The sequence below is a fragment of the Bidens hawaiensis genome, unplaced genomic scaffold, assembly GCF_021521415.1.
Source record: "Bidens hawaiensis isolate Kalapana, Puna unplaced genomic scaffold, B.hawaiensis_p1.1 tig00016156_1, whole genome shotgun sequence".
NCBI classification, from domain to species: Eukaryota; Viridiplantae; Streptophyta; class Magnoliopsida; order Asterales; family Asteraceae; genus Bidens; species Bidens hawaiensis.
The window spans coordinates 155,513-227,601 of NW_027492471.1; the positions used below are offsets into that span (position 1 = coordinate 155,513).

The window sequence follows — 72,089 nt, forward strand, 5'->3', positions numbered from 1 at the left end:
TTGAGATGGGACAATTGAGCTTGGCGAGGCGATCAATGTAACTTTTCATCTTAAGTACATAAGTTGAAACTGGTTGATTATCATCCATTCTACATGCATGCAAGGCTCGAACCGTTTCGAACCTTTCAACTCTTGATTGCTTAAGGAACATTTCCTTAAGTTGAGTAATCATGTCGTACGCATTATGGTTTTCGAAATCCTTTTGGATTTCGGGAACCATAGTCGCCAACATGAGGCATGACACTTGAATGGAATCTTCCGTAAGTTTGACCCAATTCATATATTCGACCTCACTACCCTCTTCCGGTTCTTCGGGGATAGGTGTTTCCAAAACATGATATAATTTTTCTTGTTTTAGAACAATCCTTAAATTTCGGAACCAATCCGAAAAGTTATTGTGGTTAAGACGGTCTTTAGCGAGAATAGATCGGAGAGAGACATTTTGGACGTTAGGGATTATGTTGTCGTCGACGTGTGCGGCCATCTGCAGAATTTTAATTAAGTTCATTTTAGTGTTTTACCTTTTTAATTATTAATACCCTTTTATATATATACCAAATATAATTAATAATTAAAATCTAGAATCCAACGATAAACCCGACTCCGGTTAGGTGACCTTTTTCCCATTGTCGATTTATCAAGGTAGTTATTCATAACAATTGCAAACCCTTTTGCAACTTCTAGAGTTTATGGGACCGGTTCGAAATCATATTTCGTGTCGGCATGTTTATCCCATCAACACCTATTAGACCCCATGTTTGGGTGACCCTCTTCACATGGTTCTAATTTAAGTCGTCCTACTTGTATCAACTTGTAATATTAACATACAAACGGTTAGGTGACCTTTTTCCCATTTATATGCCAATATTACCTTAACATATTAATTTACTCTTACGCGGTTAGGTGGCCTTTTTCCCACTAAGAGCTTACTAATATGTTAAGCGTTATACAAAAGGATGGTGTTTAACTTATTATCCTTAATTTTAAAAGGGATTTTTAGTTTTAATAATTCTAGTTGTAAAACTTTAAATCATGTTCTAACATGCATTTAGTAACATGATATTTTGAAACCATTTTCAAAATTCTAATTTATAATAAAGCCATTTTTATTATGGGCGTGAGACGGCTAGTTAATAAATCCATTTTATTAAACTATGTGTCACGTAATTACCGATAATTATTAGAACCCGTTTTATGCTTTGTTAATTAATTCTATGTGACGAAGTTGATATCCTAATATCTAACAACCACACAATCAAACAATCAATTAACAAGCATACACAATTATACTAGACACGAGCCACTAAATTAGACCACACTTGTTAGCCGAAACAAGTGTGTGTCTTAGGTCCAATCCTAAGGGACACATGACACATGGATGTTGTAGCTCCCACTCGATCCCGCATCCAAATGCTTCGAGCATCTTCTTCAACCCCGTTGTGATCCATTGGGCTTGAACTTGGGCCTTAGCTTCCATAAGCTTCCATTTGGGCTCAATTGGTGGGCTTAGGTCCTTTTGGGTTTGAATCCCTTTAATGGGCTTGTGAGACCCATTATCACCATACCCGGCCCAATTAGGCCCAAACTTCCAATTTTGCAATCTTCTTTATTTTACAAAATAAATGTCCTAATACATTTTTCTATAAAATAAAGATAATACAAATAACCTATTTATTACATACCCATATGAATAAATAATTACAAAATTACAAAATTGCCCCTAATTAATTATTACAAACCGAAACTTGAATAATTAATTACAATCACAACATCAACCACAAACAAACATCCACTTGGTCTACGGCTCGGTCTAGTATTTAACAAACATAACCCTTTATGTCTTAGGAACCCGTTCCAAAACCCCTTGACTTTATCGGGCCTAGCCCAACCCATTTGGGCTTGACCCAATAACTAGATTATGGGCTTCGGCCCACATGTGCACAACACATGGGCTTCGGCCCAATTAAAAACCTCATGGGCTCGGCCCATTTAACCAAAAATGGGCTTCGGCCCATATAGCCTTTTCCCTTTTATTTCCGGTTAGCCCAATAACCATATTCAAGTGGGCTTCGGCCCAAATTCACCCGAATTGGGCTTCGGCCCATTAACTCGGTTTTTTTTTTTTTTTTTTTGAACAAAGCCAAAAACAATAACAAGATTAAATACAAAAAAAATCATGCATGTTAATTTTTTGTATAAAATCTTTCTAGGGGAAAAATATAAAACCGAGAACCCGAAGCTTAGTTTCCCGTATCCCGGCTCTTGATGCCATTTGTTGGGTTTCTATGGAATTTACAAACTTAGTTAACCATTTAACTAGTCACATTAAAGGCGGAAGCGTGGTATTTGCAAACTAAACATATGTATACATGTGTTTATATGTGTATATATTACAAGTCTATATAATATATGTTCATGAACAACCTAGTTTATCCATGTTATTAGATTACCAATAATCTATATATTAGAAACCCGAAGTAAGGATCAAGTAATACGGGAAAGCTAAACTATCAAAGCTTGTAAAACTTACATTCTTAACCCTTTAAGAGTTTAGTAGATGGTTGAAGAAGATGATGATGTGAATGCTAGACTTTCAAAGGAAAACCCTCAAACGGAATATACCCCGAGCCTCCAACACACACCGAGCTATGCTAGGAAGCTTGAACACGAAAAACCCGAGACCCGAGCCCTTCCTTTTTCTTTTTGGCCGTAAACAAGAAAGAAAGAAAGGGAGAGTTGTTGGTGTTTTTGTTACTTGAAAAATTATGTTGAATGAACTTGATCTTACCTTTTATCATTATACACCATCATGAAGCATGGTGTTAGGTTCTTGTTTTATGCAAACACTCAACCTTTCATGACATGATATTGACCAAGATATGGGGTGTGGGGCCCACCCTAAAACCGGCCCCAATATATATATATATATATATATATATTTTTTTTTTATATTTTATAAAATATATAAACACCCCATCTTTTATAAACCATTTTATAAAAGAATACATAGTTAAATAATCATTCCAATAATAATTATTTGAATAAATAAATTAACCGATTAATTTATTTAACACTTTCAAGTAAATATTCAGAGACCCGATTTTCTGAATGTATCGTGTTCTGTATTTGTCTTATAGATCTTATCTTAACAAATACATAATTGGTGTGTGTCTAACTCGTTATTGGGTATGACCCGACTTGGATCAAACACAACTAGCCATATTAACCTAATTATGTGTCTCGGGCATATGGTATTCCAACAGTTTCCCAAGTCTATTAAGCGTGTGTGAAAACTTTCTTGCTTTCCACACAACTGATTATGTCACGGATTTGCCGTTCATATTAAATAATTTTTATAATACAAACGGTTAGTTACACCTAGCTTGATGGCTTGATTTGAAAATATTATATATCAAAGAAATTAAGATAAATAAAATATTAACATGAAAAGGGCGTATTGGTTTATCATTATTATTATTATTAATTAATTAATTAATTAATTAATTAATTAATAATGAATCAATGACATAAGGTATTATATCAGCTGAAAATTGATTTAATTATAACTTAAATAGATAAAAATAAAAAGCAACCACCATTATTGACCACCTTTCCTATATGAATACCATGTCACACACCAATTCATTTCTCATCCTTCACCTCTCTTACAATCATTAAAAACAATAACCAAACACAAACAATTTTATATTTTTCATCAAAATGCAACATCAACAACATGAAATCAAAGACCATGGATTTGCTCCAAGCTTTAGTATATACTCTTCTAATAGTGTAACTTCTCGAGCACTAGCCAAAGTGATCCATGAAGAAGGCGTAGCTCGATATTACAATAACGTGGACGTTGATAGCGATGACTTTGAGTTCTCGTTAGTGTTAAGCGACCAAGAGGATTCGGTTTATAAAGACTCTTCTTCTTCTTCGTATTCATCTTCAGAAGCCGACGAATTTGAGAGTCCACGTTTGAAAACTAAATGTAAGAAGAGTGGTTCTAATGAGTCTAGATCAAAAAGATGGATATTTCGGTATTTGCTTAGGCGAAGCAAGAGTGAATGTAAGGAGGCGAAAAAGGTGGATAGTCCAAAACAAAAACGAAACTCGGGTGAGGAATCAAAATTTGGGGGGCGGTTTAAGGCGCAAAGTCCGGTTCACGAGCAATTTTATGTGCAAAGAAGAGCGGAAAATGAAGTGGGAAAGAGGAGGTCGTATTTGCCTTATAGGAAGGATCTTGTAGGGTTGTTTGCAAATATTAATGGAATGGGAAAAATGCTTTCATTCTAAAGTAGTAAAACGCATTTGTTGTTTGGTTTTGTAATATTTAAAGTTGTAAATATGTTTGAATGAGAGACTATTTCCTAATTCAAGTTTATCTAGTGAGCTTTTGTCAACTCATCATCTTGAAATTTTAAAGTGATGATCCACCAACAACCTATTTAAAAGTAGTGAAAATGCAATTTTTTAGTAACTATGATAAATGTAATGCGAGAAATCAGTTTACCGCAATACAGGGGCATAAACAGTTTTTGGGAAACGAGTTCAGCTGGTAGAATTTTGTTTTTGGTGTTATATATTCATCAATTTCGATATCGTACCCTTAGAAATTTCTACATCGAACTCATGGAGACCTTGACAACGAAATTAACCACATTTTAATTAAAAATAATTTGAATTTTCCTATTTTTATTATGTGACTGACCCGAACCACTTAATCTGACTAGACAGAAAAACTCGGACTTTAGTGATAGGAAATCGATCGTCCGCCCCTTAAAAGTTTACGAACCCATAAAAAAATCTTTGCTAAGCCATTGCCGCGATATCAACTATGATAAATTAATTTCAGCCGTTGATTATTTATAATTAATGGTATATAATTAGAATGGAAATGTAGTAATTAATAAGAAAATATGTTTCATGAAAATTGCTTCTATGGCTTCGAAAAATGAATGTTTTGTGGGGTGGTACATTGGCTAATAAGAAAATCATTTGAGTAAAGTGGGATATGATGTTGAAGCCCAAGAGATAAGGAGGTCTAGGTGTTGGTTGTTTTAAAATGATTGCTTTGCTTGCCAAATGGCGGAGATGGCGTTCGAAAACGACTCTCTTCATGTACGAAAGGTGCATGTTAACATTATTCACTTGTCCAGTTGCTATGTGGATGGTAAGATAGCGAGACCTTCGATCTATTTGTGATGCTTGGTAGAAAATTTACAAAGTCTATACGGTTTCTCTTTAATGGGTACGTATAGATTAAGTTGGTTTGTTTGTTAAGGAAGTGGGTCTTCGTAACAAAAAATGACTATGGTTGGATCTTTGGTTAGATTCATGCTTAAAGACTTGTTTCCGGATTTATGCAAGCTAGACTTGAAAAAAAAATGTCTTGTGGTGTTCCATTCGTGTAAGGAAGACACTTGGAGATTGCATGGTGGATTTCCAGAAAGCTTGTTAGTTCTAGTCTTGAGGCGGGTTATGGTTGCAAAGGTTTACAGTAACGATATGGCTAACCCGTTTACTTGGGAAAGATGGATTCCAATCAAAATTAAGTGTTTCGTTTGGAGATTTTAGCGGAAACAGTGTACTGGTGCCGGTTAACCTAATTACTACATTGTTTCGTTTGGAGCCTTCTCACATGTCTTCTATTTCATGAAAGAGAATTCTTTAGGCGATTATCTGCTCTGCGATTCGAAGTATTTGAAGCAAATGAACTTGAAGATTTTCAGCCACATATGTAGCATTTTTATTTTGTCATAAAATATTCTTTGAACCATTTCATCAAATGAACTAAGACCCATTTTATTCCGACTTGTTTCGACTCTCTCAAATCTTGCTTTCACTCACCAAAGCATCTAGATTGGTTTAAGCGTATCATCGTATATTGCAAAGATGTTTCCGTAAGTGATTGAAAGTTTTAGTCCGTAATTTAGAAATAGGTTTAAAGAATACGTTGGACACATGCATGCTGTGTCGATTAATATAATCAAAAAAGTTATAAGACGCTTTTGATTCTTATAAGTAAATAATAGAAGTAAAATGTTTGAGTTGGATTAGAAGTGTTGTTCTTTTATCTTTTAATTGTTAACTATCGCTTTATTTGGCGCGTCGCGCCGGGTAGTTCGGATTTATTTATGTACCTGTCATGTTGCTTTCGGTGCAAATGTGGCTTTGGTCAGTATGGATTAAGTTCATTAAAATTACTAATATTAAATTAAAAAATATTAATCTGTTAAAGACAGAAATAGGTAGCAACGCATGTATAACTTATAATAAAAAAATTAACATATTAAAAAGGTCGTAATGGTAACGACATTGATTCTCTCATGTTGCACGAAGAATTCAGTTGGTAAAACTCGAGCGTTGCAGCAGCGGGTAAACGTGAATCTGGTTGGTATTGGCTACGTTCATTACGTTACCGAAACTAAACCTAAAAAATAAACTCGATAATTCAACATATTACAATAATAAACCCAAAAAATTAGCGACACTCGTATAAAATATATTAAAAAATAAACATTTTTAAAAGAATATTTATTCGGTCGGAAAAACATGGACGTTGGTAAAACTTGAGAGTTCTCAGCCCCAGGCGTTGCTATGTTGAACATTGTCGGTTATGTGCGTTGTGTCAGTGAGCATCAATTACATCTATTACCGTAGCTGAACTAAAAAAATTGACATGGCCAAATTCAATTTTAATCTGTAGTATTATATTATATGGAAAACACTATACGTTGAAGTACATTCATTAACTATTTAAATAACATTAATGAAAAAAAATGTATTTGTATTCCTTAAAAAAGTACTTGCCAAACTGCCAAAAAGAACAAAAAGTCAAAAAATAAGTGAGAAACTCGTATAGTCCTGTTACACACATGTAATAAATCTAATGCTATGATGTAAGAGCTTGTACATCAAGTTTAATTACTTGTAACTTTTATGAATAGTAGTAATATGTGAGTATAGCCTAGTTTACCTTTTAGTATATATATAATGTTATAATTCGGTGTTTATCTATCGGGTGTCTCTCCGATGTACTTTTTGTGGCTAGTGACTGGGTCACTTTTAAGTAAGGTTAGTCGTTAGAAAAACATATATAACCGTTGGACGCCATTAAATCCTCTTCTCCAAGAAACCAACAAATGGCTTTTCCGCGGCTTGCCATCATTAAACGATACAAGAAACCTTGACGGCCATACGGGCATATGGGTTCACTTGTCGATGCCATTTACTGTTGATGCTTACGTGGAGATATGATAGTTTTTTTTAATATCTGTTTGGACACGTAGGCAATCATCTATTTAATGAAATTATTGGGCACGTAACACAACAATGAATCGTGTTCGTACACGTGGGGTTTGGATGAGCAGATGACCAATCTTTTTGGATGGTAGTATGGCAATACACCTCACAATATTTTACAACCAATACATTTCTTGTATTTGATAGCATCACATTGATAAATATATGATAATATATATTTGTGTACATGTATATGTTATGTAATGAGCACCATCATCAAAAAATGGTTAAGATTTAAGATTATAAATATTCATAACTAGATCTTACTTACTATAAGAAACTTGATATGAGCTTTATTACAAAAATATAATAAGAAAAATATTCATTCTATTTGGTTATGAATGTAGGTCAATCTCATGTTTTGATCAAAATCCGTTTTGATAGACAGGTTACCCGACCCGATACGACCCACCGCTTAAGGCATAACCAGCTAGCCTACCACATCGTATTTGGATATTACTCTCTCCGTCCCTTTTTCAGTGTCATAGTTTGAAAAACACAAACTGAAGATAAATTGAATGATTACTTTTTTTGCTTATCAAATTACAATAATGCCATTGGAAATTAGATCCATCAATATTGTTTATTAATACTAGTTGTGTGTGTTTAAGGGTAAACTTGGAAATTAAATAATAAATTTTGAACAAATAGACAATTTTAATGAAACAAATAAAAAATAAAAAATGAACACATTTAATGGGACGGAAAAAGTACGAATAATCAAGGATACTAACCATGCTGATATAACTTTTATGACCACGTGAGATTGTTGATAAAATTAGTAAATACCCTTTATATGTGTAAATAAAGATAATTCACAATGAATACATATTATTAAGGTGCTAAATATTGGCTGGTAGAATTAAAGACATCAATTTTATATTTTATATAAAGTGATGTTATATTTTAGACATAGACTTTAGAAAATATACTTGCATAATAAAAATTTCTTATCTATATTGAATATTGATTATGTATATTAAACTTCTAATTAATATGTTTTAGAAGTCTTAACAGTTGGTAGAAAAACTTTCTTGCTTTCCACACAACTGAGCACGTCATGGATTTGCTGTTTATAATCTTTTAGAAAGTCAATCCTCTTTTAGTATTAGTATTAAGATTAATTAAATCTTACTTTCTTATTTTAAAATAAAGAAGTAATGACTAATGGAAGAGAAATGAGTTGCAAATTTGCAATATCAGTGTATCATTCTCACATGCAAGTTCCAGCTAGTAGAATAAAATCATCCATCAATATTTAAAATACACATTTATGTGCAATTTATATGATAATATTAAATATTATTTGCTTATTACATGTATGAATCTAAAATATACCGAGCAAATGCATATATATGTGTGCTGGTTAATTTGGGATGTTTAAGGTGTGGAAAGTGGTTTTCCATGGGTTCAAATCGTACAAGGGATGGTTCGAATCTTAGATAAATTACACACGTAATTTGTTCCTTAAATGACCAAACCAATGACTGAGTTTTGTCCGCGTCCTGCCACAATGAGTCAGTTTAGAACACTTAGTTGGAATTGTATTAAGATAGAGATAGAATAACAATATTAATACCAAAGCTACACCAATAAAGTTATTTTTTTCTAACATGACTTAACTAAAGCAACATAGGGCATTTAACTCAATGATATACAAAACGTGAAATACATGCTTCTTTCTTTAAAGGTCAATAGTTCAAATCTTGCGGCAAACAGATTAGGTGTTAGGACTAGTTTAGTCGCTAAAAATAAACTTAACAAAAGAAAGCCTCGTCAAATGAGTAATATACAATGTTGCACCATTAAACAAACCTAAGTTACATCAATATTTGCTTGGGATTGAACAAACCAAAGTTACATCAAATATTACTTATTGTATGAGATTGAACACAAGACCTCTAATTTTAAAGGCTTGGAGCATTCATATTCTATTTCTAAACCCTAAATCCAAAATTACACTAAAATGCATTAAATTCTCTCTCTATTTTTAATTTAAATAACACATTTTATACCTTTATCATTGTCATTTCTCATTTATTCACTCACAACCAGTTTCAAAATATATTAAAAAATGATATGGGGTGAACAATAGCTTTACAAAAAAATCACTATGTTTTATAAAATATAAAAATAATTCACTCAGAACACTTTAAATCACTTTTTAAATTATAAAAACATCCGTTAAATGAGAATGCTCTTACCCATCTGTCATACCTCTATCATGTGACCTAGTCAAGACTACAATGTTTGATTTTATATAAATAGAATAATAGATGGTTAGAATACAAAAATCTCTCACTATTAATTACATAAAGAAAAATATCAACCGAATTTATTCACAATTAAATTGAATACCAACACTCACATTCCTATCTATAAATACCCAATCACACCAATATCTCACCCCACACCTATCCTTCAGACCATCAATTTCCTATCAAAATGCAACAACTAGAATATTCTGGATTGGCTCCAAGCTTTAGTTGTTACTCATCAGACAACATAACTTCTAAAGCTATAGCCAAAGTCATCAATGAAGAAAACATAGGTCAACACCACAATCGGGACGCTAGCGACGAATTTGAGTTCGCGTTACCTTTTTATGACCAGGAATATTCAGTACAAGATATCGATGCTCAAAGTTGGACAGTTTTCAACAATGAAGTTAGTGGTTCACTAGGAAAACTTTTACTTAGTGAACGAGACGATTCTTCTTCGTATACATCATCAGAAGCCGATGAAACCGAAAGCCCACGAGCTAGGAATAAATACAAGAAGAGTAGTTCTATGGGTTCAGGGTCGAAAAGGTGGATATTTCGGTATTTTCTTAGGAGGAGTAATAGTGAAGGTACTAAGGAGCCAATGGTGGATAGTCCGAAACATAAAAGGAGTTCGGGTGAGGTCTCGGGTGAGAGATGGAAGGCGCAAAGTCCGGTTCACGAGCAGTTTTACTTGCAAAGAAGAGCGGAAAATGAAGCTGGAAAGAGGAGGTCGTATTTGCCTTATAGGAAAGATCTTGTTGGGTTGTTTGCAAATGTTAATGGAATGGGGAAAATGCTACCATTCTAAAATAATCAAACGTTTGTTTTTTGTTTAAAGTTTGATTAGTTACTAGTCTTTTGTAACGTTTCAAGTTGTAAATATGTTTGATTTGGAAATGAAACACTTCAATCAAAATCTGATCTATTAGACATCAGTAAGTAATAGATTGTGATGTATGATCTATTGTATGAGTTCAATAGTGTTTCGAGTTATTCGGTTTATTCGAATTTAATAGTTTTAAAGTCTGAATTCGAATAAACCAAATTAGCAAAAATAGACAGCTAAAAAAATCATTATAATATGTTATTCAGGTCGGTCGAGTTTGATATTTATAAAATTTGAAATTCGGTTTGGGCAAGGACACGATTCAAGTTTTCAAATTTGGTTCGGATAAGGACATGATACGGGTATTCAAAATATAAATTTGTTTCCGTTTGAGTTTCTGATTTTTCGAGTGTTATTCGAATAATGAGCACCCTTAGTCTAAGTAACCCGGTGAATGAAAATATCTTTGAGTTGTAACATTTTAATGTTAGAATTAGAAAAGTGTTACATAATATTGTTACTAGATATAAAAATGGTTTTGCAATTTTAAAGATCAATATCAAGGAGTGAATGTAACTCATCTAGTATACATCCCATTTAACAAGGATTGTTGGTTATCATAAAATATATAATTATATACACTTTTATATATAGATTTATTGCCATTACGTATTCTCCAAGAAACAAACAAATGGCCTTGCCATGGCTTGCCACCATTAATCGGACCTTTCATGACCATACGGGCTTTAAACTTTGTCAATAGCAATCATGAATGTGAATGGTGACGTGGAGATAACCTATATAGTTAATGCTTGTTTGGTAGGACACGTAGGCATATATAATATTAGGCTGTGCGTAATAGGGCGAGTAAATGAGATGGCAGGGGCTACAAAATGGAGGAACCTCCTTCCTCCCATGCAATAACAGGGGCGATAAAGAGGGAGGGGGCGAGTGTTATATGCCGCCGGCAAACATTTGAAGAATGTTATTATTATATTGTGTTCTGTCACTCTGTGTGGTATATATATAGATGTGTGTGTATATATATATATAGATATTAGGCTACAACACCACTACACCCTTAAAACAAAAACTCATATTTTACTAACGGAACGTCAAGTGACACAAATAATCTAACATATTTTATAACCCCACCACTGCATATCCGACTTTTGTAACTTCAATGTAAAATGTTAATGAATCATATTAGGCACGAACAACAAGAATGAATCATGTTCATACATGTGTGGATGCAACAGAACACGTCACAACGTTACCAATCAAACACAGTTGACTCTTGTATTTGAAAAGATCATATTGATACATATTTTAAGTTGTTAATTTAAATATATAGACCTATTAACTAAAGCATCTATATATCAATTTTAAGGAACTTGATTATGTTAAATTTTCCGTTGTAATTGTTTGTTTGTGTTTTATTTATATTTCTTGTATGACTTAAGGCCTTTCTTCTTGTAATGACTGCTTTTGGATTTTTTAATGTTACTTCCTTTAAAAAAAAGATTATGTTATTTGTGTATACTTATAAACGAATATTATGTTGCGAAAGGTGAGAAACACATAATAAATATTTAACGCTTTGGCGAGAAATGTATAATTAGACAACTGGATTATTAACTTCTTAATAGTTAACGCGATTGGAAACGTAAATTACAATTAGAAACACATAAAGGAATATTGTGCGTAAGGAAGTTTGTTGTGCAAAAGTGGATCGATGGTGACCGGTGGCTTAGTTAACCATGGCGAAGCATAAGCTAAATCATAGAGGTGTCCAAATATGTTTAGGGGTGACCAGACTCAATACCTATAAGAAATTTTAGTCGAAAACGCGATAATTCCCTTGATAGTTAACGCGGTTGGAAGAGTAGGTTATGCTTTATTCATGTAAATTGAGTTTAATAATATATGACATTGATATTGAATAATGATAGTAACAGTAGTATAATAACATAATAACTAACCTAACAATAAGTAACATCGTCATTGTATACATAATCAAATAACTTTAACTTTATTATTATTATTATTAACTGAACATACTTGGAAAGAAAGAAATTATTTTCTTAATCATAGTAATGACATAAGGAGTTATATCAGCCTAAACATAATTCATAATTTAAAAATTGAAAACAACACTAACTTTCCTTTCTCTATAAATATTAAATATCCTATCATACTTTTAAGTCATAGAAAAAAAAAACAAACAATTTCCTAGTATAATTTTTCATCAACATGCAACAACAACAGATAATCGAAGATCATGGATTCGCTCCAAGCTTCAGTATTTACTCGACTAACAGTATAACATCTAGAGCGATCGCTAAAGTCATCCATGAAGAAGACACAACTCGATTTAATCATATTGGGGGCGTTAACGAAGAAGAGTTTGAGTTCACATTAGTGTTAACCAACGAAGACGAATTAGTGAAACATTCATCAAGTAAAAGCAAGAAGAGTAGTACTTCTACTAGATCTGGATCCAAAAGGTGGATATTCAAGTATTTGCTAGGGCGGAGCAAAGGCGAAGCTAAGGAGCCAAAGAAGGTTGATAGTCCAAAACATAATAATAGTCGGATCGTCCAGTGGAAGGCGCAAACTCCAGTTCACGAGCAATTTTACGTGCAAAGAAGAGCGGAAAATGAAGTTGGAAAGAAGAGATCTTATCTGCCTTATAGGACAGATCTTGTGTTTTGAATGTACATATATAACATGTTATAGAACAAAGCTTATGAACATGTTTCTATTTTTTAAAGTTGCTATATACAGTTTTTTTATATCAATACTATGATCACCTGATCACTTTCAAAGTGCAATAAAACAACACTATTATGGCATTTATATATATGTCAGTTATATTGGTTTTTATTAATCCCAACTATTATATTTTATTCGTTGTCGGTTCCAACTAACGAATTGACTCATGACGGTCCTAACTTTTAACGTATTTGTTCCCAATGGTCCGTGACTAACAGAATCCTAACGCCGTAGTTGTAGGTTGTCGGAAAAACCTTTTTAGCCGGAAAAGTTACATTTTTTTCGGAAAACTCAACATATTCGTCCCAAACATCTTTGTAACTTTGTAACGGACCTTTAGGAATATTTTTCTAGTAAAATCCCTAATTATTGAGGTCGCCGGAACCTTAGAACCATCGTCGGAATCGGTTGGTGGTGCTCAAGTGTTGGTGGTTGGTGGTGATTCATTTGGTGGTGGTGACGGTGTTCAGGTGGTGTTTTCCGGAAAAAAAATGTGTCTTACATGTATACTATTCTAATTCTACATGCTAAATTTCTATTTTTAGTTAGATGATTATGTTGAAACTATGCGAATTTAATTTTTAAGTTTTAAAATTTAACATAGAAAATAGCCACATAGTTGAACTAGTTATTACTACATAAAGCACATTTCAACATTAAAAGAAATAACAAAATGAATTAACCATTTCTATCCAAATATTTGGAGTCGCTAACATGACCTGTTTTATCTAAATTAACTTTTAACTGAGTCCGACCCATAAATTTCATGTTAGATATATATCATATCAAAAATTTGTACCTTTATCTACCAACCTAATATCTTATATAACACAATCGGTCATTTTCCTACAACAGAATGATAAAATCAAATCTTGAATCGTTTATCCGGTCACATAGTTTTCAACGTGGCTTTTCATACTAAAATATCAATTAGTATCCGGACAAAAGAAACAAACTTAAATGGGATATTTTCTCACAATAGATATGATTATGATCGAGTACAATCGTAATAGACTATATAGTTATGTTTTTATGTTTTTGGCCAGTATCACTTCCTAGTTGGTTTATGTATATATCTTATCCAACTGTTATATATAAAAAGGAGCTTTAATTAAAACGTAAATTGGAAATAAATAATCTAACCTTTTATGTGTATTAGCCGATAGTAATCTTACGTTTACAAGTCATCGCTAATGGTCCAACCTTACGACTATTTTTCTTTTAATGGACCTCCGATAAAAACACTTAACGCCGTTAAGTTTTTTTTTCCGAGTTTCAAACTGATGTTTTAGGGCTTTTGATCGGAAGAAGGATACGAGTCGACTGATGTAAAACTTATCTTGAAACGGTGATCCAAACGACGGAACAATGTATCAATTCGGGTGTTTGAAATTTCAATTAACAACAATCAAGTCATTTGAATCACCGTTTCGAGATAAGTTTACATTAGTCAATTACTTGACTTGTATCCTTCTTTCTATCAGAAACCCTGAAATATTGGTTTGAAATTCGAAAAAATACATCACGACGTTATGTGTTTTTTAGCGGAGGTCCGTTGAGAGAAAAATAGTCGAAAGGTTGGGTCGTTGATATACTTACCAATGGGGTTGGCGATCAATTTGGAAAGATAAAGTCTTTAAACACCTGGGTATGAGAGGTGATGACTTGGGCTCAAATTTTATAGACAACAAGGTTTAAAAAAAAATAGATGTTAAAAAAAAGTTGAAAGATTCTTCAAATTTATTTGTGTCATGTGTCGCTCAGTCTATAAAGATGTGACTTTTGTTTTAAGGGTGTAATGGTGTGGTAACTCAATATATATATGTATATATATCACACATACACATACTAATATAGTAGTAAAAATCCTAAACCCACCCATGCGAAAAATTCTCGTCGCCCCCCGACGCGGTGTTGTCGCACATTTTACCCACTTGTTGCCCCGATTTGTAGCCTACTACACATACCCTTATATATTTAAATAAAGCAAGCGTCATTATATACATAATAAATATATATCATGTCTCCACCCTTAACCAAATACTTATCATCCATAACAAACATATTTGGCAAGAGAAAAACGTTGCTTTGTTTTAGTTATGATGACATAACAAATTAGATCATCAAAAATTAATTCAAGATTTAAAAAAGAAAACCAAGACTCACATTCTTGTCACTATAAATAGTTAAATACCCTCTCATACCAATTCACTTCTCATCCTCAATCATAAAAATACTAACGATAATTTCTTAATTATTTTCATGGAACTCGAAGATCATGTATTCGCTCCGAGCTTCAGTATTTACTCTTCTGACAGTATAACATCTAGAGCGGTAGTCGTCCATGAAGAAGAGGAGGCTCAATTTCACAAAAGCGAAGATTTTGAGTTCACGTTAGTGCTAACCAATGAATTGGAATGTCCACGTTCGTGTTCTGCTAGAAAGTTATCCAAAAGGTGGAGCAACAACGAATGTAAGGAGGCAAAGAAGGTGGATAATCCGAAACAGAAACAAAAGGCACATGAGCGGTTTTATGTGCAAAAAAGAGCCGAAAGTGAGGTGCTAAAGAGGAAGACTTATCTACCTTATAGACTGGATCTTGTAGGGTTGTTTGCAAATGTCAAAGGAATGGGGAAAGTGATTCGGTTTTAAAACAATGGTTGTGGCACCTTAATTATAGTAGTCATAAAAGGTTTATGACATTGTATATTGGATGCTAGTAAATAACATGTTATAGAGCAAAGTTTGTGAACATGTATGTTTCTATTTTTAGAAGTTACTATAATTAGCTTTTATATTTGAATTTGGAAAGTTTTAATTACCCACGGTTTTATATGAGTCTTAGCTTTCACATACTTGGCTATCTCCAACACTATTCGTTGGAGGAGGTTGGAGGAGATTATCATGACCGACGTGACATTAGACAACACGATACGCTAAAGATGGAGTTCGACTGTTCAAGAAATGAGAAGCCGGTATGTATGGATGGTAGGGTGCTTACCATCAGAAGATCTTTGTGTTTTGTAATACAGTAACTTATAAATATTTTTGATTTTGTATAAAGTAATTGTGATTATGAAATAAAATATAAAAAGTAGTGATCATGTAGAAATGTGTGTTTTTGAAAAATGAATAGAAACTTGATGAGAAAATGTATGATTTTGAAGAATGAGCGAAAATTTTTTATGTGACAACTGATTATGCGAGTTTATGAATGTTTTTTTTAACCCTTTGATTCCGAAGATAGTTAATTTTGAAGATAGGTTTATAAGAGAATGTGTTAATGTGTTATACTTTGTGAAAGATAGACGGAGTAACTCACGTAGGCTCACACTTAAGATAGGTGTGCTCACGGACGTGAAATATTTTTTTTTCTCCAAAATTATTTCTTTAATATGAACTTTATTAAGTATTTATTTAAGGATCGGTTATAATTAACTAATATTAATTGTCTAACGAAAACCATATCATTTTTCACTCATTAGGTATAACATATGGTGGGTTTTCCTACAAGAAAAAAGGAAAATTAATCTTTATCGTTTCTCTGGTTACATAGTTTATAACTTTATATTATAGTAGATTTGTTTATATCTTTTGTTGAATCTTTTACACAACTCGACAGATAATTTGATAATCCAATGATTTTTTTTCCCGTGTTTTAGAATACAGGAAACCAACATGTTAACTTAGTTGGATTGCTTGTATCCATCCGCTCATTTTCGCACGAGTTCGCTCCCAGAAATATAGCCATCCATGCCTCCTCACGTCAATCCCAAGAGCCTCTTATCCATCCTCATTAAATCACTGCAGAATAGCAAATCAAACGTTAAACTCACATTAGGCTTAGGGATAATTAGGGTCGAACTAGTGACTTCTGTCGCTCTATAGTGACACTCTACCGTTGAGTTTCCCTAGCGTTACCAGGTATTAGTGGTTTTGCTGCAGAAATGATTAGTCTTATGAATAAATTAGCAGTCATAGAATATTTTTTAATGCCCAAAATTGTCATCTCTCTTGTAATAGCAATTAGAATGATAATTTTTATTATTTATGTCACGCAGATATACAAGTTATTTAATACTCTTCAACCTCTTATTTAATACTTCAAATGTTAAAAACGTTTGTCACGATAAATACGAACTTGACTGATGTTTGATCAACACAATTAGTTAACACGTTTCTAACAACAACAAAAAAAAATACGAGGTTGTTTAAATGAGAAAACAACATAAATAGTGTATAAAACATGTTTCTTTTATATGTGTTGGAAGCAATGGATAGGTGTGAATTAGATGATTCACAATCAAATGTGACACCCCACGCAATGTCCATCACTCCGTACGTGGCCCGAAATATTATTAGACAACTGTTACCATTTTAATATATAAACTTATCAGTTGAAAGATACTTTAAATATTGTATATGAATATCAATTTGATTTCATGACAGTTTTGTTTATATCTTTTCAAACCAACTGCTGGCAAGTTATATAGTATATACCATTTAATTACTCTACTAAAGTTGCATTTTTCTTTCTTCTTCTTTTTTTTCGTTAATGATGAAACTTAAACACTCACCCTATAGAAAATGACTTAGCTAACACATTGGTGCCGCTACACCAAAAACCATATAATTTTGGGATTGAATTGAAACTCGTGTATGATATCAACTAGGTTGAAACCCTTATGGTTTCAAATAAGACTGGGCAGTTCGCTTAATTTCACTAACAGTAAAATCAATGATATGGGTTATTACATGATAATATAGGTTTTCACATTATTTATGTAAAATTATTATTATTGTAGATCATTATTTTGTTTGAAACAGTATTTTCTAACCGATATATTATATAGTTTTTTTATTAGTTTCACAATCAAGTCTTCACCAAAGAAGTTGTCTCTTAATAGTTAATACTATGCTACATTCTAGGGCCGTCTAAACCGCTCGTCGCTCGAACTCGCTCGACGCTCGCTCGGAAAATGCTCGCTCGTTTTTCGCTCGATTGAAAACGAGCCGCTCTGCTCGGTTCGGTTTGTAAACGAGCCAAGCAACGAGCAAAGATCTGCTCGGTTCGGTTCGGCTCGAATATTTTTAATTTATTATATATATAATTATATATGAACAAATATATAAATATATAGACAAAACATATAAATATAAGCTTAAAATTATTTTTACCTCTTTAAAGTTTTCATATTTCGTCAATTTTATAGTTTTATTTGTTCGCTTCAAGTTTTTAGAATACTACAAATTTGTTTACATGATCATTATATTTCACGTCAAACTTATTTTTAATAAAAATTTACAATCCATTACACATTTGTCAAAAAACTACTAATTTATTTATAAAATATATTATTTACAACCTTCAAAAGTGTTTCTTATTGAAAATTTTAAAGTGAAAAAGAAATAAATAATGCTCGAAATCGCTCGATGTTAGATCGAAAAATGCTCGATTCGATTTTGGCTCGTTTCGGTTTTCGCTCGGTTCGAATTTCAGTCGTTCGGTTCGGTTCGATTGTAAACGAGCCAAGCAACGAGCAAACCTTCGCTCAGTTCGGCTCGGCTCGTGAACAGCCCAGTACATTCCAAGTGAAACACACGGGCTTTACTATGCTTGTTTATTGTATGCAATCCACAAATAAAGTGGCATATGTACGTTAAAGCCCAAAACCCAACATCGCCAACTCCTACCAAGCCTTGACTGGTCTTGGCCCACGCCCATGTCATATCTATGATCAATATTTGCCCAATATCATATCCCACAAAAGAGAATTTATTTTAAAAAATGTCGTAATATTCAAACACTACTCTCACTGTGTGTAAATAACTCTATACAGCTCGTATAGGGTCTATACGAGTTGTATAGCTGTATAGGGTCTATACGAGTTGTATAGCCCTCACATGACTAACTAATGTACGGAGGGGACGCGATGACAACTTTTTCAGTCTATACATGCCGTATAGCTCATATACGAGCAGTATAGGCTTCAAATACATAACACTCTTTGACACAAAATGACAAAATTTTGCACCTATACAACTAGTATATATTGCTCATATACAAGCCGTATAGGAGCGCCTGGTGTCCAAATAATTTATATGCCTTTTAAAATTATAATATACGTTAACTTAAACTAGTAAGAGATTTATTTGCCCACTTGAGGGGCCTTGTAACTTGGAGAAGTGGAGGGCCTTTGGTTTTTGATGTTTCTCATATAGGGTTAGGATTTTTCCATAATATATAGTAGATCATCTTCATTTCTCATTTCTTTAAGCTATATGAGGTATTGTGCCTATTGTTATCGTCTACTAAACTCAAACGTCATATAAACATTTAATGTATATGGTATTGAACATGTTGTTCTTGTATGTTGAATCTATGTTTAAGTTTTAGTAAAACATTTAGTCCATTATCACATTCTTGAATCTAAAATAATTCTCTCAATGTAAGGCCCCGTTACTGGTGCCTTACATTTAGTGTTGGATTTACTCATAACCACAGTTCTATATATATCAGAGTTAATTAAAACTTTACGCGGAATATGAAACTTCAACCATCATATCTTACATAGCCCTCAAATCTTTTCTTATAAAACATTCATAGTCATTTAAAACAAAACATAGTCTTTAAAACATGACAACATTTCTTCGAGATGCCAGCATCTTCGATTCCATGCCATGTGTCTTCAATCACGCGAGCTGCCTCAACCTATTTGCCTGCGTACATACTAAAAGTCAGCTACGCTGAGTGAGTTCTAGTTAATCACATAACTTACCTTACATACACATATACGTACCCGAAGGTACGCTTTACATACATAACATGTACATCATTCACCCATACATATTCCTAGCTAACCTTACACTATAAAGGGCGTTTCACCTCACATATCTCGGATATTATTAAGGTCCGGTACCCTTCATCTTCGGATATTATTAGGGTCCGGTCTCCCTTCATCCTCGGATATTACTAGGATCCGGTACCCTCCATCCTCGGATATTATTAGGGTCCGGTCACCCTTTCTTCCATATCTCCATACTATACCTTTCTATATACATAATTGTAAGTTTCATATGTACATACATCATTCATTTCTCGTATACAACAAATATATCATCAAACCATTACCCAACGGCACATGCAATATCCGAAGATCGTTCACGTACCAACAAGCAATCATTCATACCATTCACATAAAACATATATGGCATACACTTATCACTTAGGATAAGGGGCTAGAAACTCACATGAATGCTGTTACGTTCACCGTTTATAGTTATTCCATTCTTTAGCTGTGCACGACTAATTGTATAACAATAACATGTATCAATTATCTATCACTACCCACATCGCGTTTCTAGTCTAATTATAACCCTCAACGGACGAGGGTCCGGGGGCAGCGGGGTCTAGGGGCGGCAGCCCTTAGCAGGGTCCAAGGGGCAGAGCCCCTGGCGGGGGTCGAGCTGCCAGATCAACTTGAAAAATTTTTATTTCCATTAACCGTCTTAACACATTTTCCATTAGAATTTTGAATCATTATAAATTTGCTAACTTAAAAAGTTCAAGGGCTTCTTTGTAATTAAATCATTCTTTTCTAAGTCCAGAAACTGTTCTGTCCTTTTATAAACTTCTAGTTCGTTATCGGGTTCATAACGAATGACCCATTCGTTACTTTTATAACGAATCGAACTGGTCCATGTAATGAATTGGACCCCATAGCGAACTGGGTCCTTGACGAATTGAACCCTATAGCGAATGACCCCTTAGTAACGAACTGAACCGTCTAGTTCGTTATCTTCCTTTAACGAATGAGTATAACGAAATGAGGTTAATTCGCTGTCTTTTCTATAACGAATCAGGATATGAACTAAGGCTAGTTCGTTAAGCTTTCATTAGCGAATTCACTTGACGAATCACCCCTAGTTCGTTAACTCTCCGTTAACGAATTAGGGTTAGGGTTTGTCATAGAATGTCAGAAACATTCTCTGACATCCTTAAATATCCAGCCGCCTTTCCGGCGCCGCCGTGCCGGAAAACCGGGCGGTGGCCGGAAAAACGTGTTTTAGCACCATTTTCACCGTTTTTCGTCCCGTTTGATCCAGATTTGAGCTAGGGTGATCCCTAGGCTCATCTTTTGCTCGGTTAATACCCGATTCCATCCGGATCTCGTGACTTTAACGGTTTAAAGGTGTCGGCTCGTCGTTTCGCGACTAAATCTAACGGGTTTGAGCTCATACAGTATCATACTACCATTACCTTGGGTCGGGATTGGTTTCCTTGGTGATTTCGGCTAGAGGGAGGAAGAACTAGAGAGAAGGCTTAAGTGTGTGTTTTGGTGGTGTATGGAATATGTGTAAATGAATGAGATAAATGGGAATTGAGGCTTATATAATTATGGATCATGGGCTTAAGCCCATGGCCTTTCCTTATTTCCTTCATAACCCAAGTCCATAGCCCATATCCATTTAACCCAACACTAGCCCGACTCATAATAATTCATATTTTCATTTTATTAACCGAAACTAGAAAATGGGATGTTACACTCAAACCTTATATGAAGAAGAGTTTTAAAGAAACTGCCAATTTTTACATCATGGTTGACATCGCCTTCAACGCTGACACCACAAGTGCTAGTGCGACACATTGTTGGCTTGGCCTCACCATTGCCATTAATCACCATAATAACAAAGATTGTGGGTGAAGCCATTTTGATATGTATCGCGCTAAAATGACCCATTTCAATTTAATTTCATTTTAGTAAAACTCATTTGGACCCAAACCTAATTAATACATTCTTAAAATGACAAGTTTTAACCTAATCTAGTTTGACCCGATGTCAACCCATTTCACATTCCTTTCCCTAGAGTCTAGCCATCTCTCATCCTTATGATGATTGTCATTTGTAATGAAAGTCATTAGTTTTGTTATGAATTCCAACTCACTTCCTACGTGTTGGCATGACTTGCTAGATTTGTATCTCTTCGAAGGCATGATCAGATTTAGAATTATGTTCGCCTTAGTTATTGTTTTTCTCACCATTTTATGATATTGATATGAACCTAGTACCACTATGATTAATACTCTATGTTTTGCTTTTATTTTTTTTATTATTTTTATCTACATTATATCTAGACTACTATATTTTAAATAAACTTTTAGAGTCTGTGGTCTCAATCGAGAGTGGCCTTTCTATCCCATTAGATAGAAGAAATTCCTGCGCTCGAACATGCTGATCCTCCAAAGTTTGGATGATGATTTGTGTTGGCCATTATTTCGAAGTACAATTTTGTACATTTTCCCTAATTTTTTAACCTATTAATCTATTACTTCAAGCATCAAAAGACATACCTATTTGTAACATTTAGCCCTTTTTATGAAGACAACTTAATTAGAATTATTCATCAAATCACATTCCTTTATTTGAAAAATATTTTATGAGAACACTTAAAACTTATAAAACTCAGGTATCCAAAACATAAAATGAATTGATTTATTTTAACCCCCATTAATTTGTCCATAGCTGTTTTATGGCCCACAAACATATAATGATATACACAATAAAGATTTTGTATATATCAAAAGGATGTCAACATACATGTTGAAATAACAACTAACAAGCTAAATACGTTTGTTTGGATTATTTCATATTAGCAATAGAATGATGCCATCATGTATACATCTATACTTTCATGGTCCTTGTATAAATCAATCATCTACTCCAAACCATTATGTTACTTCGGGTTTGAGATTTTGCACCCGTCTTTATGCAGAACTTGTGATATTACAAGGCACCGCGACGACAGTACAAGCCTACAATGCATAATGAACAAAGATAGCATATTTAGTTTCAAAACTTTCTTGTGCAAGATAAATGTGTATTCAGGTATTATTGGTGTGTAATATATATATTTAATTTTGTGGTTTTCAATCTCCACTTTTTTTTAGATGTTCAATCGCTCTAACTAAATTCTTGTTGATTAATTCAACACTCAAGATAGGTATGGATCTATATGTCTACTCCGAACAACATTTCTACGCCTGAGTGGATCGAAGACAAGCATATATTTCGGTTTAGTTCGACCTTTAATTTTTTTTAGTAGCATTTTTTCTGGTTTACTTTTGGTTAGAAGTACGTGAATGAGATGATGTAGATACCTTGTACCACATATTCTAAGGCATCTAGGTTGGATAAGGACAGAATAAAGGTAATGGCAAAGAGACCATCAACATGCCATCCAATTTAGATAAAGAGAGCAACTCATACACCACCACCTTATCCCTCTTATCATCATCCTTTGCCTTTCATCCATTGCATGGCAAAAGCCTTAATTACAACTTAATGGAAATTAATATCATGTCATCAAAATCCTATATTCGGATAATGTGCAAGGCGATATGCAAAATGAACGATAACCATGCACATTATTGATACTTGGCCATGCGATTTGTGTCCTCGTGTGGTTCGTTAACAAAATTGTAACGAGTAGGGTAAATATGTTGATGGGGAAAGTTAACGTACAAAAGAAATTAACGTGCTAATTATGATAATCAAATAGAGTACTTATGTAATTACATCATAAAGTAATTATGTAATTACTCTATAATGTGATTACATAATTACTCTACCTGTATATATAATTGTTCTACTTGATTCTTACAATTAGCACGTTAATTCATTTGTATTTGATCCAAACCCATATGTTGATTAAATAATACAAGATGTTAAATACCTCAAATAAAAAGTTATAAAAAAAGTATGTTTTTATATATATATTTAATGTTGGTCTCATGGTATATTCAAAATTCAAAAATAAAATGCTTCTAGACACTTGTCCCCAAGGGTCATTTTCTGTTATTGGCAACCACATATTGACATTCATGGTAAGGTAACATGATTACTCCCACACCTAAGATGTATACATCCTCCATCCATGACCATTCATCCATGATCATGACATAATACCTACCTAGATTTAGTGAGGTGTATGAGCTTGCATTTTGGTTATTTGATTTTGTGTATTAAAACCATATTTGAAGTTTTTGAAGAAATTAATAGATTAAAAAAAGAAAATTAGTTAGAAAACTTAAGAAACATCTTATATATATGAAACAAGAATATAGTCTCAGATTATGTTACAATAAAATTAAAATATGTAAACTTATTATATTTCATATTTGAGTTGGTGTAACCAATAAAAACCTTATTATTTGAATTGAATCATCAAGATATAATTATTAAAAGCTTATATATTTATGATTTTAGGTAAAAAAATTAAAGAAAGAAAACAAGAAAAAAAAACCGTTCGTTATTTTTCTAGTCCCAGTTTCCCACATATATGTTTTCTGAAACTTGATAGTACTTATCTATCTATACTATATATAATACACTAAATAAGGGCAAATTAAAGCACCCTTTTTTAAGTAATTTACAACACTTAAAACGTGTGTTAGTAAGGGTAAACTTGTCTTTTAAACACAATTCATTCAACTTACAAGTTTGGTCATTCATCTTTAACCATATTATGTTTTTAATTTAAGTTATAAACTAACTTCTCACCCATTATTTTTAAACGACTATAGCCTTTTCAAAAGTTAATATTTTTATAAAAAAATTACACCATAAAAATGAGCATTTTATTCTCTTTAATTTGGATATGATATTGTTATAATTTTCTCTTTTTAAATAAATTAATATGTTACGTAGGGTGTTCAGTGTCGGTTTTGATGGTTTTTAAGTTAAACTTGTGAGTACAACCGTTAATACTGATTTTTTTGTCGTCCAAAACCAAACTCAACCATTGAAAGTTGAAACCAAATCGTTACTAACGGACTGGTTCCAGTTTGGTTTCATAGTTTAAACTTTAATAATAAATTTAGTTTAAAATAATTATTAATTTAAATGTACCATCAATTTTAACTAAACACCAACATAATATGATACTTAAGAGGATCATAAATAAAAAATGATAATTTTAGCCACATAAATGGTAAATATTAATGGAAGATCTAGGACGTGAAATAATAACAACAAAGATCACAAAATGAATCATACTGCAATTAGGTTAATTTGAAGTTGTATAGCCAAGTTATTTGTAATAACAAAATTATGTTCAATTAAATTTTAATTATATCTAATATATATTACAAAACATATTTAATAATTAATAATAAAAAATATTAAAATGCATTCAACATTTACAACTGGTCTGGTTTCTTATGGTCGGTTGCCAGTAAAAACCGCGAACCAACCGTTCACTACGTTTCGAAAATTTTGAAACCGACCAACAAACCGAAAGTAAAAAAAGAAAAAGAAAAAAGAAGTAAAACAAATACCGGTTTAAACGATTTCAAGGTTTTAACCGAACCATAAACACTTATATTTGTTACGTGATTAACAGGTTCAAACACCAGCTGCATCGTGCAGGCACCCGTCTAGTACTAGATTATTAGCATACCTTTTTAAATGTTATTCTTAGTGAAATGATAGTTACTTAAATTCTTCTGGTTTGTATAAGATTATACTTTATCATCCTAAACCGTTTGAAACAGTTCTGGTACTTTGATCAAACTTTTTTTAGAGACGATGACAATATATATTGTAAATAATCATATGTAAAATTTATGGCTAGAAAGGTTTAGAAAAACAAAACTAGAAAAGCCTCTATTGTTAATCTTTTCTTTTAAACCATATAACTTTTACATTTCACTATACATTTCAAATTATTATGTAAAGTCAAGAACTTTGAGCGTTTCTATCATCTCATTTGAAAAATCATTGACTATTTATATAAATTGCGGAATTATGATACATATATTACGTAATTATTCATATACAATGCTACATAGTCATACGGACATAGTCATACGGACATAGTCATACAAACATGTATGGTACTATAAAATGTGTGTTCATCCCTTGTGACCTTGTATGCGTAGCAAGTACCCAAAAACCAATTCGTACATGAACCAGATCGGCTATATGTGTCAAGTATCTCCAAGAACATGTACATATATATATATATATAGTGAAGAAATATTTTGAAAACCTTGATAAGTTGTAAGAACTTTAAAAACTTAATATGAACCACACATTTAATTAAATGAGTATGAAATATGTGCCTGAGAATAAATCTGATTAAAAAATGAATCATGAGAGAGAATAAGTATTTTTGATGATTACACAAGTTTAAATGTTAGTTACACATGTGTAATAAGTCGATTCGGTGTGAAAAAATACTGTATTTTTTTTACGTTACGTATTACATATGTGTAAAAACAAATTCAAAAAAAAAATATTACGTTGAGTTCTTTCGAGTTCTTAAAACTCAAAGTGGTTCTCACAAGAAATCAAACTAATATATATATATATATACACACACACACAATGACACAAATATGTGACTGATTTCATGATTCTAAAATAACTTAAACTTAACTTTCACTAGTTCAAATATAGTTCATTATTTAGATCTATAAAAGTATAAAACTCCATCTTCATCTCACTTGATCATGACTAATTAAGGATATATATTATATATTTATATATAACATATAGATAATATATACGTACGTATACGTATAGCACCATGCAAGTTATCCGTGGCAACCAGTAATGGCATGGGCCCTAAGCTTTATAATATAACCAACTTTAGTTTTGCCTAAAAAACAAACCAAACCAAAAAATAAAAAACTGAAACCAACAATAAGAATTAACTTCTGTATACATGAAGACGAAATCTTGTGAATGATTTGGAACGCTCATACCTCATCGGTTTATCTAAACATTACTATAAATCCCCAAACCGATATCCGATCCATGTGACCAGGTTGCGAATATTAAGTTTGCGAACAATGTCAACCGCCACTGCTTTCGCTATCAATGCTCCATCTTTCCTCAATGCTTCATCTCTAAAGAAGTCTTCAGTTAAATCTGGTTCATTTTCCGCAAGGTTTACATGCAACTCATCTTCGTCATCTTCGTCGTCATCTTCAACTCCTCCTAGTCTCATTCGTAACGAGCCTGTGTTCACGGCACCTGCTCCGATCATCACACCTAATTGGGTACGCTTTGGAAATGTTAAAAAGAGAAATATGTAACCCTCTAAATATTTTGTTTAGTTAGAGTAAAAATGATATTCAGAATAGAAGATAAACATACAATAAATTGCGCTGATAGTGTAATATATAATATGCATACACTAGTAACACTATTAAAAGACATTATAACAAAGAGGATTCAAGGTAGTCATATTTCAAATTATAGTTTTTTTATTAGCTTCATCATATTTAGCTCGAATTAATTTGATTTGAGCTAGATAACTTGTATATATAAAATAATACAATATAAGGTAGTTTTCTTGTTGATTCATACAAATTTTCAACTCCACTCTTGATTGTAATTTTTTTTAGTTTAGTAATGAAAAGAATTGTTATTTGAAGAAAATATAAAAATTATGAAATGTGCTATTTCTTATTTCTTTTCCTTATAGATTGGTAATATTAATTTGAATCTTTGTATTTCGAGAATTAAATGAAAAACAGTTAAATTCGAGTTGTATATCAAGCTTGAACCGAACATGTTGACTCGAGCTAACTCGGTTCGTATTTTATTGGTTAGAGTATAAGTTATCTTTGATTCGAGTTTTCTTGTTGAACAGCCTGCGAAAGACTATAAAAATATAAAGAGTAAGAATTATTAAAATGTGTGATTAAGTTTTAAACCAACATTAATTTGTTTATAAAATATCCTACCAAATAAGTGTATGCAACTAGAAATGGAGCACAAAAGAATTACAATGTATGTTTTGTTCATTATTGTGAGTCTAAATTACAAGCTACTTTAGTACTTTTTTATCTGGCTACATGTAAATATTACAAATTTGATGCGATTTAAGTAGACTCGAACTTGAACTCGAGCTTGGCTCAAATATTAAAATGAAAAGAAATTTGTGTATCTTATTGAACTTATTATTTTACATTTTTACCTATTGTATAAATATATATTATAAATATATTCAAGTAAAGCCTAACAAAGTATTTGATTAATAAACAATGTTTGCAGACAGAAAATGAATCATACGAAGAAGCCATTGCCGACCTCAAGAGACTTCTCATGTAAGTTGCAACCAAATGTATTATACACTAACATTTTCACTTTTAACACATAAATTTATTATATTGAATGTACTTTCTGATTAATAAACAGCGAAAGGGGCGAGTTAGAACCAACGGCGGCTGCAAGAATCGACAACATCACAGCTCAAGCCGCAGCACCCGCCACCAAGGCTCCATTTGACCCTGTTGAGAGGATCAAATCAGGCTTCATAACGTTCAAGAGAGAGAAATACGAGTAAAATATAACTTTAAACATATTTTTAACTTTTTTTTATAACAATATGTCTAATGTAACATTATTTTGGTGCACATGTATGCAGAACAAACCCAACCTTGTACAATGAGCTTTCCCAAGGCCAAAGCCCAAAGGTCTAGTCATGTTAACACGACCATATATTTATTCGTGTCAGAATCATCAACCCTAATTAGCACACACTTGAACACAACCATTTTTAATACTTACGATAATTATTAATGAACTCCAAAAAATATGTGGTGGTTTAAAAACTAACACCGGTAGGTTATATATATGTAACAGTTCATGGTGTTTGCATGCTCAGACTCGCGAGTCTGCCCATCACACGTGCTCGATTTCCAGCCTGGTGAGGCGTTTGTTGTCCGTAATGTTGCCAACATGGTCCCGCCTTTTGACAAGAATAAATATGCTGGAGTAGGAGCTGCTGTTGAGTATGCAGTTTTGCATCTAAAGGTAAACTTATTTTCTGTATGTATTGTATAACCGAAGATCGGATCTCTTTATATAGAAAACTTACAATAAAAATATGATTAAACTAACCATCTAATTATAATGATAAAAAGTCAATAACTATTAAAATAGCAAACTGCGGTTTTCGTCCATTTGGTTTGTTTAAATCTACAGTTTTAGTCCAATAGTTTCAAATTTGTTATTTCCGTCCCTGTGGTTTCATGTCACTTGCAATTAAACCCAAATTTATTAACTCCGTTAAGTCTGTCGTTAAACCCATCAACGTGCCCCTCATATGGGGTGTAGTTTTATCCTTTTTTTCCCCAAATACTCCGGTCCTAATTTGCAAGCCCTCTCACGTGAGGGGCTGAGGTGTATTTGGGGGAAAAAAAGGACAAAACTGCCCCTCACGTGAAGGGCACACTGATGGGTTTAACGACCAGACTTAACGAGATTAGTGAATTCGGGTTTAATTGCAAGTGAAATGAAATCATAGTGACGAAAATCGCAAATTTAAAACTATTGGACTAAAACCGCATATTTTGACAAACCACAATGACAAAAAACTCACTCCTATTAGAATTAGCAAAGTAGATATATAATATGTCTAACAAAGAACCTTAACAATACATAATATTATAAAGCAAAAAATGATAACTGTGATGGATAATAAACTTTACTAACAATATGAACAAATTGAGATGATTCATGACGATGGGTTCGTGTATCGTGTAGGTAAGTGAAATTATTGTAATCGGGCATAGCCGTTGTGGAGGGATCAAGGGTCTCATGACTTTCCCAGATGAAGGACCTCACACGACGTAAGTTTCCTTTTATCTGATTATATCACAGTTCTTACAGTTCTCTACTTAAAATATATAAGCAACTTTATATATCATGTATTGGCAGTGATTTCATTGAGTCTTGGGTGAAAGTATGTCTCCCCGCCAAGTCGAAAGTGGTAGCAGAACACAGCAGTGTAGGCCTTGATGATCAATGTGTGCAATGTGAAAAGGTAAATAAAATGTTGATCTAAGTTTGTATAAATATATGTGACGGGGAAAGTTAACGTACAAATGAAATTAATGTTCTAATTGTGAGAATCAAGTAGAGTAATTATATATACAAGTAGAGTAATCATGAAATTTACATCATAGAGTAATTATGTAGTTATTCTATGATGTAGTTACATAATTACTCTACTTGTATATATAATTACTCTACTTGATTCTCACAATTAGCACGTTAATTTTATTTGTAATTGATCCAAACCCTATATGTGACTATGTTGATGATGTGTCTCGGGTGTGCAGGAAGCTGTGAATGTATCACTCGGAAATCTGTTGACATACCCGTTTGTAAGGGAAGGATTAGTGAAGAAAACACTAACACTCAAGGGCGGTCACTACGACTTTGTTAACGGGACCTTTGAGCTATGGTCACTTGACTTTGGGCTTTCGACTCCTACCTCTGTATGACCGCGAGTAAAAACTCTATTTTAAAACCACCCCTTCGTTCCCGTTTTGTATTTTGAATAAGTAAAATGGGAATATAATATTGTTGTTGTGATCGTATCATATGATATGATATGTTATAATATAATTAAAGCGGTTACTATATTATACATGGTTATTTTTCTTTTATTTCCCTTTGGTAGGTAAAAGATGTTGCTACTATACTGCATTGGAAGCTCTTCTAAGAGGTGATGTTTCTTTGAGTCACAAAGATGAAGCTTAAGCCTTAAGGGATGGTTATGTATATGTCAAGTTTTCTATAAACAATTCATAACCATGTAGACCCATCACAATTCTAAATAACAAGTTTTTCGGATCGATCCATAAAGATAAAATGTTATGTTTTTGTGGGAACAAAGATCTGGAACACCATTTCAGTAATACTAGGATAGAATAAGAATTAATTAGCACATTTAGTTTAATAGTTGTCCACTGATGTATACCCCTTAGCCTTAGTAAACGGGCACGATTACTAGATTTAGCATCCAAAACAGGATGAATTTTGAAGTCGATAGTAAGAAAAAACATGGTAAAACCCTTTCGGGGATGACTGGTTAATCGATCACCTGGTGCCGCTATATAATGTATTATGGATACTACTAGTGAATTATAAATTCATATTAACACACTGCAAATGTGAGCATGATTGTCTTAACAAGATATATATTAAGACAATATCGAGCCAATTTCATTATAATTTTATTTTTATTATATTTTTAGAAAGAATATCAAGCCAGATTACCTAAAACGCCCCAAATCAATAGTCTTGGGGTTTTTCTTAAAAACATTGACTTGACCAAGACTCGTAAACTTTATGTTATCGTTCATAGAGCTTTAAGGACATTGACTTGACCAAGACTCGCAAGCTCTAACTGAGCATATTGTCACACCTCGAAAATCTTCATTTAAACAGCGAAAGACTTTGACTAAGTCTTTCGGGTGGTGACAGACGTCGTTTCAGCCAATCACATTTAAGTATACATTTCAAACGAAGGTTGAACTTTATTTAATTATCAGAGTTATTACACGTGTCATATTACGTGATTTTTATTCAAATAATAAGTTCAACATAAAGTCAACATTTTCCATTCAAACACACGTCACCATTTCCCCGCTCTCTTCACGAAGCTTCCATACTTCATTTATTTTCATGGAAAGCATATTAAAATATCGATCAACACGATGTATTGGTGAGTTTCCCTTTATATCAAATTAGTTCATATATATATATATATATATATATGAGTCGAAAACACAATCCATTTAATTAACAATCCTGATATCAATTCGTGTGTAATCGTCACTACACCCCGAATTATATCCAAAATATCCAGTGTATAATGGTCTACTGCCAATATATCACCAACCGTGGGTAATGATCTACCGTCATTACATCACAAAACAATAGACATTTCATTTCTTAAACAAATTGAGCTGTTGTAGACGAGCAAAGAATACAACATTGCATATGACATCTCATTTGATAACTCGAAACATACCATACTCAAAATATACCCACTTTTAACTCAACGCGAATGGAAGTGGGGGGCGTCACCCTGATAGATCTACCCATATTTCTGTGCCCTTACTAATTCGGTTAACAGTTATTTGGCCAACTAGACTCGTCCCGCATTATACACCAATTTGTAAAATAAAATGTCTTTATAAAACATCAACGAAATCAATATGTAATAAAGAATATGCATTTCCCCAAAACACAATTAAATATCGATTTGAAAACATTTCCAGTTAAATATCGAGGGGGTTCAATAGAGAATCTCACTGTCTTGTAGCCTTTCTGAAAATCCCGTGTCCTATATTAGAACACGTTTTGTTAATAAAAACTTGATTTTAGTTTTTATACAAAACTCCTTTTTATTTTATAAGTCTTATTCTATAATCACATAAACACATAAACATATAAGTGAGTACACATAGTTCGATTTTCCGTTAGCTATTAATTAATTAATAAACAACTAAAATATAAGAAAATAACTTAAGATGCAGTTGCTGGAATTTTTCAAGAAAATAATAATCTTTTATTTTTCACAAAACTTGGCGGTTTCGTTAGTTTTGTCGGTTTTGTCGGCTTTATGCTTAAAATGCGTTAGTTCGGTTTTTCGTTTAAAATGTAACTTATAAATTATGAAAAATACTTGTTACATAAATATTAGTCAAGTTTTGCAAGTTAACTTGTGAAAATATATTATTTTCATTTTTGTTAATATTTTCTTAAAATAGCAACTTTTTAACGTTTTCGTGTCGGTTTGCACGACACGAACCGTTTAGGACTAAATTTATCATCTTTCCCTTTTCTCATGTATTAACTTTTGTTATACATGGGTATTTTAACACTTTAGGGGCTATCTAAAACAGTCCCTAATAGTTGTGTCGGTTTTGCTTAAAAAGCCGATTTTTCAACCGTTTAAGTGACCGACGAGTCAAATAAATTACACAAGTCTATACTAATCATCATATGAACTAAACACACATATAATAACATATAATTTACCATAAATAGCAGTTTTGACTATATATGTTCATAAGATTTTAATCTACTTTTCCGGTTCCTAGTTCGTATTTTAGATTACCTTAACAATGTTATTAGTTAAGCTTGTTATTTTTATATGAACAAATATCATATTAATATCTAAATTTCCAGGTTCAAATCATCATATCATATATGTATAAGTTCAAGTAGTTAATTAATAAATCAAAATATGAATTTTCTAAGTGTTTAACTAACAAAGTTTCTCTTTATAGTAACTTTTAATTTTTGATAATTCTATCTAATTCAATCTTTCCACTTTGATTAAGTACAATTCTAAGCTTAATTCATTCAATTAGTTTATAGAGTTCCATGCATCCTAAGTATTCTATCCAACTTTGATCTTTTAATTAACTAAGCAACAAAGGTTCCTATTTGGGTAAGTTGTTTGCTAATTCAATTATTGTGTTAGCTAATCAATTCTTTAATCATGCATCCTATCTTAGTTTCAAGTTGCCATTAATCACATATTGATCACATTCATCACAAGTATTCACATCAAAATCCAAATTTCAACTTTTCTTAAATTAAAGTTTCCTTAATTAGTAACTTTTATCAATCTTTGTTAATCTTCAAGTTCCAACTATTAATTCTAGCATATAACCTATCTTACTTTCAATTAAGTTATCCCATGTCAATAATTCATCCAAAACCTTTTGATTAATCCAAAACCAAAAATCCCCAATTTACCATTATGAACATATCCTTGTTTTATTCATTTCTAACAACAAACCCTAGAATCAAACTCTTCCAAATTCACCAAAAGTTTCAAGAGTTTATTAAAACTTAACATGAATTCCATTAATCAATATAGAGTCTTTAGGTTGTATGTATGTATGTATTATTGAGTTTTGATCCTCTCATACATATATACATACACTCACGGCACACATACATATACATATGCCACACATATTAACAATCTTTCAAATCAAACTCAAGAACAATAATCCTTGTATATCTATAATCAATTCATAATATAATACTTACTTGATTTCTTGAGATTGTTAAAAGATGAAAATGGTGAGTGATAGTAGTGTGTGTTTCCTAGCTTTAATCCCCCCTAATGACTCCTTAATGGCTTAATCCTTCCTATTGATCTTCTAAACCTCCATTGAACTTGATCTTGATTATGATGTGTGTGTTTAATTTGAATTTGAGTGTGTGTGAATGTGGGTGTGTGTGCCATGTATATATAGAGAGAAAGAATGAGATTGTGTGGTGAGGTGTTGGACAAGTGGGTGATGATGATTGCCAACACATGCGTGTAATGATTAGGGTAATCATTATGTGGTTTTGTTGTTGGATGTTGATTGGATGAGAAGGGAGGTGAGGGTGTGAGGTGTCATGGTGAGGTGTCATGGGGTGGGGTGGTTTTGAGAAAACAAGGGGTGGAATGGTTTTGGGTTGGGTTGGTTAGTGGGTATTTAAACAATAATCTTAAGTTTCCGTTTTAACGTCTAACGAATTTTAGCTAATCAAACGAATCCCGTTCCTAATAATTTTTGTCAGACTTTGAACGAAATTGGATTCTAGATAATACAAGCCTAAGAAACTAATTTTTGAAAATAGTTGTCGTTGGGTCCGTACCGAGTCGTCCACCGACACTTAGTTTACTTATTTTGCAATTTTAGTGATTCAAGCCTTCTAAAATTAAGTTTATACATTGTCTCTAATACTTTAATAAGTATTTTAATTTTTCGAGATCATTTAGCCTCTTTAAGGATTTATTTACTTTTTGACTCGCTACCCGAGGTTATTCCACGTCAGGATCGTTACGTGGCAATTTTTGCACTTTTTGTTGACTTTGAAATGTCTAGATCACTAATAAAGAGGATTTTTCTCATAATGATGAAATTTTATTGCTAATCGAGAATATATTAGTCGCGGATTAGGCTAATTTTTAGCCGGGTGTCACACATATGGGATATTTTACTCTTATTCCGACAGGTCTAGCCAAAAATAGATGTCGCAAACTCAAGATGTGGCATCTTTTTAAAAACGACGAATATTGTCATTCTTTAGCATGATCTTGCAACACACAAATATGAATGTGGAAAAATTAGTTGGATGGATTATTGTACATTAACTTTGTACATAAATAATTATACTTATGTGTAAGTTATATAACTAATTATTCATGGGATTATGTTCTCTTTAAATAGAGCTAATATGAATTAGATATAAATGCTCATAATAATGTGGAATTTGAAACAAGGAAATGGGGTACCCCCCCCCCCCCCGGTAGATATCTCTAGATTTCGAAATGTATCGAAGCTCCGGGTAGTAAAAAAATAGGGATCCTGCATTTCGAGGGTTGAATTTCATATTCCAATAAACCATGTAATCGTAAAAAAGAACATAAGTAGGTGGACAAAACTTGGAGTTGTATATAACTAGGAACCTTGTTTATTTTTCCTTTAGCAACCAAGAATAAATTAGTCTAAACTCTAAACAAAGTGAAGCATCCTGACACGCATGCACAAAGCACGCGAATGATATGTCTGATGTGATGTTTTGATGACACATAACAGTTGGCAACACCTGGAGCCATCATAATAGTTTTTAAGATTGGTTTAGCAACATGCATGAATCGGCCTGTCTTAAATCATCACAAAAATAACATAATAAAGTCTTAAAGCTAATTACATGTGTATTTGAATCTCCTTAGTAAGCCTTCCAAATGCCCTCCACTCCTATGTTATGAATTTGCTTCATCACTTCTTAACCCTTACCAGAGAACATGGTAAAATAATTATGTCAGTTTTCGATGGCGAATTTAGTTAATTAACAATTTATATAAAAAATAAGACAAATCATTTTCTTGAACTCCATGGTTTGTGTGCACATTTGTAGTTCACATATATCTTTCAATAAGTTTAGAGGTTTACATAGGCCACATGAATATAATAGGTACCTTAATATACGTGTAAATTGGCTCGAAACATCTAGCATAAATAGGCATATGTTAATTGTAATCGTTTTGTAGTAACTAATTATAATTGCAATAAACATCTGTTTTTTAAAAAAAAATAGACATGAAAAATATGGATCAAGTATCGTTTATAATAATTTTCATAGCATGTCTCAGTTTTGAACACGTTAACATAAATTTATCTGTTTGAAGCTGGAACGTGTATAGGTGCCTCGGTTAACTAACAAGTCAAAGGTGTTCAGGTTGAGTTGTCGGGATAAAAATGTGATATTTCTGGTGATCTGCAAGTAACGACGTTAGGATCTTGTTAGTCGCGGACTGTTGGAAGCAAATACGTTAAAAGATAGGACCGTCATCAGCAACTCGTTAGTTGAGACTGTTATTTGCCAATATCTAATAGTTGAGATTATTTAAAACCAATATTCCTTGAAAATTAGTACTCCATTAATTAGTTATTGTTTTGCTTTCTGTCATATCTGATGTAGATTGTAACCGTGAAATTGATATTTGATATTATTTTGTAGTTTTTATGTAAATTTATAAAAGATGATATTGATGATTATTTATGTATGATATTAAAATTACCGATATCTCACCTCAAAAACCGATATCTTAAATACTGGTCCTTGACCAATATCCGATATTTTTCCGCATTAACTGCATAGCCGGACCACTCATAATTCGTGCTATTTAATTGAGTCAAGCTAAAAAGAACCCGAATAGAATAGCATCGGTTTCTCGTGGTTTTTTATATTAGCGAAGTATATGGAATGCAAGAGAAAAACCCGATGACAGGAACTGGGATAATCGATCGATTCGTTGTTATAAAACGCGTGTTTGGTTTGGTTGCCTCTTCATCATATAAATACCTTAAATTTTTCTAATGTGTTTTATTGTAGGTATAAATTGAGCAGAAGATTATATATTATGAGTACAATACAATCTTATTATCTTAGCACAAAAAAAAAGTTACCATATATAAGCAATACAATAGTTATAACTTATAAAAACATAAATATAAGTAGTGTACATTACAACAATTTCCTCATAAACCATACCTCATAAAGTAATAAAAATTGATAAATTAACCAGCAATCTTGTTAATCTTGTAGCTTGGATTAGCAAGATTATCCAACCCTGAAACCACTTGAATCGAATCGATTACATCTCCAACCTTCAAATCAGCCAAAAAGTCCTCGTTTTGCGTCACGTACCCAAACACAGCGTACCGACCGTCCAAAATGTTTGCGTTACTAGGAGTTAACTCGCTCTCTTTTAAAAGCCAGAATACCTGACTTGAAGCCGAGTTGTTCTCAAATTCCTGTAAAATATATTATATATATTATTTAACTCAATGTGCAGATTAGGGGTGTGCAAGAAACCGAAAAAACCGATCCAAAACCAATAAAACCGAAGAATTCAAACCAAAAAAACCGAACCGAAACAAAACCGGCGGATTGGTTTTACGTTTTTGTAAAAACCGAACTAACGATTCTGTTTTGGTTTTGCATGTAATAAAAGCCAAAAAAACTGAACCGAACTGAATTCCTGATTTTTTGTTTTTTCTATTTTATATTAAGAAATTTATAAGAATTTAATAAATATTTAACTCAAATACTTTTGGTTAAATCTATAGTAGTCTATTATTTTACAATTAACAAAATTGTTTATATCTAAATTCATTATTTTTTGCCGACTTTGTTTTTGGCCTAAAATTTTCAAGCTCAATTGGCAAAATCCGAAAAAACCGAACCGAAACCAAAACGAAAACCGAAACCGAACAGTTTCAAAAACTCCAAAAACCGAAGTTTTGGTTTTCGGTTTGGTTTTAGCGGAAAACCTCACCGAACCGCACCACGCAAACCCCTAGTGCAGATTTATTTTTATTAAAAAAAAAAAAAAACTTTTTTTGATTACAAAAGTTTTATTGATTTACAAGTCATACCTCTCTAGCCATAGCCATGGTTCCAAATGCATTAAAGGGTAGCTTAGTTTGAGCCTTGTAGAGACCGATATCCTGCATATACATACGTAACGTATTAGTTATTTCAAAAAAATAAAAAAAAAACGTTGACTTGTCAACCCGAATATTAACTTACTTCCAATGTTGCTCCATATACGGGCGCCTTTTCACCTTCCACCATAATCTCCAAAGGTATAGTACGCGTTTTCTCGGTACTAGGGTCAATAAAACCCTCTGCAGGACCCTCAGGGTCTCCAGTTTGCACAACAAACCCGTCGGCTAAAGAATATGTCAAAAAAATAATTTAGTTGTTAAAAATAAAATGTTTAAAATTGAAATATTATTTTACCTCTTTGGATTTCCATGCCATCATAGAAATGTCTTTCAACCAAATCTACAAAGTTTCCAGCGGTCAAAGGAGCGTTGTAACCATCAAGCACGATTCTGAACACGCATTCCTCAAGGTTCGGGTTGTCTTTGACTTTGACCTTCATATCCACCGTCGCTCGCCCTTTCAAAAGAGGCATGTTTTGATATTCTTCTGGGACCTCGTACGGAAAGCCATCGACCATGTCCTCTTCAACACTGCAGAAACGCAATGCCCCACGAAGATCTCAGCTGCAGTCAATCACAAGGGTATAAATGAGAAATTACTATTTTTTGTGACACGGGTCTTTCCTATTTACCTCAAAATCGGCGTATGTGGGGTCCACCTCATCTCCAACGTGTCAAACGAGTACAAATTTTAAAACCTTAAGCTAAAAATGATATAATGCTTACGAACGTCTAAACGTTTTAGTACTATAGCTTCTATAATCATATTTTAACACGTTAACTATTTAGAAACAACAAAACATAGTGAACGAATACGTACCCTCCAACATATTGCAGAAGCTCTTTTTGTTTAGGTGCTACGGCGTCTCGTTTTCTATCCTCTGCAATTTTCTGAAGCTCTTCCATTCCGACTTCTAGTTTTCCAAGTAATTCGATTGCGTGGTCTTTCTTTGACTCGGCTAACCCTGCTATGATCATGCTCTTCCCATGCTTGAGAGCTCTAGAAGCTTGCTTCAAATTCTACAATTCACGATAACACAAATATTATAAGCTTGCTTGCACTGATCGGTTTGAGTCGGTTTTGAGCTTAAACCGAAAATTCAGTGTTTGGGTTTTTGAAAAGTGAAAACCTTTTTGTTTTGGGTTTCTCGGTTTTTTTGGTTTACAGATTTTACAATATGTTTGGTCCGGTTTCAGTCTTTTCGGTTTTACCATTTGAGCATGAAAATTTTGGGCTGAAAAAAATAGTACAAAATGATGAATTTGGGCCTAAACTTTTGTTAATTAATAATTTTTTTTTCCGCCTAATAATCGATTATTACACATCTAGGCCAAAATTTTTGGACAGGCACCACTAATTAATTTTATAAAAAATTACTTAAAATTGCTTTTTTCAGTTTTTGGTTGTTAGCAAAACCAAAACTGAACCAAAAATCGGTTTTTAAAAAAACATAAAACCAAATTGTTGGTTTTTAATTGGGGTTATTTCTGTTCGTTTACGTTGGTTTTTTTAGTTACAGTTCGATTATTTTACCTAGGGGTGTGCATCGGTCGGTCCGAGTCAAAAACCAACTCAAACCGAAAATTCAGTTTTTGGGTTTTTTAAAACCTTTTCTTTTAGTTTTCACGGTTTTTTTTTTGGTTTTTGGATTTTACAATATGTTAGGTTCGGTTTTACCATTTAGGCTTGAAATTTTATAAAATAGTCCAAAATGATGAAGTTGCTACTGAATGTTTTTGTTAATTAATAATTAAGTTAATTAACTGATTATTACACATCTAGACCGAAAATTTTAATCAGACTCCACTTATTAACTTCCTATAAAATTACATAAAATTGGTTTTTTCGGTTTTTGGTTGTTAGCAAAACTAAAACTGAACCAAAAACCGGTTTTTAATTGAGTTCGGTTATTTCTGTTCGGTTACGTCAGTTATTCTAGTTACGGTTCGATTATTTTGGTTTTATGTGAGTGTTTAGCATATCCAAACACATAACAATTACATAATTCAAAACCAAAACATAAAACAAAAGAATGTGATTCTTACCCTTTCAACCGAATCAAGCGCCTTTACTCCCGAGACCTTGAGACTCTCGGTAATATCCTCTAGAGGCTTCTGCACCTCCCTGATAGCTTTATTATCGATCGGCAAAGCGTACCTCAATAAGGCTTCCGGATCCTTAATCGGGGGACCCGATATCAACACGGATAGATCCGATATTGCTGGAGTAACCGCATTGGCAATACTAGGAAAGCCCGCTGTCTGCACACCAGTTATTAATCCGACCGCCAATGCAACAGACAACATACATTCTTTAATCCCAGTAAATCTATCTTTCTGCACAAAACCAAACACAGAACTTCAATACCCCTCGTAAACTCATAACAAACAAAATACACCTATTAATTCAGCATTTAAACAACATTAAGGCTGACATCAGCATCAATACTCAGCTTGAAGGAAAGTGAGCAATAACCGAACCGAAAACCGACAAAACCAAAGCAAAACTAACTGATAACCAAATTAACCAAAACTCAGCTATCGGTTATTTTTTGTACCTTCGTTTAAGCAAAATTAACTGAACCGAAACTAACGATAACCGAATTAACCGAAAAATGTTGTCGGTTATTTTGTGTAACCTCGATTAACCAAACCTAACCGAACTGAACCATTCATATTACCCTAAATTTCTAGTTTTTGTACCTCTATTTCATGTATTAATATCTCCGGTTCATGTATTTATACCTGCATTTCATGTATTTATGCATCCATCTATGTATCTAAGTAAAAATTTGATCTTGACTACTAACCGAGGCGGAGCGAAAACCGAAAAACTAACCGAACCGATTAGCCGAAAACCTATTGCTTATCTAATTAACAAAAATACACAGATCAATTTTGCATTTAAACAGTAATAGTGCTTACGTCATCATCAAAATTAAGCTAATTAGCTAACATTACTTATGCAATTAAGAATCAAGATTATACATTAATGAAACAGCATAATAATTTACGAATTACAAAGCTTTTACGACGAACAATTGAGTCTGAATCGGCATTATCGGTTAGTTTTTGTACGGTTGTACCCTCGATTAAGTGAACCGAACCATTCGGTTTTTCATATATTTCTAGCTTTTATACCTCCATTTTATGTATTTATACCTTCATTTTATGTATTTATGCATAAATCTCATGTATTTCCAAGTAAAAAAAAATTACCCAAATTTGATTTTAGTTAGTAACCAAAATTAACCAAACCGAACCATAAAAACCAACCAAACCAATTAACCGAAAACCAATTGGTTAATGTGGTTGAAGCTAATAACCAAACCGAACCAAACCAAACCGTGCACATCCCAACTCATAACTAACAAAACCCACAAACCAATTTTGCAATTAAACAACACCAATGCTGACGTCATCATCAATAATTAAGCTAATTAGCTATAACATTACATACACAATTAAGAATCAAGATTATACATTAATAGAACCAAGTGTAATAACCAAACCAATTAACCGAAACCCGATTAGCTAATTTGGTTGAGGCTAATAACCGAACCAAATAATACACACATACCAATTTCGCAACTAAACAACACCAATGCTGACGTCATCATCAATAATTAAGCTAATTAGCTATAACATTACATACACAATGAATGAAACTGACCTGTTTGTGGGTGAAATGATTATTGTTTTGTGAAGCACAAATGGGTCTGAATCTTTGAATGCAATTATTAGTGGGCTGATTAGAAGTACTGTTATTGAATAGTTGTGATTTGGAGGTTGTGTAGCTGAGTGAAGAACAAGATGATAATAATATGGATGCCATTTTTGGTGGGAAAATGGCGGATTGAGAAGATTGGGAAGTGGGTTTTGTGTTTAGAGATGGAAAGATAAGGTTTTGATTGGTGGAGACATGAAGATGAATGGACTGGTTACTGGATGTGGATTGGATGGATAAGATAACAAGATTATGTTTTGTATCTCTATATGGATTTGATGACCAGACGAGTCGGTTCGAGTTTTGTTCGTGATAAAATATTATATGTGAATTGGGATTTTGGGTTTTGCGACAGTGGACTTTCGGATGACTCGTGGTTCGCTCGAATAAAACTAGATTTAGAATAATTTGAGCTGAGTTGACTCATTTTTGTAGTCGAGCGTTGGCTCGATCTTAAGCTCGTTTAACTTCAAAATCGAGTTCGAGCCTAGATGAGTTGCCTCGTTTAATTTTGAGCTCGAGCTTAAAACCACCCTGGTTAAACTCGGGGTCGACTCGTGAACAAACCTAATTGGTGGCAGGTCGGATCACCAGCATTGATTGCGATCACTGTGTGTGTAACCTTTTGCAAATGGATGCGCCTAGGTATTAAACATTATGTTAAATAACTATATTAGAACGTACTCAAGTGTAATACTCCATTCGTCCTACTATAAGTGTCATGGTTTGAAAAACATAAAGTTCAAAGTATATCGAATGATTACTTTGTTTTGCACCATCCTAGTCCAGAGCAATACTTCTCTTATGGGCTCGAGGCAAGACAAGCAGCCGCATCACTTCCTCAATTGCTCAAGGAACAAGAGAATAATGCTTTTGTGGAACGTCTTCTGGCGAGGCTTTGAGATTAAACCAATGTCTTTTGATTTGAAGCAGTGTGCGGTATGCCTTCATTTCAACAAGCATACTCTGGTCAAAATAGTACTGAGATTTTCGTCTTTGTTTAGCTGACTCGCTCGGGATATACTAGCATCATTCCGGCATTTCACCGTAAGAGGATCCTTAAAGGTGATTCCAAAAGTGATTTGCTTGTCCGATGGTACTTGTCGCTTTTCTCCGAATGCTGTTGAATTAGCTAAACCACGTGGGTGGTGGTTGTCCATGGATGGCCCTTAGGGCCTATTCTTCATTGAATACGAGAGTAGAAAGAGCTTCTATTCTATCAATTACCAAATGACAATAATGCTATTGTAAATTGGGTCAATTAATATTGTTTATTAACGTTAGTTCTGTGTGTTCAAATGTAATATTGGAAATTGACTAATAAATTTTGAAAGTGGACATTTGTAATGAGACAAATAAAAAATGAAATATGGACACTTTTAATGAGACTGGGAGAGTATATATTCTATATAACAAGGACGTACTGTAACATTAATCAATCAATTAATTCACTTAATTTTTTTGTTGGTCATTAAAAGAAACGTACTAATTTCCCACCAAGAAACGTAATAAATTTTTGAACGTCTAATAAATGTAATAATTTCATTTCTTAACAATATTTACCATTAAATGTAGACACATGGTAGGGTTTGGTTTCGATTTGATTAGGTTTCGTAGCTGTTATTTTCTTTAATTTTGGTGGCTGACTTAAATATTGTTCATAATAAGAGACCCACCATCTTAATCATCTTAAGAGTCCTTACTAGACGCAATATTAATAAATCTAAAAAATATTTATTTATTTATTATTTTTTTCTCACAATCGTGAGTTCTTATACACATCATCCAAATAAAGTAAAAAATTTGGAAAATACGAAAATTTTACTATTGTTCAAAATATTGAGAGTCGATTGTAATAACCAGCTTCTTAGTCATCCCATTAGTTATCGATAGCTCTGTTAAGTAAATACAAAAACCTGCCGGTTGTTGCTTGCCCCGCATACTGAAAATAAAATCGACACTCATATAATGAAGAAATGAAGTCCTGTTGAGTTAAATAAAATTTGAATAAGAGACCCACATTTTTAAACATCGATCCCATGAGTCCCTACTAGGCGCAATATTTAAAAATCCAAAAAAAATATATTTTTTTATTATTTTCCATCTCACAATCGTGAGCTCTTATACACATTTTTCAAATAAAGTGAAAACTTTTGAAAATGCGAAAATCTAACTATTGTTCATAATATTGAGGGTCGATTGAAATAAACAGCTTCTTAGGAATCCCATGAGTCGTCGATAGCTCCGTTAAGTAAAAACAAAAGCCTACCGGTTGTTGCTTGTGACATCTGCCCCGATTCAACCCGACCCAGGTACCCGTTTCTCTGATCCGATCTCTTTCTTTTATGATTTAATGTATATTTATACTTATATTTTACTTTTAATAATAATATATATATATTTTCCTTCCCGCCTCTTTCTCTCTCTTTCTTTCCGCCGTCCCGTCCCTCTCCTTCTCTCTTTCCGCCTTCTTTTCCCTCTTGTCGCCGTCCCGCCCTTAAGCCTTGTTTCCCTCTTTTTCTTCTAACTCTTTGCTTGTCCTTTGGTTCTTCCCGCCTAAGGTTGTCTGCGCAGCTCCACGCGCCAGACCCCTTACAAGGAATCCTGCGTGAAGACCACCTGTTTCAGCGACACGCGAGACGAACTCTTCTCGCAGCGCGCTAAGAATTGTAATTCTTCTCGCAGCGCGCTAAGAACGGTAGTTCTTCCCGCGACGCGCTAAGGATTTGTAGTTCTTCTCGCAGCGCGCTAAGAATCGTAGTTCATCCCTCGACGCGCGAAGAATTATAGTTCTTCCCGCGGCGCGCTAGGAATTTTAGTTCCTCCCGCGGCGCGCTAAGAAATGTGATTCTTCCCGCGGCGCGCTTAGAAATGTATTTCTTTCCGCGACGCGTTAAGGTTGGTTCTGTCTGCCTTCGCGCTCGCGCTCTCTTGACCTTCTGTGTCTGCCTTCGCGCTCGAGCCTTCTCGCGCTAAACCCTTTGAGTTTTCTTCTGTTTAATCTAGCCGTTTGCTTTTGTGTTGTCTTATCTTTTGAGCTGTTGACCTAATCTGTTTTATGTCTGAAAAGCCACTTTTGGCGCAGCATGCGCACCAACCCCATTGGTTGGCAGAAAAAGTGACTGACATTATCTTTTGAGATCTGCTTTTGCCATGCTTGACCAGTACCTTTATCTGACCCGCCCATGCTTTTTACTGTTCCCTGACAGCTTTATCTTGCCCCCTGCAGCTGCCATATCTTTTGATATCTTTTGCTTTTGGAATCTTTTGCTTTTTGAGATCTTTTCCCCTTTTCTAGGGATTGTGTTCCCTAGGGTTTCCCTATAAATAATAATCTTATTTTTCTTAACACTACACACACAAACACTTATTATCTCTCTTCCTTTGCTCTCTGCCGATTGTCCTCCTGCCGCCTCCTCTCTTGCCTCCGTTTTCTCCTCTCCTCTGCCCTGATTTTCGGTAATATATATATTATATATAATAATTTACTTATTAATTATGCTAACTTATAATCAAGACTTAAAACCAATCATTAAAACAATAATCTTATTTATAGGTTAACTTGTGCTTGTTTAAAGTTGGTTCTTGCTTTATCTTACACCGCATCGTTTATCAAGTGAGTAATCTCGTACTTAATCCCTTTTTGCTTTTAATATTTTGGGATGTTCATGTGTTCATACAAACTTAGAGTCTTAAACTTGTTTATGAGCTTTAGTCGCGCAGTATCCCATGTGTTGAGGACGTTTACTTGGCTGTTTATTTGTGTGTGTATCATTAACCGCTTTGTTCGGCCTATTCCGCAGTTTTCATGGATCCATTAGATGAACACGGGAGAACTATCGTTTATGATTTTCTCTTTTGTTTGCACATGCACAGTTTGTCTTGTTGTGAGCTCAATTGTGAGCACTGGCAGTCTATGAATCTTAGAGTTGGTCCCGATCAGATTACACCCTTGTTGAAAACCAGACATACACATGTTGCGCGCAGATTTATTGTTATCTATGTATTGTATTAAACTTGATTTCTCACCAACACGCAAGTGTTTGACGTTTATTTTAACACATGTTCAGATTTGCAGTAGCTGTTTTGGAGCTTGTGGACACATAGGAAGTTTCTTTATTTTGGACCTAGATTAAAATGTATCAAGACAAGTTTTTGCTGTTCGAATATTATGATTTATAATATATTGATTTATGATGATTTATGTTATCTCGTGTATACTTTGCGCGTGCGCGAATGAATGTATTTATTAAATATTGACACCCAATAGTGTCACGAGTAATGAAACAATATGTGGCGCCCCGATGTATAATCCGCCTTTGGTCGGGGTGTTACAGATTGGTATTAGAGCTCGTTGACTTTAGGATAGGTGGTTAGACGTAACGGCCTAGAATACCTAAGAGTCCCTTCTCGCGCATGAGAGAAATCTCATGTTTGCGCGCTTATTGTTAATTACTCGTTATTTATGAATATGCTCGCGCTTGCGCAGTATATGATTTTATGTTTTATTTCGCGATATTTCGATTTTTGTTGAATTTCGATTTTTATTGATTTTACTTACATGTTCGTTTGTTGGATTTGAAAATCCGAAAAGTCATGGTGATACATGAATAGTTGATTTTCAATTTCCATTTACGATTATGTTCTGAGGTTGGAGACTTGAAAAGTCATGGTGATACATGAATTGTCAACCTCCAATACTCATTTTCTTGTATGTTTTATATTGAAGATTGAAAAGTCCTGGTGATACATGAATCGTCAATCTCCAATACTCGTTTGCTCGTATATTTTAAATTGGGAATTCGGAAAGTCATGGTGATACATGGATTGTCGATTCTTGATTCGAATTTGTTACCTTTATTAAGTCTGCATTTAAAGTCATTTAATCTACTTTAACTTTTGATAGTATCTAACTCTGCGAAACCAAGCTTTATAAAGTTATACTATGCGATAAAACCAAGATATTAACTAAAATTAAAACTTTTATAGAATGCCTCCGCTATCTCGCCGATTTCAGAAAAGAGAAGCCTCGCGCATGCGTAGACAGCAACGTTCCCAGGAAATGGCCGCCGCAATAGCCCAAGCTTTGAGCCAAAACAATACCAACACCTCTGGTTACAACATTAAATCCTTTAACGCGGGTAACCCTCCAAAGTTCACAGGTCTTGAAGGAGCCACCGTGATGCTCCAGTGGCTTGAGAAAATAGAGAACACTTTCCTCCACACCCAATGCCCCTCAGAGAGACGAACCCTATATGCTTCCAGTGTCCTGGAATCCAGAGCGCTTACATGGTGGAATGGAGTAGCTCATGCGCGTGGCGCAGAGGCTGCTTCTAGCATGACATGGGAGGAATTCAAGGAAATTCTTACGCGAGAATTCTGCCCTCCCAACGAAGTTAAGCGCCTGGAGGAGGAATTTTGGAATCTTAAGCAGTACAGTGGTGAAGCGCGCGAGTACGCGACGCGTTTCCATGAACTAAGCCTGCTTGTCCCTCACCTTGTTACCCCTTCCCGCCGAGCCATAGAGAAATTCCTTGGGGGTCTCCCCATGGAAATTCAAGATTCTGTATGGGCCAGAAACCCAGTAACCCTCTCTGACGCCATCGAGTTGGCCGCTGTACTCAGCGACAACCATGTCAGAGCAGGAACCCTGTTCCTGCGGGGAACAGAAAAGACCAAACTCACCAAGACTGCCCCTGAACCCGCAGAAACCAAACCAGAACCCTCAAACCATAACCAGAAACGTAGGCGCAGACAAGCCTATGCGCTTACCAACCCGCCCATTGTCCAGCAACCCGCATACCAACCTCCAGTTTATGCGCCTAACCCTCTGTCAGCCTACCCAACACCTCCTGTAGTCCACAACTATGCCTTAACCAATCCAGCACTCCCTGCCCCGCCAACTAAGAAACCTTACACAGGAAACCACCCCTTTTGCCCAACCTGTAGACTCCACCACCCACCTCAAGTCCCATGTCGACTTTGTAACCGATGTGGTCGCGCTGGTCACCTTGCAGAAAACTGTAGAGTCCTTCCCGCCAATCCAATTGCGCCAACACCACCAGCCTACCCGCAGAACCCACAACTAACCTACCAAAACCCACGACCCAGATCGTGCTTTAACTGCGGTGACCCCAGTCATTTCCGGAACGCGTGCCCAAGGCTACAAGTGCAAATCACGCAAGCGAATCCGGTGAACCAGATTTCAAACCAAGTAACGCGTGGACGAGCTTTTAACATAACCGCGCACCAAGCGCAAGCGAATAATGACGTAGTTAATGGTACATTTTTGCTTAACGGATTTTATGCTTCTATACTTTTTGATACTGGCGCCGATCGAAGTTTTATCTCTCGCGCCTTCGAGCAGAAGCTTGCGCGACCGCGCAACGATTTAAAAGAAGATTTTTCAGTTGAATTGGCTAATGACGAAACTGTTTTAATAAACTCAGTGATTAAGGATTGTACGCTTAACCTTAACGAAAATGATTTTCTGATTGACCTCATCCCCATGCCTCTTGGAAGCTTTGATGTTATTATTGGTATGGACTGGCTTTCGAAGAATCGCGCCGAAGTTATTTGCGCCAAGAAGATGATTCGCATACCTCGAGAAAATGGTGATCTTCATATTTACGGCGAGAAACCCTCCCGCGGTCTTAAGCTTATGTCTTGCGCTGAAGCCCAAAGGCTCATGCGGAAAAGGTGTATTGCATTCTTAGCCCATGTGGTTAAACCTGCTGAAGAAAAGAAGCTTCGCGATATCCCTGTTGTGCGTGATTTCCCTGAAGTTTTTCCTGATGATCTTCCTGGTATCCCTCCCGCTCGTGAAGTCGAGTTCCGTATTGATCTTGTCCCTGGTGCTTCCCCCGTAGCTAAATCTCCTTACCGTCTTGCGCCCGCTGAGATGCAAGAATTGGCAAGCCAACTTCAAGAGTTGACAGCTAAAGGATTCATTCGCCCTAGCTCTTCGCCCTGGGGTGCTCCGGTGTTGTTCGTTAAAAAGAAAGATGGATCGTTTCGCATGTGTATTGATTACCGCGAGTTGAACAAACTCACCATTAAAAACCGGTATCCCTTACCGCGTATTGACGACCTCTTTGATCAACTCCAAGGTGCCTCTTGTTTCTCGAAGATTGATCTCCGCTCTGGCTATTACCAGTTGCGCATCCGCGATGAAGATGTTCCGAAGACTGCTTTTCGAACTCGTTATGGCCATTTTGAATTCTTGGTCATGTCCTTCGGTCTAACCAACGCACCCGCCGTTTTCATGGATCTAATGAATCGGGTGTGTAGGCCTTTCTTGGATAAATTCGTGATCGTGTTTATCAATGATGTTCTGGTGTATTCTAAGACCAAGGCCGAGCATGAGCAACATCTTCGGTTGGTGTTGCAAAAGCTTCGAACCGAGCAGCTTTATGCTAAGCTCTCCAAGTGTGAATTTTGGTCGGATGAAGTACAGTTTCTTGGCCATGTTGTAAACAAGATGGGTATTCATGTCGACCCATCCAAAATTGAAGCAATCAAGAACTGGATTACGCCATCCTCTCCTCCTGAGATCCGTTCCTTTATGGGCTTAGCTGGTTACTACCGGCGATTTATTTCGAACTTCTCAAAGATCGCTTTGCCTTTAACAGCTCTAACGCACAAAGGTAAACCGTATATTTGGGGCTCGAAGCAAGAAGAAGCCTTTCTGACGCTCAAGCGATTGTTGTGTGAAGCTCCTGTTCTTGCGCTACCTGAGGGTAATGATGATTTTGTCGTGTATTGCGATGCATCCAACCAAGGTCTCGGTTGTGTTCTTATGCAACGAGGCAAGGTTATCGCTTACGCATCAAGGCAACTCAAGGTTCATGAAAAGAATTATACAACTCACGACCTCGAACTAGGCGCAGTTGTTTTTGCCTTGAAGATCTGGAGACACTACCTCTATGGTACTAAGTGTATCCTCTACACTGACCATAAAAGCCTTCAGCATATCTTTGATCAGAAGGAACTTAACATGAGGCAACGCCGATGGAACGAACTCATCAGCGATTACGATTGTGAGATCCGGTATCATCCTGGTAAGGCTAATGTGGTAGCCGATGCGCTCAGCCGAAAACCCTGCCAGCTTAACTGTATTTTGCCGCGCACCCAGCTTCACTTCGCGCCGATTCAAAGCAACCTTGAATCGCGTATTCGTGACGCGCAGCGCGCATCCATCAGTAATGGTAACCTTCGCGCCGAGTTAGCGTGTGGCGCGGAAGCGCATTTTGTGCCAAATCTGAGTGGAATTCTCTGCTACCTTAATCGCATCTGGATTCCCTTTGATGAGAATCTTCGCGCTGATATCCTGAGTGAAGCGCATAAATCTCGATATTCTATTCATCCTGGCGCTGATAAGATGTACAAGGATTTGCGCATTACTTATTGGTGGCCCGGTATGAAAAAGGATATTGCTGTGTTCGTAGCTAGATGCCTGACTTGTTCTAAAGTAAAAGCTGAGCACCAACGCCCATCTGGTTTGCTCGAACAACCAGAAATTCCTACGTGGAAATGGGAATGTGTAGCGATGGACTTTATTACCAAGTTACCTTTGACAGCAAGCAAACATGATAGCATTTGGGTAATAGTGGATCGTTTGACTAAGTCTGCTCACTTTCTGCCCATTCGTGAAAACTACCGTGTTGAGCAACTCGCGCAGCTTTATGTCAAGGAAATTGTCTGCCGCCATGGTACTCCTTTGAGCATCATATCCGATCGCGATGGCCGTTTTATATCCCGCTTTTGGAAATCTCTCCAATCTGCGCTAGGAACTCGCTTGGACATGAGTACGGCATATCATCCTCAGACTGACGGTCAGTCTGAGCGAACTATTCAAACTCTTGAGGATATGCTCCGATCTTGTGTTCTTGATTTTGGAGGTAATTGGGATTCGCACCTGCCTTTGATCGAGTTCTCTTATAATAACAGCTATCATTCCAGTATCGGTATGGCCCCATTTGAAGCACTTTACGGTCGTAAGTGCCGCTCCCCGATTTGTTGGAGCGAAGTGGGTGAAACTCAAATCACAGGACCCGAACTTGTTCAAGAGACAACCGATAAAATCGCCAAGATCCGTGATCATCTGCTGACTGCCAGAAGCCGACAGAAGAGTTACGCAGATCGCAGGCGAAAGCCTCTCGAATTTCAAGTTGGTGATCTTGTTCTCCTCAAAGTGTCGCCCTGGAAGGGTGTTGTCCGCTTTGGGAAGAAAGGTAAGCTTGCTCCTCGTTATGTTGGACCATTTAAGATTCTCGCGCGTGTAGGGAAAGTTGCCTACAGACTTGACCTGCCGCCCGCGCTCAGTAATGTGCATCCAACGTTCCATGTATCCAATCTCAAGAAGTGTTTAGCTGACGAGAACCTTCACATTCCACTTGATGAAGTTCAAGTTGATGAAACTATGCATTTCGTTGAGAAGCCTGTTGAGATTATGGATCGCGAGGTTAAGCAAACCAAGCGCAGTCGTATCCCTATCGTGAAAGTTCGCTGGGAGTCCAAGCGCGGAGCCGAGTTTACATGGGAAAGGGAAGATCAAATGAAGATCAAGTACCCGCACCTGTTCTCTGCGCAACCTACTTCGAGATAAATTTCGGGACGAAATTTCTTAAAGTAGGGGAGACTGTGACATCTGCCCCGATCCGACCCGACCCAGGTACCCGTTTCTCTGATCCGATCTCTTTCTTTTATGATTTAATGTATATTTATACTTATATTTTACTTTTAATAATAATATATATATATTTTCCTTCCCGCCTCTTTCTCTCTCTTTCTTTCCGCCGTCCCGTCCCTCTCCTTCTCTCTTTCCGCCTTCTTTTCCCTCTTGTCGCCGTCCCGCCCTTAAGCCTTGTTTCCCTCTTTTTCTTCTAACTCTTTGCTTGTCCTTTGGTTCTTCCCGCCTAAGGTTGTCTGCGCAGCTCCACGCGCCAGACCCCTTACAAGGAATCCTGCGTGAAGACCACCTGTTTCAGCGACACGCGAGACGAACTCTTCTCGCAGCGCGCTAAGAATTGTAATTCTTCTCGCAGCGCGCTAAGAACGGTAGTTCTTCCCGCGACGCGCTAAGGATTTGTAGTTCTTCTCGCAGCGCGCTAAGAATCGTAGTTCATCCCTCGACGCGCGAAGAATTATAGTTCTTCCCGCGGCGCGCTAGGAATTTTAGTTCCTCCCGCGGCGCGCTAAGAAATGTGATTCTTCCCGCGGCGCGCTTAGAAATGTATTTCTTTCCGCGACGCGTTAAGGTTGGTTCTGTCTGCCTTCGCGCTCGCGCTCTCTTGACCTTCTGTGTCTGCCTTCGCGCTCGAGCCTTCTCGCGCTAAACCCTTTGAGTTTTCTTCTGTTTAATCTAGCCGTTTGCTTTTGTGTTGTCTTATCTTTTGAGCTGTTGACCTAATCTGTTTTATGTCTGAAAAGCCACTTTTGGCGCAGCATGCGCACCAACCCCATTGGTTGGCAGAAAAAGTGACTGACATTATCTTTTGAGATCTGCTTTTGTCATGCTTGACCAGTACCTTTATCTGACCCGCCCATGCTTTTTACTGTTCCCTGACAGCTTTATCTTGCCCCCTGCAGCTGCCATATCTTTTGATATCTTTTGCTTTTGGAATCTTTTGCTTTTTGAGATCTTTTCCCCTTTTCTAGGGATTGTGTTCCCTAGGGTTTCCCTATAAATAATAATCTTATTTTTCTTAACACTACACACACAAACACTTATTATCTCTCTTCCTTTGCTCTCTGCCGATTGTCCTCCTGCCGCCTCCTCTCTTGCCTCCGTTTTCTCCTCCCCTCTGCCCTGATTTTCGGTAATATATATATTATATATAATAATTTACTTATTAATTATGCTAACTTATAATCAAGACTTAAAACCAATCATTAAAACAATAATCTTATTTATAGGTTAACTTGTGCTTGTTTAAAGTTGGTTCTTGCTTTATCTTACACCGCATCGTTTATCAAGTGAGTAATCTCGTACTTAATCCCTTTTTGCTTTTAATATTTTGGGATGTTCATGTGTTCATACAAACTTAGAGTCTTAAACTTGTCTATGAGCTTTAGTCGCGCAGTATCCCATGTGTTGAGGACGTTTACTTGGCTGTTTATTTGTGTGTGTATCATTAACCGCTTTGTTCGGCCTATTCCGCAGTTTTCATGGATCCATTAGATGAACACGGGAGAACTATCGTTTATGATTTTCTCTTTTGTTTGCACATGCACAGTTTGTCTTGTTGTGAGCTCAATTGTGAGCACTGGCAGTCTATGAATCTTAGAGTTGGTCCCGATCAGATTACACCCTTGTTGAAAACCAGACATACACATGTTGCGCGCAGATTTATTGTTATCTATGTATTGTATTAAACTTGATTTCTCACCAACACGCAAGTGTTTGACGTTTATTTTAACACATGTTCAGGTTTGCAGTAGCTGTTTTGGAGCTTGTGGACACATAGGAAGTTTCTTTATTTTGGACCTAGATTAAAATGTATCAAGACAAGTTTTTGCTGTTCGAATATTATGATTTATAATATATTGATTTATGATGATATATGTTATCTCGTGTATACTTTGCGCGTGCGCGAATGAATGTATTTATTAAATATTGACACCCAATAGTGTCACGAGTAATGAAACAATATGTGGCGCCCCGATATATAATCCGCCTTTGGTCGGGGTGTTACATTGCTTGCCCCACATAGTGAAAATAAAATCGACACTCATAAAATGAAGAAATGGAAGCTTAAAATGAAGAAATGAAGCCCCGTCGAGTTAAATAAAATTTGAATAAGAGACACACATTTTTAAACATCCCATGAGTCCCTACTAGACGAAGTATTAAAAAATCCAAAAAATATTTTTTTTATTATTTGTTTTCTCACAATTGTGAGCTCTTATACACATTGTTCAAATAAAGTAAAAAATTTTGAAAATGCGAAAATTTCACTATTGTTCAAAATATTGAGGGTCGATTGTAATAACTAGCTTCTTAGTCATCCAATGAGTTGTCGATATCTCCGTTAAGTAAATACAAAAGCCTACCTGTTGTTGCTTGCCCCACATAGTGAAAATAAAATCGACACTCATAAAATGAAGAAATAGAAGCTTAAAATGAAGAAATGAAGTCACGTCGAGTTAAATAAAACTTAAATAAGATACCTACCATCTTAATCATCCAAAAAAAACTAAGTATTTTAATTTCTTCCACAATCTTGGTCGGGCCATACGTTGTGGCTCAATCGACCCTCTTTGTCTCGTTAGCCGAATACTATGTAAATGATATACAATCATTTAATAAATTATATGCTAGACAGATATGCTTCATTGGATATCTCAAAATGGATTCCTTGATCATGAAATCTTATGTGTTGAATCTTTTAACCACAGGTACAACTATCACAACTCAAGGTACAAGTGTACAACCATTGACACTTGTAAGTTGTAATATAAAGTACTTTGGATATCCCTTCATAACATATTCCGCCGCTAACAATATATGTCGTTACAATGACTACAAAAATGTCTAGACAACAATAATAATATTTGTAATATGAATGTATTATATAGTTTGGTGACTTGGCGTTGTGCCCAATATATAGTTACAAATCAAACAACCATTTTCCCTATAAACAAACTCCATATATATTTTTTACCAAAACATATCAATGTTGATGGATTCTCAAAAGATCATTCATACATCCTCCATTTTCTTGTTCTTGTGGTTTAATAATTCAATGTCTCAATGTCCACTCGAGTTTAAAAACATTACAACCGCGTTAAACTCAACATGCGAAGAAGGGACATGGAACGATTTTTTACAAGATGAATGTTGTAAAGAACCGTTTAACATCTACCTCGACGCACTAGCTTTGCGTGCAAATCAGACGGGGAAAATCTACTTGAATGCAACCGAACAAACAAGTTGCTTGAACAAGTCTAAGGATGACATAACCGATGTATCCACTTGTGGATTCGATAAGCTAACCATGACCAATGGTGTGAAAGACTGCTCGGGTTTAATGGTTCAAGATGTGGTTAGTAAACTTGGTGATGACGTTATAAGTTTATCGACGGGTTGTGGTTTAGTTGATCATGGTGCTAGTGGTGGTTGGGCGTGTGGTAAATGTGTAAAGAGTTGGAAGGAGATCAAAGGGACAAAAGGTGGAGATAGAGATAGAGATGATGATTTATGCCGGTTTGCAGTGTTGACTACGTTGACCAGTAGTAGGATCGATGATTTGATTTGGGTGCGGAATGTCCATAGATGTCTTGGAGATGTTATCAATGGTAATAATATGTGGAAAGCATAAACATATAACATATAACATTTACATTGTGTTGGTTGTACATATGTTCTAAGAAAAACCGAAAAGTTGTTAAAATATGTTGTTTTTCGGTTATAATTTATGTTTTGTAGATACTCACTATGCCTCTTCATTATTGTTTGTAGATTTTAGAGTATATGCTGAAACCAGTGCACAAGAAAAAAAGAAGGATACCCATGGTATATAATCTCTATATATTCCGTTTTATTTGTAACCACGTAAAATAAAAATGCTACAAAGGGGACTTGAACATATTTTTAGTTTATGAAACCGGTGTTCTCAATCCGGTTCAACCAGTTTTGAAAAAAGTTCTGGATCGAAACACTAACTACGGTTCCCAAACCGCAAATCAGGTGAATCGGCCAAAATGGCCGAATTCAGCAGTTTGACGATTTGAACTGTTTTTTTTCTCTTTCAAAAACCGTTATTTTTTTCTAAATTTTTTTTGGAAAACAAAGCCCGATGAATGTCAACCCGCCCAAGCAGGCCCAACTAGCTTCATACTAAACAGTCATAATATGAATCATGCTAAAAGGTTAATTACTTTGTTGCTCAAACAGAGATAATTGGATTGCTTTCCGGGATTTTAGCGTTCGTACTAGTTTGTGTATATATCATTGTAAGACGATGTCAGAAATCGCGTGCAAAAGCAAAAGATGGTACATATGTTGCCTTATTTATAACACACTAGAGATCAAATACAAACATGTGTAAATTTATATTTTTTGCTTGACAGCCACGAAGCGCGATCTACCAAAGAAGTCTGAATATCTTAAAGTTCCGCTTAAGGAGATTCATTATGCGACTAACAACTTGGACCAATCAAACTACATTGGTGAAGGAACAGCAGGTAAGCATTAAGTGTAACGTATTTATAAATGTGAATAATTTGACAACTTCTAGCCAAACACAGTGGCGGATCCTGAACAAATAATCCAGATGGGCCGTACTTAATACGTATAAATTTTTTGTTTTATCGAAAAAATTACACTACTAAGCAAAAAGCTGGGTGGGCCGAGGCCCGGCCTGGCCCAAGGCAAGAACCACACATGGCCAAACACTAATGTGTTGTAAGCATAATAACAGGCAAGGTGTATAGAGGCAGACTCTCGAACAAAGAACGCGTTGCAATCAAGCATATCATCAATGAGGAGTTTGTAGAAACTTTTCTAAGGGAAGTTAAGAATCTCGCACTCGTAAAACATCCGAATCTTGTTACATTGCTAGGGTGTTGTGACAATGGAGATGAATGCTTCCTCATTTATGAACTATGTGTCAATGGAAATCTTTCGGAGTGGCTTTTTGGTAATATTCTAAACCATTTTCTAACATGGGATTACTCTATAGAACAGTAACCAAGTTTTGATGAACTGATTCATATTCAGGAAAGAATAAAAAGTTGTCTTGGATTCAAAGGGTTGAGATTGCAATAGACTCCGCTCGAGGACTTTGGTTTCTTCTCACATATCCAGAAGGCTGCATTGTTCATCGAGATATTAAGGTTCGAATGTTCGATTGAACCTAGTTTTAAACATTTATGTTTCTTATTGGTTTATGATACATTATTAAACATTATATAAAACTGCAGCCAACAAACATACTCCTAGGGCCAAACTTTGAGGCCACGCTTTCTGACTTTGGATTGTCTAAGGTTATTGACATTGGAGAAACATATGTGAGCTCAGAGGTTAGAGGAACATTCGGTTATGTTGACCCGGAATACCAAAGTGACCGTCAAGTCAACTCAGCAGGTGATGTTTATAGTTTTGGAATCGTGCTTTTACAAATTCTCTCGGGAAAGAAAGTTATAAACATGAATGCAAGCAAGCCTATGTCACTAGTGAGAATGGTAAGTATGTGCTTGTTAGTAATTCGTTTTTGTATAAAAATATATTGGTTTTAAATAATCCCAACTATCACAATTTGGTCACTGCAAGTCCCAACTAATGAAATGAATGGTGACAGTCTCACCTTTTAACATGTTTGTTTCCAACGAACCACGACTAAAGGAAGTGTAACTCCGTTAGTCTCCGGTTGCTGCTGCTGGCAAAACATTTTTTTGCCGGGGAAAACTCCTTTTTCATCAGAAAACTCTACCTGAACACCACCACTTGAACACCACCGCTACCAGCCTACCACCACCTGAACACCACTGTCGCCGACCAACAACCACCACATGAACACCAACACCGCCACTTGAACACCACCGTTGACCACCACCACCAATGATCACCCCTATCTGAACACCTTGTAAGGCCCCGTTACCGGTAGCCCTACTTTCGTGTTGGATTTACTCATAAACGCAGTTCTAAATATCAGAGTTAATTAAAACATTCGCGCAATATAAAAGCTTTCATAAAACATTTCATAACAAAACACGTCTTGTCTTAAAACATCATTTTGTCTTTCAAAATAAACGAAACATTAAACTTAAACGTCTTGAGTCTTCCGATGCCAGCCCTTATTCAGTGCCACGTGTCTCCTCAAGCGAGCTGCCTCATCCTACTCACCTGCGTGCATACTAAAAGTCAGCTACGCTGAGTGAGTTCTAGTTAATCATACACTATACAATACACATAAACTTATATTCTTTCATTCATACTTTCATACTTTCATACTTTCTTTTGTATTAACTTACTTTCATATCTTACGTTATAAAGAGCATTACGCCCTACATTCCTCGAGTATTATTAGGGCTCGGTACCCTCCTTCCTCGAGTATTATTAGGGCTCGGTACCCTCTTTCCTCGAGTATTATCAGGGCTCGGTACCCTCTTTCCTCGAGTATTATCAGGGCTCGGTACCCTCTTTCCTCGAATATTAGTAGGGTTCGGTTCCCTAGTTCTCGAATATTAGTAGGGTTCGATTCCCTCTTCGTTACCATACAACCATACATCATACCTCGAGTATTATTAGGGCCCGGTACCCTCTTCGTAACCATACAACCATCCTTTCCTTCTTTTATTAACTTTATCACATTCATACACATAAGCATACATATCATACTTACCTTATACTTAGCGTTACAACCTGACAGTACGTGCAATATCCGAAGATCGTTCACGTACCGTCAAGCCATCATTCATACATATCACATCATTCACATAAGGCATACACTTATCTCTTAGGATAAGCGTATTAACAAACATATCGAGTATGCACACAGCCCCGAAAACATAACACATAATTGGGGCTAGAAACTCACCTGAACACGGTTACGTTCGCCGTTAATCGTAATCCCTTTCTTCAGTTGTGCACGGCTGACTGTATAACAAGTGTACGTATCAATTAACTATCACTACTCATATCATCTTTCTAGTCTTAACTACTACCCACAACGAATGGGGGTCCGGGGGCAGCGCCCCTGGCAGCGGGGTCTAGGGGCGGCAGCCCCTAGCAGGGTCCAAGGGGCAGAGCCCCTGCCTGGGGTCGAGCTGCCAGGTCAGCTTGGAAAAATTTTATTTACATTAACTGTCTTAACACATTTTCCATTAGTTTTTTAATTTATTTTCTAAGCGAACTTAACTTTAGGCGAAGTTAAACCTTAAGCGAACTTAGCTTTAGGCGAAGTTATCAGTTAGGCGAACTTGGCCTTAGGCGAAGTTATCAGTTAGGCGAACTTGGCCGTAGGCGAAGTTATCAGTTAGGCGAACTTGGCCTTAGGCGAAGTTATCAATTAGGCGAACTTGGCCTTAGGCGAAGTTACCAGTTAGGCGAACTTGGCCGTAGGCGAAGTTAAGTTTTGAAGGCGAAGTTATGCTTTGAAGGCGAAGTTATGCTTTGAATGCGAAGTTAAGCTTTGCAGGCGAAGTTGTTCAGGTCAGCTACGGGTTTGGTTTTTATCAAGCATTTTGGCGATTTTAATACCCTTGTTATGGTTCGACATCACCCCCTACGTTCCCTAACCGTTTTCGTTCGTATATATATCCCGTATATACTATAAAGCTTGGACCTTTAAGGTAAAAACGTTCAATACTACGTAAACTTTAAAGGTCAAGAACATACCTTTTATACGTTCGGTGTGGTCGCGGTTTGCTTGGTTATCTCGTATATTGAAGATCTAATAATGGTCGGCTTGATTCTTGGTCTCGGATGTCTCTCTCTCTCTCGGCCGAATATGGTGTAGTGTATGTGTGTGTTTTTGAGTGTGTAGAGATTATGATGGAAATGAAATGAGGGTTTAGGGTTTTAGGTTGGTTTAGGGGATATTTATATCCCTTAAAGCCCATGGACCCAAGGCCCATTCTCATTTAACCCATCTTAATTAATCTAAGTCAATGATCCGTTTTTTACTCGACATTAATTAATTAATAACGCGAAATCACTAAACGTAACTTTCTTTACTTAACATTATAAATTTTAGGATGTTACACATCGATGGTTTCAACCCGAAAAAACGTTTTTCCGACAACCAACACGCAACCTCAATATTCAATAATTGGTTTTTACTAAAAGAAGATTCCTTAAGGTCCGACCTAAGCTTTCAAAGAGGTTTGCGTTGAGGAGGTTGAATTTTCTGGCGGAAAAAGAAACTTTTCAGTCGAATGCGTTTTTCTGCGACCGGAGACTAACAGAGTTACGCTTCCATTAGTCGTGGATCGTTAGAAGAAAACATGTTAAAAGGTGGAAGTGTCACCATTCACCAGTCATTTCGTTAGTTGAGAGCGATCAAAAAGTTATAGTTGAGATTATTTAAAACCAGTATATCCTATATAAAGCAAATAGTATTCTCAAAAGATTAATAATAACATAGGCGAAGTCACTAACGAGAAGCGGAAGCATAGTGGGATTTGCTGATCCGAAACTTGAAGGCGAATACTCAACGGAAGCATTTGAAATCATGTTTAAGTTAGCAATGTCATGCACGGGATTCAAGCAAGAGCGACCAACGACGGGTCAAGTGGTTGAGACATTGGAGAAAGCACACGAAATATCGGTTAGAGTCATGGCTGCAAGAACTACATAACGTACAATGTGAATTCCTAGTACTTGTGTCATACAATGGCAAACAATCAGTTTTGGTAACACCAATATATTTCTGCTTAACTGAACATTTGAAAATACGGTTTGTTGGATAATGGGCAGTATAAAAAAATAACAGATAGAACATTACAATTTATAAGGTTATGAGTTACGAGTCACTTTTCACATTTTGGATCATTCATCACATCAGGCCATCAACCATCTTAGTTTTTCCTCCATCATTCAACCACATCACTTAACCCATTTTATTCTTTATCATTCCATTTATTTATATTAGTAAAATACAAAAAAGAAAATAAAAATTAGTGAAAAAAAGGAGGAAAAAAATGTTTGGTTAGCGATGAGCATGAGGGTGATCACACTGATCATATCACTAGTGTCCTAGGGATATTTTTTTTGGGGGGGGGGGTGGTCAATGATCTTATCCGAGCCACATCAGCATCACTAGTGAGCTAGAGTGACCCATACTCTTCAGCCTAAGGGTGTTCAAACCGTCTGGTTTATTAGATTTAAACATTCTTTCATTTTATGACTCGAATCATGAATCTTTAAGTGTTTAAAAAACTTTATCTATGTAGCCCCATGATCCGATGACCTATACTTAAATAAAATATAAAATAAAATTTTCGATTTTAGTATAACCTTTTTTTAGAATAAGTAAACAATAAAAAGTTATTTAATCTTTTAATAATTCGTAGATTAGGTTGCTAATGCTATGCATGACAGCATGAAGGTGGAGAAGTATGGGTCATCGGATATTTCGTCACGTCTTTTATTTTTATGTAAGTGGGTTTGTGAATGTGGGTCAAGTAAGTCACTAGAGACTAGAGAGTTTATGTTTTGTTTGTCTAATTATGGCTATAGTATTTCACTAATATTTCTAATAATAATTTCCTTAAAAGTAGTCTTCATCTCTTGTTTTGTCTAAGTATGAACCGAGTGGCGCGGGATGTGCTTAGGCACCGTTCGACACCTGCGGCTAAAGTATCCTGGCATCATACTACCGAATCCCAATTAACTTATATCTTTCACGGGTTGTAGACCCAACCTCCATAAACGTCCATTTTCATCTTTTATTTGGTCCCTTACCCCGAAGCTATTCATTTCTTAAAAGAGTTCAACGGATCGCGCACAATAACTTATCGACGCCAAAAACTATAACTTTGTTTTCAATAGAATCGGGTTTGTCATTCAAAAGGGGGTGACGGCAAGCTTGTTGCTCACTTACTCACCTCACTTACTCACCTTTCCTTTTATTTATTGTATGAAGATAAGTTTTAAAAAATAAAAATAAAAAATAAAAAAGTAATTAATTTAGTTTCTTGTTTTTTTTAATTAAATAAAAACTGGTTTGTAATAATAATGAAAAAAAATGTATTACACCCACTAATGACGGTTAGGGATACAATGCGGATATAATATACCTTTAAGCAATACGTAAAAATTCGGATTTAAAAATGTAACCACACACGTGGTCGTTAATTGTCTATGTGATTTAGTTATACCTTATGCCAATCTTACATCGTCAACTTATACCATCCTGGGATACAAGAAATACTCGACCTATACATGCAAAACGTTATATATTACTTCCAACCAAAGTTCTCCTATGCCAACGGAGAATTTTGGTTGTCAAATTACATTACATATTTCGGTTTTCCAACAAAACTAGAATACAATTCTATATTTTTTCTTGATTCTATATTGTAACCACGATTGTTTTTCCTTCTACAAATCACATAAACTCGAACATAAAACAAACTTTATGAAAGGAAATCGACAATTCGACATGGTCACGCGATACATAAAGACGTGACGACACCTTAGGATTTCAAGCCTCAAACGTCTCACTCGACCTTTAATGAAAAATTGAAAATATATTATATATGTCACCTTGAACTATGATTTTGTTCCTTGTTGTCGACGGAATCTTTAAAAGGCAGAAGTGTTTTGAAGAAGATCGAAAGAAACATTAGGCCGAATGTTGTGGTGGTGAATTGAAGCATGTTTGTTTGGACCATTTTTCTTAACCTATCAACATTAAGTCATATCATGCGTATTTAGTTTTATGAAGATAGAAACCAACCACGTCTTATTAACTTACTAGATAATATCCTCACGTATTTTTCTTTTTATTTTTGTATACATATTATTAAAACAATAATGTTTTTGTTTGAATATATCGTCACGTCAAGTGATTGTAAGTTAATTGATTTTAATTTTTAAATCTTATTCGTGTATAACGTTTATTGAATTTCATGGTGTAGGTTTTTGGTATTTTATAAATTTAAAGGCATTTAATACAAAGCATATCTTAAGTATAGAAGTACGTACGAGATCCCTATAAATTGTGTATATCTATTCTTTGGAAATAATATATTTGGCTTATTGTGATATGTTATTCCATTTAAAGATTGTAGATATTAAATACATTATATATCTTTGGTATACATTAGTATATTTAACGTGTGTTTGTTTGTTTGCATAATGGAAATTTGACTGTATGTTTTGAACGATTAATCTTGAATTCTTAATAAAGTTAAGGGTTTATTTAATTATGTTTTAATTTAGTTATTTGAATTATAATAGGTTTAGGAAAGGTTTGCCTTGTAGAGGAAGTTTAGTAATTGTCTTGGAAAGAAAGTTTAGTAGATCTATAAATAAGGTCTAGATTATTAGTTTTATGTGAGAGAGAGTTAAGAAAGAGTCAAGAGAGAGTTAAGTAGTCTTATCTCCATGTACGTTTGATAAGTTCGTGAAGTTCGATTGTTAAGCTCGTTTGATTATATGAAAAGAGTCGAGGGTTGTCACCCCAATATCTCGTGTTCGTTTGCTTGATAAGTTCGTTCGATTCGATTGTTTGATTTGTCTGGACCAACAATTGGTATCAGAGCTATACCAAGTTCGTATTAGAGTTTGGAGAAACCGGTCGATTGCAAACAAGAACGTAAGGTCGACAATTAAAGGAGATGCTCGTTTGAGGTTATTTGAAACGATGGATAATTAGTTCCCTTAAAAGAAAAAGGGGATAATTGTTTGCTCCGCATTGAAGAAGGTGAAAGTAGTCCCAATTAATTAATTGTGATAAGCTTGAAACATTCAAGTGAGGTTGGTAGAATTATCTACCGGATAGTGGGGAATTAATTGAAGTACACAAGGAAGTTAACATGTCAAGAAAGTTCAAGAGTGACTGAAAGAAAATAAAGATTACCAAGCAAACAAGCTTCTCAAAAATTAGTGATTGTGGTTGATCGAAGAAAAGGAAAATAAGCAGAGCAGGTTCAATTTTTTAATCCATGGTGTATGAAAAGTTTGTGGTGTTTGCCTGTTTGGTTATTTGTTAAGAGATTAGTTTCGAGATATAGGGAAACCATTCAACTGAAAGAGCATTCATAAACAAAGTAAAGATATGAAAGAAACGATGATGATTGGTGGACTTCCAGTATTGACGAAATCGAACTACAAAGCATGGTGGACCAAGATAGAGGGATTTTTGAAATATGGTTTTTGGGAAGTTATTGAACCTACAGTCGACGTAGCTATAGATGAAAGGAAGATGTACACAACGTTGGGGTTCATATGTCAAACCCTACCGGAAGATATCTTGGTACAAGTTGGCATACTTATGAATGCTAAGGAAGTATGGCGTGCTTTGAAGATTCGATATCTTGGAATTAATTATGTACGAAAAGTAGAAGATGAAAAAGCAGCTCAAGAAGCCGTTGAGAAAGAAAGATTGGATGCAATCGTTGAGAAGGAAAGATTGGACACTATTATTCAAGAAGAACAAGCACGTAATAATGAAGCTCAGGAAGCTACAGAGAATGAAGAAGCTTTGCAAGATGTTTTGAGAAGTGAAGGAAAATAAAGGTTGAATGAAGAAAAAGAAAAAATTTCTTCAGAAGAAGAAGAAGAAGAGAAGATCGAGAATCTTAAGGTATGTTTTTATGACTCTAACAACCTCGAAGATGAGAAAATTGATAAGATAAGTGAGCAGAAAGGAAGCAAGAAATCTGTTGTTGATAATGATGAGAGGAAGGATATTGTACTGAATGAAATGAATGATGCAGCTAACTGGTCTGTAAATTTATAAGTGTGTGTGAAAGTCAACAATCGAGCGTCTGTTGATGAAAATTTAGAACTGAATGAAAGGTTGAGAAGAATTGCCAGAATGGAAGGTCTAGTAGGGTCTGATAAAGAAGGAATGAATAGCCTGTTTTGGACAAAAATCTGCTAAGGATCAAGTATCCAAATTTGTAAATGTGAGGTAAGGTGCTAACACAATAATGACTAGTGTATTAGCGTGATATTGATGAACACGATGATTTGATCACGAGGGAAAAAGCCCTTAACCAAGATAGTCTTACTTTGGTCAAAACTTATCGAGGTAATCGTTGGTAAAATAGTTCCGGTCAAGGATTAATAGGATAATCTTTGGTCGAAGTATCTTAGCCAATAATCAACAAGATAACCTTTGGTCTACGAGTATATGGTTATCTCGGTCTCCGGCACAAAAAACCCCCGGACGGTGAAAACTATCACCGTCAAGTTTATTAATCAACGAAAAGTGGTTACAAATGTTTGTGGAGTATATGATCGAAATTACAATGTAAGCTAGTGTATAGAGAGAATTATTGAATCTGCTCTAGTGTGTGTGAGAATACAAGTGTGTTTCCTCTTCGATCATTACCCGTTTAAATAATATAACAATAATAACAATATCTCCTAATTACACGGAAGTCCTCCACAAGCCGCTCCATGACTTTGACCACATGCGTAAAGTCGTTCAGTAGCGAGATAAGCGGAAGAACGAGTCACACAGCCGTTGTTGATATTTAAAGTTCGATCTTCTAGAGAGTTCGTCCATAACCAGCTGTGTTGAATTAGGATCCTATATCCATGTTCCAGCTATAGGGTGTTCCATGTGGATAATTGATGCAAATGCGTCTCCAAGTTGATACACCTATCTAACACATCACTATACTAAATGCAATCATTAGTAAACAAACAATACCGAGGATCGTCGATCCTTTATATCCTGACATATATTTCAAGGATAAACTATCCATAAGACAGTTAAGGATAAAGGATCCTCAGTATAAAAATCGTGGCCTAACAATTGCCCCCAAAATGGCGGGTGACAGTGGATTACAACTGTCATTTTGAAATTCAAAATCCTGCAAAATAGTAAATGATTAGACGTGTGTCAGGCGGTTGATATTCACAAACCATAGTTACAAGCCGCCTATATATGTGATCATTGTAATTCTTTTATAATCACACACTTTAATCGTCTCTCAGGTATCCTTTCATCTTCTTATTTATTTTTATTCGATATGTCGACTGCTTCTACATCTTCTTCTTCTTCTTCCTTTTTTCTTCACGACGAACTGTATTCGCAAAACATTCTTCAATCACCTTCTTCCAAAGTCTGTAAATTCACAGACTCAAAAATTGATGAAATTCGATCATGCTTTCCAATCAACACAGGCTTTCTACCCTTCGATTCCACAGCCCGTAGTGACAGCATCTCGAAAACATGGGTTTGCTTTCCGGCACAACCGTTCCTCATAGGTTATAAGTATCCATTCCCCAACTTCACTCAAAGGTTCTTCAATCTGGCGGGAATTTTTTATATTCAGACCATGCCAATGTTGTGGAGAGTCCTTCATACCATAGAAAGGATTACCGTGGAGGAGGGAATCGAGTTTGGCCTAACGGAATTAGCATACCTGTACAACCTTGTTACCGTGGTTCCAAACGGTTCGTTTTTAAATCGAAGCCTAAGTAAGAGAACCCCATCTTTAAAGTCACCCTAAAGAATACCCTCTGGAAAAATCAATTCTTCTTCGTGAGACGAGATTCTATCCCAGGCGGAACTAATCTTCTCAAAAAGTGGATACCAAAGGGTAGGATCCGGGATCCTTAGATAACTTAAGTAGGATACTTTATTCTTTCGCTAACCACTTCCATTATTTGCGCAGTTGAAAACTTCGATCTGCTGATCGATCTTCCAGGAGTTGAAGATAGAGTAAAGAGGTTTTTATCCTCGGATCCTGCAATTAGGACTTTTCAGGCAAAATCTGTTGAAGCTTTTCAAAGACCAAGGCCAGAATCAATCATGTCAAGTAAGGATGATAATTTTTAGTAAAAAGCGTTAAAAGTTGAAAACTTATCTGCTATATGCTATTTATAGGTACCCCAAAGTCTGGAAAATCTGCTTCCAAGTTCTCCCTCAAGGATATTGATTGCATGCTTAACAAGAAAAGGACTTCGAACCCGACTCCAACATCCGAACCTCGTCCAATTACAACCCGAACAAAGTCTGGATCTAAGAGGAAGAAAAGCTCAGAGACGGAGAACCCATTTGACGCCGAAAAACAGATCTTTGATATGCTTTCTTCTGTAAGGATCCTTTATCTTCACCACCTTCCATTATCTCAAACTTTTTCCTTGACCTTTTCTGCTTTCATTTATAGGCCATTGACTCTGCCCGACATCATTATGAGAAGACTGTTGCAGAACATGATAAGACCCTTGCCATGCTGAGATCAACAGTTGCTGCTAATGAGAAGGCCCTCGCTAAGATGACCAAAGAGAAAAGGGAAATAGAGGCGCATGCTGCTGCCCTGGCCGTTCAGATGCAAGATGAAATCAACTGGGTAGCCAAAGAGGCGAAGGTATGGGCAGCCAAGTCAATCTTAGAGGCCAGAATCAAGCTAGTTACCGAAGCCAACGATCCGTCCTTTGATAAGTCTTCATGGGAAATCAAAGAATGGAAGCAGGCCTTGATTGACTTAGGTGGAGGCGAGGAGGAGACTGAGGTTGTGATGGTTGACGTGGGCGAAGCAGGAACTAGCGGGGTGAAGGGTTTGGATGGAGCTGAAGGTAGAAACGAGGCAACGACAGGCGATGAAGGATACAAAAGATAAGGCCCGAGCCTATTTTATTTTGCTTTTATGATGTTTTTATTAACAAGTACTGCGGTCTGTATTAAACAATAGTTATCTAGGGTAAAGGATCTATGATCCTTATGACAATATGCGGGGGTGACAAAGGTGGAGGGATCCTCTGTTTGTGGGGATGAAGCCTTTGTTGCCCCTATTTTTTTTATTTTCCTGCACTTTATGAACTATTAGTAACTCTTACTTAACCCGGATGGATGGTCCATCTTTTCGTATGGTGAAGTCCGGGTTAAGAAATTTTGGATAAGTCCTTGTGGCTTATTTACTTAAATTAACATAAATCTTTTGACTATTTGCTTGTTACTTATTTTCAAAATCTTGTTGTATATAAGTTTAAGCATTGTTTAGAGTTTGGTAAATAATCTTCGAATATTAGATTTTTAGGATATAAGATCTTTAAAAAAAAATTAGAATAGAATATCCTGAAGTAATCAATAAATTTATATAAGGAAAATTTTAGGATAAAATATCCGGAAATTAGTTAAAGACTTCAGTAATTAAATAACTATTTTTAGAAGATTAGCCTTTCTAGCCGGAATATCCAAAGTTATAATAAATATCAAACTTAAGTTAATCAATAGAGATCATACCAGAAGGTCCAAATAGACTTAGGTTACCAGAAGTATCGAACTCCTAATGTTCCTTACAAGAGTAGCTCTAGGATCCGGGATCCTTAGTTTCTTGATCTTTAGTAAGAACTTAGAAAATTCGCTGCAAAAAATTCTTGTTATTAATTGGGGTTAAACTCGTTAAACTGGGGACAAGCCCAACAAATATTCTGGGGACAAGCCCGTGCAACTGGGGACAAGCCCGTGTAATCTGGGGACAAGCCCGTGTAACTTGGGACAAGCCCAACATACTGGGGACAAGCCCATAAAATAAACTGGGGACAAGCCCAAACTAGGGACTGGCCCAAAGATACGGATGCTAACTGGGGTCTCGCCCGAACCAGGATTTAGCCCAAACGTGAGATAATGTGAAAACATTATAAACCGGAGGTATGGTACGTCTACCATAATTCGTAGGATCCTCCATATAGCCGGAGACAACGAAATTGTCAGCCACTAAGCGTGTACTGGTCCCGCTGCCCCGAACTATATGTTGGATAGCGTGCGCAACTAGCGATCGTGAGAAAGGTGAGAACCTTTAAACCTTAGGGGATATGACCATCGGGGGTCATATCCAAACGTGGGCAAGGCCAAGGGAAATAATAAAGTACCTTAAATGCAACGGAGAGGTAGCCAACCTCTTGAACATCAATTGTCCCGTTACAATCCTGCATGGTTATTCAAGACTTGGAAAAGATAAAATGTTAAGAATATATTATCTTTAAATTAATAATAATAATTCGAATAGAATAATTGATTAGAAAGATGTTACCGCTTTAAGGATCCTTGATCCTTTTACTGGATAATATATCTTCTCAGGATAACGGATACTGATCAGAAAAAATATTTCTTGAGGTGAATGGCATTCCAAGCTCTTGGTAACCTGTTGCCTTCCATTGTGAGCAAATGATATGCCCTTTTTCCTGCTTCAGACTCAATCTGATAAGGTCCTTCCCATTTGGGTGCTAACTTTCCATCAGCCGGATTTGTGGTGTTTTGGAAGGCTTTTCTTAGTACTAGATCTCCTTCTTGAAATCTTCTGATTATGATACTTTGTTATATGCCCCAGCTACCCTTTGTTGATACGCTGCCATTCTGATTTTTGCTAGGTCTCTGAGTTCTTCTATAGTATCCAAGTCTTCAAGGAGAACTTCTCTATTAGCTTCAGGATCACGGATGATGGTTCTAGCAGTAGGGACCACCATTTCTGTAGGAAATACTGCTTCTGCTCCGAACACCAAGGAGAAGGGTGTCTGGCCTATCGCATTTTTGGGTGTAGTTCTGTCTGCCCAAAGAACATAAGGAAGTTCTTCAGCCCATTTTCCCTTCTTGGATCCTAGCTTCTTCTTTAGATTGTTGATGATAATCTTGTTGCTAGACTCTGCTTGGCCATTAGCTTGAGGGTGAATTGGAGTCGAAGTAATCATTTTGATGCTCCAACTGTCACAAAAGTTAGTAGTTCTCTTCCCAATAAACTGGGAACCATTGTCACAAACAATTTCAGCGGGAATACCAAATCTAGTTATAATATTTCGTTTAATAAAAGATATTACTTCCCTTTCTCGGACTTGTACAAATGCCTCTGCCTCAATCCATTTGGAGAAGTAGTCAGTCATGGCAAGCATAAAGACTTTTCTACCTGGTGCTTTTGGTAGTTTGCCTACAATATCCATACCCCATTTCATAAAAGGCCATGAGGAGGATATAGGATATAGAGGTTCTGCTGGTTGATGAAGGATGTTTGCGTGTCTTTGGCAAGCATCACACTTCTTTGAATACTCCACTGCATCTATTTTCATTGTTGGCCAGAAGTATCCGGTTCTGAGTATCCTGGAAAATAACGCTCTTCCACCTGTGTGATTGCCGCAATCTCCTTCGTGAAAATCCTTAAGTACCTCTTGGATCTCAGGATCCTCGATGCATCTCAGATATGGACCTGCAAGAGATTTTCTATATACCATATCATCTAATAAAATATATTGGGATACCTTGAGCTTGAAGGACTTGGGATTTTTTGTTGTTGGAATTTCTCCAGTTTGAATATAGTTCTTGATAGGATGGATCCATGATCCTTTATTATTGGAGGATAAAGGATCTCAGAGCACGATTTCTTTATCTTTTGTTATCTCCCCAATTTACTGTTCTCCTATAGCTGGCGTGAGAATGTGGATTATTTGGATTTTCAAATCCTCAGGAATCTTCAAAGATGAGGCTAAGTTTGCTAAGGCATCCGCCTCAGCGTTTTCTTCCCTCGGTACCTGTGTAATACTAAATATTTCGAAGGATTTCGACAATTCCTTCACAACATCTAAATATTTCATTAGTTTCTCACCTTTAACAGCGTAGGAGCCGTTAAAGTGGTTAGTTATCAATAAAGAATTGTTAGGCCATGATTTTTATACTGAGGATCCTTTATCCTTAACTGTCTTATGGATAGTTTATCCTTGAAATATATGTCAGGATATAAAGGATCGACGATCCTCGGTATTGTTTGTTTACTAATGATTGCATTTAGTATAATGATGTGTTAGACAGGTGTATCAACTTGGAGACACATTTGCATCAATTATCCACATGGAACACCCTATAGTTGGAACATGGATATAGGATCCTAATTCAACACAGCTGGTTATGGACGAACTCTCTAGAAGATCAAAGTTTAAATATCACCAACGGCTGTGTGACTCGTTCTTCCGCTTATCTCGCTACTGAACGACTATACGCACGTGGTCAAAGTCATGGAGCGGCTAGTGGAGGACTTCCGTGTAATTAGGAGATATTGTTATTATTGTTATATTATTTAAACGGGTAATGATCGAAGAGGAAACACACTTGTATTCTCACACACACTAGAGCAGATTCAATAATTCTCTATATACACTAGCTTACATTGTAATTTCGATCATATACTCCACAAACATTTGTAACCACTTTTCGTTGATTAATAAACTTGACGGTGATAGTTTTCACCGTCCGTGGTAACCGTCTTTACTTTAAGGATGAGGGGAACGTCTCTTTCAAAGCTTTAGTGCGGTTTCAGCGGGTTGTCGTTTCAAGTATGCCGTTTTGGTGGTATGACCTCACCTGACACATTAGCGGTAACACCTCCAGCATCAGTTCCAATCCAAGTGTGCCTTCTGCCTCGACAACATCCGGGGTTTTTTTGTGCCAGAGACCGAGATAACCATATACTCATAGACCAAAGTTTATCTTGTTGATTATTGGCTAAGATACTTCGACCAAAGATTATCCTATTAATCCTTGACCGGAGTTATTTTACCAACGATTACCTCGATAAGTTTTGACCAAAGTAAGACTATCTTGGTTAAGGGCTTTTTCCCTCGTGATCAAATCATCGTGTTCATCAATGTAACATCTGCCCGAATCCGACCCGACCCAGATACCCGTTTTCTGATCCGATTCTTTTTATGATTTAAAAATTAATTATAATCTTTATAAATCTAACCTTTAATAAATCTTTATGTATATATATATATTTAAAATGTTTCTTCCGCCTCTCCTTCCTCTTCTTCTCTTTTCTTTCCGCCGTCCCGCCTTCTTTTCTCTTGTCGCCATCCCCCCCCTTTGTTTAACCCTTGAGCCTTGAACCCCTTTTTCTCTTAACTCCTTGCTTGTCCTTTGACTCTTCCCGCCTAAGGATGTCTGCGCAGCTCCACGCGCTAAACTCCTTGCAAGGAAGCCTGCGTGAAGAATTGACTGTTCCTGCGCTACGCGCTAGGAACTATAGTTCTTCCCGCGGCGCGCTAAGAATGATACTTCTCCGCGCGACGCGCTAAGAATTGTAGATCCTCCCGCGACACGCTGTAAATTTGTAGTTCTTCTCGCAGCGCGCTAAGAATTGTAATTCTTCCCGCGACGCGCTAAGGATTTATGTTCTTCCCGCGACGCGCTAAGGATCAGTTCGTTCCGCGACGCGCTAAGGATTTGTGGTTCTTCCCGCAACGCGCTAAGGTTTGTCTGTGTCAGCCTTCTGTGTGTGCCTTCGCGCTCGCGCACTCAGCTTTCTCGCGCTAAGTCTTGTGTCTTTTATCTTGATTTATCCAGCCGTTTACCTTTGGTGATATCTTATCTTTTGTGCTGTTGACCTAACTTGCTTTGTCTGAAAAGTTACTTTCGGCGCAGCATGCGCGTCAATCCTATTGGTTGACAGAAAAAGGTGACTGACAATATCTTTTGAGATCTTCTTTTCCTTATCTTGAACAGTGTTTGCCTGACATATCCCATGTGCTGTGAGCAGTAACCTGACAGCTTTTTTTCCCCTTTTCCTGCTGCCATATCTTTTGCTTAGATTTGGTGAGATATTTTCCCCTTTTTCCGGGATTGTGTTCCCTAGGGTTTGCCTATTTATACCCAGCCATTTTCTTTAACATTTCACACACAGACACTTAATCTCTTCTCCTTCTCCCTGCTGAAGATCCTCGCAGCGCAGCCGTCAACA

General features: G+C 35.7%; 4 protein-coding genes across 5 annotated transcripts; 3 read left to right on the plus strand and 1 right to left on the minus strand.

Annotated features, from left to right (window-relative positions):
- Positions 1-26,854: 26,854 nt before the first annotated feature.
- LOC143550739 (carbonic anhydrase 1-like) lies at positions 26,855-30,902 on the plus strand. Of its 2 annotated transcripts, none has more exons than XM_077041335.1 (9): positions 26,855-27,238; positions 28,239-28,291; positions 28,383-28,526; positions 28,612-28,660; positions 28,830-29,000; positions 29,733-29,818; positions 29,907-30,012; positions 30,311-30,469; positions 30,655-30,902. In XM_077041335.1, exons 1-9 carry the CDS (start codon positions 27,029-27,031, stop codon positions 30,694-30,696), a joined length of 1,020 nt encoding a protein of 339 aa, XP_076897450.1. In that variant the 5' UTR covers positions 26,855-27,028; the 3' UTR covers positions 30,697-30,902. The 2 variants fall into 2 exon arrangements, with proteins under 2 accessions (XP_076897450.1, XP_076897451.1); XM_077041336.1 differs by having other exon boundaries at positions 26,856-27,238; positions 30,311-30,481.
- A 6,093-nt stretch (positions 30,903-36,995) lies between these two features.
- On the minus strand, positions 36,996-41,949 carry LOC143550740 (peptidyl-prolyl cis-trans isomerase CYP38, chloroplastic-like). The gene is made up of 7 exons (XM_077041337.1): positions 41,685-41,949; positions 40,058-40,348; positions 38,832-39,031; positions 38,307-38,542; positions 38,094-38,236; positions 37,940-38,011; positions 36,996-37,315 (listed from the first exon to the last, which is right to left on the minus strand). Exons 1-7 carry the CDS (start codon positions 41,844-41,846, stop codon positions 37,079-37,081), a joined length of 1,341 nt encoding a protein of 446 aa, XP_076897452.1. The 5' UTR covers positions 41,847-41,949; the 3' UTR covers positions 36,996-37,078.
- Positions 41,950-54,408: 12,459 nt separating this feature from the next.
- On the plus strand, positions 54,409-56,039 carry LOC143550731 (uncharacterized). Its single transcript, XM_077041331.1, has 4 exons — positions 54,409-55,037; positions 55,201-55,254; positions 55,636-55,734; positions 55,812-56,039. Exons 1-4 carry the CDS (start codon positions 54,416-54,418, stop codon positions 55,934-55,936), a joined length of 900 nt encoding a protein of 299 aa, XP_076897446.1. The 5' UTR covers positions 54,409-54,415; the 3' UTR covers positions 55,937-56,039.
- LOC143550734 (putative receptor-like protein kinase At5g18500) lies at positions 56,015-60,040 on the plus strand. The gene is made up of 5 exons (XM_077041332.1): positions 56,015-56,021; positions 56,162-56,380; positions 56,461-56,576; positions 56,664-56,924; positions 59,828-60,040. The coding sequence occupies exons 1-5, from the start codon at positions 56,015-56,017 to the stop codon at positions 60,038-60,040; spliced, it is 816 nt and encodes a 271-aa protein (XP_076897447.1).
- Positions 60,041-72,089: the final 12,049 nt, after the last annotated feature.

Coding starts and splice junctions, on each gene's coding strand:
- LOC143550739 (XM_077041335.1), top strand. CDS start 27,029: ATGTCAACCGCCACTGCTTTCGCTATCAATGCTCCATCTTTCCTCAAT. Junction 28,292..28,382: donor GACCTCAAGAGACTTCTCAT/GTAAGTTGCAAC, acceptor ATTAATAAACAG/CGAAAGGGGCGAGTTAGAAC. Junction 29,819..29,906: donor GATGAAGGACCTCACACGAC/GTAAGTTTCCTT, acceptor ATGTATTGGCAG/TGATTTCATTGAGTCTTGGG.
- LOC143550740 (XM_077041337.1), bottom strand. CDS start 41,846: ATGGCATCCATATTATTATCATCTTGTTCTTCACTCAGCTACACAACC. Junction 38,543..38,831: donor CTTCTGCAATATGTTGGAGG/GTACGTATTCGT, acceptor GCGTTTCTGCAG/TGTTGAAGAGGACATGGTCG. Junction 37,316..37,939: donor CCATGGCTATGGCTAGAGAG/GTATGACTTGTA, acceptor TATATTTTACAG/GAATTTGAGAACAACTCGGC.
- LOC143550731 (XM_077041331.1), top strand. CDS start 54,416: ATGTTGATGGATTCTCAAAAGATCATTCATACATCCTCCATTTTCTTG. Junction 55,038..55,200: donor TCTTGGAGATGTTATCAATG/GTAATAATATGT, acceptor TATTGTTTGTAG/ATTTTAGAGTATATGCTGAA. Junction 55,255..55,635: donor AAAAAAGAAGGATACCCATG/GTATATAATCTC, acceptor TTGCTCAAACAG/AGATAATTGGATTGCTTTCC.
- LOC143550734 (XM_077041332.1), top strand. Junction 56,381..56,460: donor TCTTTCGGAGTGGCTTTTTG/GTAATATTCTAA, acceptor ATTCATATTCAG/GAAAGAATAAAAAGTTGTCT. Junction 56,577..56,663: donor TTGTTCATCGAGATATTAAG/GTTCGAATGTTC, acceptor ATAAAACTGCAG/CCAACAAACATACTCCTAGG.